The sequence below is a fragment of the Elephas maximus genome, chromosome 3 (genome assembly GCF_024166365.1).
Source record: "Elephas maximus indicus isolate mEleMax1 chromosome 3, mEleMax1 primary haplotype, whole genome shotgun sequence".
Taxonomy (NCBI): Eukaryota; Metazoa; Chordata; class Mammalia; order Proboscidea; family Elephantidae; genus Elephas; species Elephas maximus.
The window spans coordinates 97563817-97618486 of NC_064821.1; the positions used below are offsets into that span (position 1 = coordinate 97563817).

The window sequence follows — 54670 nt, forward strand, 5'->3', positions numbered from 1 at the left end:
TGGTAGATTCAATATTCTTTGCCAACGCTGTAACTCAAAGGTGTCAGTTCTTCTTCTGTCTTCTTTATTAATTGTCCAGCTTTCGCATGCATACGAGGCAATTGAAAACACCATGACTTGAAACCCGAGAGTATGACCCCTGGACACCCTTTCAGCTCAGTAATGAAGTCACTGCTGAGGTTCACCCTTCAGCCAAAGATTGGACAGGCCCATAAAACAAAACGAGACTAAAGGGGCATACCAGCCCAGGCGCAAGGACTAGAAGGCAGGAGAGAACAGGAAAGCTGGTAATAGGGAACCCAAAGTTGAGAAGGGAGAGTGCTGACTTGTTGTGGGGTTGTTAACCAATGTCATAGAACAATATATGTACTAACTGTTTAATGGGAAACTAGTTTGTTCTGTTAACCTTATCTAAAGCACGAAAACGCTATCTTTTGGGTCAGGCACACCTTAGTCCTCAAGGTGACATCTTTGCTTTTTAACACTGTGAAGGTCTTTTGCAGCAGATTTGCCCAGTGCAATGCACTGTCTGATTTCTTGACTGCTGCTTCCATGGGTATTGATTGTGGACTGGGGGAGAGTGGACATTAACCTTGCAGCATCTGACCAGCCCCGGATGCAGACCAGGTTGTGTGGTCTCTCAGGCCAGAGAAAGTAAGTCCTCAGGCAGAGTCGCATCACCAGTGCTTGCACTTGGGAACTGTGATGGTTAATGTTATGTGTCAAATTTAAAGGTCTTTTGAAAGACCTCTTTAAAGTGTTAAAAAGCAAAGATGTCACCTGAAGGACTAAGGTGCACCTTACCCAACCCATGGTCTTTTCAATCACCTCATATGTATGTGAAAGCAGGATGATGAGTGAGGAAGACCGAAGAAGAATTGATGTGTTTGCATTGATTTTGGTGAAGGATATTGAATATACCATGGACTGCCAGAAGAATGAACAGATCTGTCTTGGAAGAAGTAAAGCCAGAATGCTCCTTAGAAGCGAAGATGGTGAGACTTTGTCTCACATACTTTGGATATGTTATCAGGAGGGACCAGTCCCTGGAGTAGGACATTACACTTGATAAACTATAGGGTCAGAGAGAGAGGAAGATCCCCAACAAGATGGATTGACACAGTGACTGCAACAGGGGGCTTAAGCATAGCAACAATTGTGGTGACGGTGCAGGAGCAGGCAATGTTCGTTCTGTTGTCTGCAGGGTTGCCTAATAACATATGTATATGACTGACTGGTCGCGCTCCTCTAGAGAACCCATGCCAAGACAGGAGCATGCACAGGAATGGTGAACACCAAAAAATTCAGGCAGGGCACTGACAGCACCTGCTACAAATCTCCTGTTGAGTCGCCTCATCTAAAAGACAAGCCTCTCCTTCAGGCTGGGGGAGCCCCTGACAAGGGTGGAGGTTACCTGGGTTCTAGTTCAGTTCTGTAACCTTCAAATTGACTATGTAACCTTGATCTGTGCCGTCTCTGGTCCTCAGTTTCTTCTCCTGTCCAGTGGGGAGTTCAAAGTTGATGATCTTGAGGCCCCAGCCAGCTCTGAGAAATTTCATGATTTACCGACTTTTGCGTGTGTTTCTGTCATAAATATGTAACAAAGCAAGTGCCATTTCAACAGTCTTCACAAGTACAATTCGGTGACATTGTGTTCATCATGTTGTGCAAATATCACCATTATCCATTTCCAAATTTTTTCATTACCCTTAACAGGAACTCGGTGTCTCCTAACCAATGAGTTCTTTTCCTCTCCTTCCCGCCTGCCCCTGATAACCACCAATATCTCGAGGTGTGTATGTATTTGTCATCTGACTTTTTTATTTGAGCCTCACATCACCCCTTGAGAGGAAATAGGCAAAGCCAGTGTGAGTTTCCCTGTTGAGACTGAGAGAATTCAGACCTAAAGAAGGGAGTTCAGGTTCTCAAAGTGTGGTCCCTGGACCTGCAGCATTCCTTGGGAGCTCGTTAGAAATGCAAATTCTTGGGCCCCATACCAGTTTACTAAATTAGAAACTCTGGAGGTGGGCCCAGCAATTCGTATTCTAGCAATACCTCCAGGTGATTCTGATTCTGTGCAAGCTCAAGTTTGAGGCCAAGGTCACACAGTGAGTTAAAGGCAAAACTGGAACTAGAAGTAGATCTCCTGCCTCCCAGGTTGTAAACATCTATTGGTAGCACAGCGCCCTGTGCTTACCAGACCCTCAACAAATAGCAATTGCATTCAATTGAAGCCAAGGCAGCCTTAAAGTCCCACACCCATTTCTAGTTGCTCCATCTCCAGGGGCCTCTTGTGCTGTGCTCTGTCAGCTATTGGTCTCTGTATGACAGTTTGGAGGCCCAGAATGTCAGGGTATTAGGCAAGCAAGTGAATTCATTGTAGAGAGAAGACACAGTCCTAGAGAAGTGTCCAGCCCAAGGTCACTCAGCAAGGAGGTGACCAAGCCAGATTCAATGTCCCCATCTCCCTACTCTTATCTCAGAGCTCCCCTATCATGGATGTGGGTGCCACCTCTGGATTGGACATGACCATGGCAGCCCTGGGAGACCAGGGCCAGCTAGCAGTGGGATGCAGTGGAGGGTTCTTTGAGCCATCTGGATACAATGGCAACCCATCCTCAGGTTTTAGGTGCTCCTGGTGTCTCTCACCTTTTCCAAGATCCTTCCCCCTTCCCATGTGACACGCCTGGGGCTTGTGAAAACCTCAGCTTTGGGGGTGGAAAGAAAACTATTTTGGAGCCCTGAAAACTGCTCTGGCAGAGCAGCTGGAAGCTTCTAGTTATCCTCTTTCCACCTACTACTTCCCGGGGCTATTTAAAAATAGAGGCACCTATCAGTGTTTCCTGAGGTAGGGAGCAGCTCCTTCTGCAGAACTAAAGAGCATAGGTGACAGCACCAAGTAAAGCTGGTCGGGGGAGGGCCATGGAGAAGGTGCAGCCAAGGACGCAGTAGGGTCCCTACATATCCTCCAAGAGCAGGCGTTCAAATGCCTGAGAGGAGAGGGACGTGGCCAAGGTCACTCAGCCAGATTCTGGGTCTTCTGGCCTTGAGGCCAGGGCCCAGGCTGAACAGGGGAGGACTTCAGCTCACTCTCTTCACTCCCTTCACTCCTGCAATGCACCTCTCCTGCAAGGGCTCTTGGAAATCATCCTGACTTTGCACCATTCTGCCAATCCCGTGCTCCATGCTCACCAGCGCTGTGTTTCCTGGCCTGTGCCAGGCCTAGGCGGGGCATTGGAGATGCAGAAGTGTGAGTCAGCCTCGGTTGCTGTCCCTGAGCTACTGCTGAAGTACTCCCTAAGCAGCAGGTTGGTATCACTACAAATTCCTACTCTCCAACCTCAATCAGTGCCCTCAGCTCTTCCTCTGCTCTGTCAGCTCACCCATTTCTGGGCTTCTCAGCAGCCACTCAAGATTTCTCCTCTCTCTTCAGCCCTGCGACCCCATCATCACTTCATTACCCACCCACCCCAGTGCCATGATTCCTAACAAATGACCTTGCCTCCCAGGCCACTAAAAAAGAAAAGCATCGGATAAAAACTCCTTCCACTTCCCCCCTACCTGACATGTGCCCACACTCACAGGTTCTCAGAGGCTGAGGGCTCTCTCCGATCAGAGCCCATCCCTCCACCCAGGCCCAGGCCCCCTGCCTCCCCACTCTCACCAGTGACACGATTTCTCTACCTCAGCCTCCACCCGTCTCCTATCCTGGGATTGTTTTTTTATTTAATACCTCCCCCACAAAGCCCTTCCATTCTAAGCAAAGAAAAACGATGAACAAGAAAAAATGATGATTACCATCTATAAAAAAAACCCTCCCTCAACCTCTCACCCCCATCTCCCTCCTGCTTTTCCTTGTCTCTCTCCTCCTTTTCACATCCAGACTTCTAAAGAGAGCTGTGACTCTCACCATCTCCAGTTCTCTACCTCCTGTTCCTCCTTGACTCCGGCTTCACCTTTACCACGTCCCTCGGTCACCACTGCTCTCCACATTTCCAAATAGAAGTCAAGTTGCCAGTTCTTACCCTGACTGATGGTGGCAACAGCAGCACTACTGACCACTTCATCCTTGAAACTCCGTCCTCTCTGTTTTTCTGACATCGTGCTCACCTGGTTTCTCCTCCTAGGTCTCGGGCTTTTGTGGATTGCTCTTTATTCATTCACCTAGGATTTAAGAGCCTATTTTCATCTGTCAATCATTGTGCTTGGGTCTGGTGACTCAGTGGTGAGCAAGATGGCTTCAGGCCTGTCTGCCAGAGTGCACAGTGTAATAGGTTCCTGGGGGTTCTGTCCTGATCCCCTTCTCACCTCCCCGACCCCACTCTTTCCTGGTAATCTCAGCTCCATGCTGATGACTGTCAAGCCCCTATCTTCTGCCCACACCTTTCCCCTGAGCTCCATGCTCACACCTCTACCTGCCTGGAGAACATTTCCACCTGGATGGCCCACAAGCAACTCAAATTTGCAAGGCCCAGACCAAACTCATGATCTTTTCCTCAAACGTCTCTTTTCCCATCAAAGAAAACAGGCCACCGTACATGCAGCTCACAAGCTGTAAACTTGGGAGACATTTTTTACTCCTCCCTTCAGCCCCACTGGAGTATCTGGGTGGCACAAATGGTCAAGCGCTCAACTACTAGCTGGAAGGTTAAACCGTTAACCTGACTATATTAGGCCCAAGAAGGAGTCACTCACGCTAAGCCTTAAATCAGCCGACCAAAACTTAAATAAGTGTCTATTTCTTGTTAATGCTCAACTCTCCCAGAAATGAAAGCCTAAGCTAACCAATTAGGAATTGCCTGTCAGTTTAAGCTAGTTGAAAATTTCCCCTTAATCCCAAATAAGGAAAGAAAAGGGCCACCAGCCAATCCGAAATTGCCCAGTATAGCTCCCTTGTTCCTGTGTATCTGTGCCTATAGAGCCCTTCCACTTGGTACTGCTCTTGGCAGCTTTCATCTGACTTCCAGACCAGATGCTCTCCAATTCATGAATTGCAAATAGAATTTATGAGTTCGTACGCAAATTTAATCTAGTGGAAATTTTATTTTTAACAGAACCCACCCAGAGGTGCCTTGGAAGACAGACCTGGTGATCTGCTTCCAAAAACTCACAGCCTCGAAAACCCTATGAAACAGTATCTCCTCTGCACACATGGGGTCACATAGGATCCCCATGAGTCAGAACTGACTTGACAGCAACTAACCACTTTCCAGCCTTCTAAACGTCTCCCAGATGTGCCCCCTTCCGTCTGTCCTACAGTCAGTGTCCTGGGCCTGCATCACTGACACAGCCCCTTAGCTGATATTCCTTATCCAGTCTTGTCCCCTCCAACCCATTTGAATGGACACAGCCAGAGGGCTCAAAAGTAAATCAGACTGTGTCAATACCCTGTTCTGGCCCCTATAACATCCCCACCCGCATTGTTCTTAGGATGAAGTCCTGGCTCCTTAGTTTGGCAGCCAGTGCCCTCTATGACCTGGCTCCTCACCCACTTCTCAGGTCTCATCTCCTCCTCCCCACACACTTTCCTCATTTCTGTGCAGTCTCAACTTCTAATAGCCCGTTGTACAAATCACCCGTTCTCTTTAATGCTCCTAGACCTTTGCCCATGCTCTTCCCGATGCTTAGGACCCTTTCCCCCCACTTTTTCTCCAGGCTTGTACTTTATCTTTTAAAACTATGCTCAGGGATTATTTTCTCTGGGAAGACATTTTTGTGTTCCCCCTCCTGGGTAACGGGCCTCCAGGCTGCCTTCCATGGCAGCACTAATCTCACAGAGCTGCATCACCTTTCTACGTGTCCGCCTCCCTCACCGCACTGTGCACTGTGTGAGGACCCGGACAAAACCTCTGCGCATGAGTCAGCAGAGTAGAAGGAAGGGCATTAGTGCGGAGATAACTGGGGCTGTGAGCTCCCGGCCTAGGCAGGTGAGGAAGACAAGAACACAAAGGAGAAGGCCATGTGAAAGGTAAAGATTAGGGCAGTGGTGTACAGAGGCAGGGAACAATCCATTGCTGTCATTGAACTCCAGAAGCTTCTTCAGGAGGGATCATTCGAGAGGACAACATTTCTACTGATGGAGCTGGAGGCCACTGGGCAAGCACAGGTAAAAGCACAGAGGTGGGAAACTACTTGGCGTGGAGGAGGAGCGGAGGACGACCAAGTCCGTTTAGAGCCATGATTGGTAATCGTTTCAAAACCACAGAAGCCTTTTTACCAATGAAATCAAATGTAGAACTCCAACATATAAAACAGATACAAGTGGAACTGCTCTGGCTAAAGCAAGACATGAGGGGTCTGAAAGCCCTACTCTGTCACTACCAACACACTTACGCTCAATTACAACCACTGCACACCAACACAACCACTACGCATACACCATCACATCCGCCACACACACACCGTCACAACCACCACAACATACAAATACAACCACCATACACACCATCACAGCCACTACACGCACACCACACAGCCATCACAACACTATCACACACACACACCATCACAACCACTATGCACATGCCAACATAACCACCACACATGCCAACACAACCACCACACACATGCCAACACAATCACCACACACATGCCAACACAATCACCACACACACTACCACAACCATCACACACACCATCACAACCACCACAACATACAAACACAGCCACCACACACACCATCACAGCCACCACATGCACACTACACAGCCATCACAACACTATCACACACACACCATCACGACCACCACACACAGGCCAATACAACCACCACACACATGCCAGCACAATCACCACACACACTATCACAACCACCACACATACTATCACAGCCACCACATGCACACCACACACACCATCACGACCACCACACACACACCATTGCAACCACCACACACACCATCACAACCATCACACAGACCATCATGACCACCACACATATCATCACAACCACCACATACACCATCACAGACATCACAACCATCACACATGTATCATTCTCCACAGAACACAGTTAGAAAATCAGCAGCATAGTAGGTACCAGTGGAGCAGTGGTTTAGAAGTGTCACCCTAAGGGGGCTGAGGGCCAGGTCACATAAGGCCTTGTGAGCAAGGTTGAGGAGCTCCTCCTCATCCTCAAGGCAGGGGGGAGCCATGGAGGAGCCTGAGCGGGAAGAGTCCCCTACCCTCAGTGTGGGGATGCAGAGGAGCCTGAGCTAGTCAAGGCCAGAATGCCCAGACAAAGCCCTTAAAGTACACACATGGGACCCTCACAGATCCTTCAGGGCAGGATAGGTAGGAGAGAGTGTCCCTAGGCTGACATGGCAAGAATCTCAGGGCCTAGACCCTGGAACCAAGTCCAACCCAAGATTTTCACTCTTTCTTAAGCCAGGACCAGCCTTGCTCTGGATGGACTCAGAGCCATGCTGGAGGCAGGGAGACAGTGAGAGGATGGTAGTGCCAGTGTGGTAGTACTGGGGAAGACAGAGAAAGGAGCTGACTGGAGAGATGGTAGTATATGGATTGACAGGACTGGAATTAGCAGATGAGGGAGCCAGAAGGATCAAAGATGAGCCTAGGTATCTAGCTGGGGTGACCAACGGGTGGTAATGCTGTTCACTGAAATGGGAACACAGGAGGGGGAAGAGGCTCAGGGGAACAGGATGACTCCATCTGAGGTATATGCAATGGCTATGTCTGTGGGACAGCCTGGCATTGTCATTCAGGGTGGCAGATGAGGATCTGAACCCTGGAGAGAGAAGTGGGTAGAGACCCAGACTGGGAGTCACCAAATACCATGCAGAAGGTAACAAACCTCACAGGATAGAAGAGACTGTCCAGGGAGTCTGAGCCAGCAACACCCATGCTGGGGTGAGGGGACAGAAGCCTTCTCTGAGCCCTCAGACTAAGCAGGGTTCCCAGGAAATTGTCCCCACTGCACCTTGTTTCCCCTTTGCAACACCCATTCACCTAGAGTAACCACCTAGTCCCAGTTTGCCCAGAACTGTCCTGGTTTTAAAATGGAACATCACACCTCCTAGGAACCCCCTCATCCTGGGCAAACCGGGACAATTGGTCATCCTATACTCACCTTTTATTAGGATTTAATCAATGTCTGTCTTCCCTAGTCAACTGTAATAGGATTTGACAGCCCGGGGAAGCAGCAGGATGCCAGGAGGGACTTAGGACTGGTTGGGATCTAGGAGGAAAAACCACATGGAAGCATCTGGGTTCTTCCCCCTCACAGGAAGCTAGCACAACCCAGACGTGAGGGCTTGGTCAGGATCTGGGCCTGGTTTGACCTTTGAAGTCCCCCAGGCTACTCTACAACTCTCATCATCTCCCTCTCCCCAGGGTGGTCGTCAGCTTCCCAATGATGCCATGGGTCTCTCCTCAAGGCCCCACAAGGTGGCGCTGTGCCCAGTGCCAGCCCAGGCCTCTACCAGGTGGGCAGAAAGGGCATAGAGCACCCAGCTCCTGGCTCTCTCTCAGGTCTCCAGGGACTGAGGAAGGGCCTGGAGGGGGAAGACACCCACGAGAACTCTCAGTACAAACAGGCTTCCTCATTCACCAGGTATGTACTCAGAAACACTTTCCTCCCACACAAACCCCAAAATACCCCCGACACTAACAGCCCTGCAGGAACATGCTTGCAGAGCCGGAGGGGCCCTCAGGGATCATCTGTCCCAGTCCCCTGGAGAGAGAGCACGCTCTCTCTCTCTCTCTCTCGCGCGCGCGCACACACACACACACAAACACCCCTGTATGTGAACACACATGCACATAACGGACTCCTGGGGTCAGGGTGGTTTTGGTCTGGCTCCCTACCCGACACATGGTTGAGGCCCTGGCTTCTCCTCTCAGCTTCCATTTCTCCATGTCCTCTGCCATGCCTCCCTTACCGCCCTGTGTTGGGGATCAAATGAAGAGGTGGGGTTTCTTAGATCAGAGTGGGCCAGGTACCTATGAGAGTACAGTGGAGTAACACTGACACACATACACGTACATATTCAAACATACTCGAACACAGCTGCACACGCAGCAACACGCAGCCCCTCATACCTGTGCCCCAGCCACACACAGAAGAGCTCACGCTCAGCCATGTGCATGAATGCAGAATTGCAGGCCTGGTCTAGACACCGGACACCCAGTAGGCCCCTCCTTTCCACTGTCTCTTTCTGTTGTAAAACTGAGCTGGGGAAAAGGGCTAGTGTCCAGGTAGGGTTTCCCCAAACCTCCCAACTCGCCCTCAGCCAGCCCCAAGGTCAACTCTGACTGGAAATGTGTTCTAGTGCCCCACCCCCGCCCCCAGGCCTGGCTCTAGCTCTCTCTCCACTGGCTGTGTGACCAAGGGCAAGCCCTTCCCCTCCCTGGTCCCTCCCCTGCTTCCTGAGGCTGGGTTGTCCTCTGTTAGACTTTGGTGGGGGCGAGCTCTGGTGAGAGAGGCCTGGGCGGTGAGGGACACACTGGGCTGGAAGGTCTGACACACCTAAATCGGGACTCCCTTTCTAACCTCTGACTCTCTGGGTGTCCACGGGCCCCCTAATGAATCCCTCTGAGCCTCAGTCTCCTGGCTGATAAAACAGGGGTGATGACCTGTTTGTAAGGAGCCTGGCACAGAGCCTGGTATACCAGAGGCATGTGGGAAATCTTGGCTTCCTTTACAACATAGGTATTTTGTGGAGGGGATAGTGTGGAGGGGAGAGACTGTATAGAAAAAAGAATTTCCACAACCCTGAAAAAGCTTGGGATGCTTAATGAGAGTGAGGAGAAAAGAGGGCGGAACCAGTCTCAGAACTCACCTGACTCCTTCCCACCCCACCCCAACCCTCTGCCTGGCACCTGCTGGAGAACAAGCCCCTGTGCTATGGAGCTGTGGCCTGGGTGTTCACTGAGCTCTGTGTGTGTTTGTGTGTGTGTGTTGAGAGTGTATGAAAAATCTCTCACACAAGCCTGGTGGCTTGGCTTTGAATCCCAAAGATATTCGTGGGTTTTGTGACCTTTCCGAGGTTACTTTACCTCTCTGTACCTCAGTTTCCTCATTTATAAAATGAAGATGATGATGATGATTAAATAACACATTCCCCAGAGCATTAAAGAGATGAGGCATATAAAAGCAGTTAGCTGAGTCCTTGGCCTGTGGTTGGTGTCCAAAGAACTGTTAGCTGCTATTTTATATAACGCGGCTGGCACAGCCCCTGGCGCTATGTACTCACTCTTTCATTCATTCACTGACTTCATCTCTATGCCAGGTTGAGAACACAGAAATGAATTGGACTGGGTCCTGGACCTCCAGCAGGAACTTCCAGAATAATGGGAAGACAGGTCTGAACACAGATGGTGACAGCAGGGTAAATGTTGGGTGAGGCAGCTGAGGAGACTGAGGAAGGATGAAGAGAGCCACCAGAAAAGGAAGGGTGCCGCCCCTACACATCTGCATGCTCCATGGCTCCTCGCCCCACTGGAATGTTCCCTGTTCCCTGTACTGTCCCCGTGCTTTCATACAGCAGGCCTTTGCTCATGCTGTTCCCTCTGCGCAGAATGCCCTGCCCTGTCCTGCTTAGTGACTGCTACGCATGACTGAAACACTCACCTTAATTGGCACTTCCTCTGTCCCACCACAGAGGTGGCCCTCGGCCCTGACTACCACACTCACCCAACAGGAGCCATTTAACTGCCCTGTGGCCAGCTCGTGCTGCCTCCTGGGGCTACCCTTTTCTGACCCTGTATCCATCGCCAGCTCACTGCATGACCAGGAGCAAGTCATTTCACCTCTCAGGCTTCAGGTTCCCCCTCTGTAAGATGAGCAACACACCTCCTTCCCAGGTCAGGTGTGGGGATCAGAGGAGAGGCTGTCTGGGAAAAGCACTTTGTGCACAGTAAATCGCTGGGCACCTGTACAGGGGAGATTTTAATTCAAACAGCTTCTTTCCCTCTCCTAGATGTGAGCCAAAAGGTGTGTACACCCTACAGGCTTGGGCTGCGTTTACCTGGAGCTCAGGTGTTGGGCAGTTTCTGCCTGGGGTTTGTTTATACTTGATTTCAAAGACAGGGAAACGCCCTCACCCAAGTGATACGGGTGGGCCCTTGTCCACAGAGTTGCCAGGGGAATCCTGAGAGGTGGGAGCCTTGACCACCCCCCAAGGTGCCTGCAGGGGCAGGAACTCACCCCCCAGGGAGGAGACTGGGCCCCGAGATTGCACTGCAGGGACAGGGCATTCCCGGGAGTCAGGTGCCCTGGGTGTGATTCCGGCTCCTCTGGGTGACCTTAGGCCAATCACCTTCTCTCTGGGGCTTCAGCTAGAAAGCCAGCACACGGGACTCGTGACCTGGAGAGTCCAGTACATCTCAGGGGGCTTGCTGGGGCACCAAAGAGATCAAGAATTCTCTTGGTCACCTGAGATTGCCCAGGCTTCAGCTCTGTGCATGGAAAGCTTCTTCATAGCTAGGCCCCGTCACCACTTGCCTTTTTGCTTTGTTGTCTCTGCTCTCTCCTTTCCACCCTGCACAGAAGCTACCTGGTGAACTTGGAGTTCCCTGAAGGATCCCAAGTCTTTAATTTCTAGCCATCCCCTGCCTGCACTACCCTTTCTCCTTTGACCTCTCTCCCCTTTTACCTGTTTAACGTCATCCTTTAGGGCCCCACTCAGACATTACCCCTTCCAGGGAGCCTTCGCTGTGTCCAGGTAGCATTGGAATTCTCTTCTGAGCTCCCCCAGGCCCTGAAATTTCTCCTACAGCAGTATCGATGTCTGTGTGTCACTGGTGGTTTATGGATAGGTCTTCCCAAACCACTAATATTGGCTGCCGTCTCCCTAACAACAAATGGGTTCAGGGCCCAGCATCAAAAGACATGAATAAATACCTTAGAGCGTCCTCTTGGCATAAAAAGCAGGGGTCTTGTCTGGGAGAGCCCATGTGGTTTCATGGGAAGAACACCCAGAAGGAACTAGGTTCAAGTCCCCACTCCACAGCTTACCAGCTGGGTTGTCTTTGGCAAGCCTGTCCACCTCACTGAGCATCAGTTTTCTCACCTGTATAGTGGTATAGCCGTGAGGATTAGAGGGGGTGAAGCACCTACATGCAAAGCGGCTCAGTGAGCTGGGACAGCTGCTGTTGTATCTCTGTTTTTGCCAATGATTGCAAGGGAGGTAGGGTCTGTATTACTTTCTTAGAGCTGCTGTAACAAATTACCACAGACTCAGTAGCCTACAACAACAGAAATTTATTCTCTCGCAGTTCTGGAGACCAGAAGTTGGAGATCAAGGTGCTGGCAGAGCCATGCTCCCTCTGAAAACTCTAGGAGAGAATCTTTCCTAGCTTCTTCCAGCTCCTGGTGTTTCTTGGTTTGTGGCAATATAATTCCAGCTTCTGCCTCCATGGCCACATGGCCTTCTCCCCTCTATATGTCTTCACATCTCCCTGTCGTTTCTCTTATAAAGGTACCAGACATCAGATTTAGGGCCCACCTAAACCCAGGATGATTTCATTTCTAGATCCTTAACTGATTACTCCTGCTAAGACCTTATTTCCAAATAAGGTCACGTTCTGAGGTTCCAGGTGGACATGAATTTCTGGGGCCACTATTCAGCCCACTACAGGATCCAAGTCTCTTAGCAATGCAGCCCCTGGAGCTGCAGTGGTAAGGCTCTAGGCAGCTGTGGGTCCAGCGTGAGCTGGGGTCAGGACGCCGAGAAAGCCAGAGTATCTTCTCAGAGGTGTCCACTGCTCCCACAGCCTGGACAAGAGGCCTGGGGAAACCAGAAGAGGGCAATATTGTTATTGTTAGCTGCCATTGAGTCCGCCCCCAAATCATGGCGACCCCATGCATAACAGGATCAGACGGTTGTGATCCATAGGGTTTTCATTGGTTGACTTTTTGGAAGTAGATTTCCAGTCTTTCTCCCTACTCCATAGTCTGGAAGCTCCACTGAAACCTGTTCAGCATCATAGCAACATGAAAATCTCCACAGACAGACGGGCAGTGGCTGCATGTGAAGTGTGTTGGTTGGGAATAGAATCCTGGCCTCCCATATAAAACCAAACCCAAACACATTGCCGTCAAGTTGATTCTGAATCGTAGCGACCCTATAGGATGGAGTGGAACTGCCCCATATAGTTTCCAAGGAGAAGTTGGTGGATTTGAACTGCTGACCTTGTGGTTAGCAGCCAAATTCTGAACCACTGTGCCACCAGGGCTCCGTCTTCCACAAGGAAGGTGAGAATTCTACAATTAAACCATCACTGTCCCTAGAGGGCAGCGAGCTATATTAATTTTTAGGGAGGGAGGACTGCTGGGGCCTCGCTGGCTTTGGAGAGGAACATCAGGTGGCCCTGGGTGGCCCTGGGGTGCAGTGTTCAAGGCAGCCAGGCCTGGCTCAAGCACTGTGTGTTACGGTGCCTGCGTGGGCAGAACAGATAGGTCAGGGTGGCTGTGGGCTCCTGGAAGGCTGGACTGGGAGCAGCTTTGAGCTTCTGACAAGACATCTACAGTGGGGCAGCAACAATTTGTAGGGACCTCTCTGGAATCTCAGGAGCCCAGAGTCTTGGATGTCTCCCATTTTGCCGCCTTGAGGATGAGGCTGTGTCTTATTGACTGACACTTAACCAAGCCCTTGCTCTGCACCAGGGACTGTGCACAGAAGTGTTCCAGTGGGTTAAGATCCCTGGTTTGGGGCCTGGCTGCCCCACTTATTAGCAGTGTGACTAAGAGTGAATTACCCAACCTCTCTGTGCCTCAGTTCCTCAGTTGTGAGGTCTAGACAAGTTAACACACCGGAAGTGCCTAGAACAGCTCCCAGCACTCAGGAAAAGCCTTCAACTAGTGTTAGCCATTAGCTGTGACCTCAAGCAAGCTTCTCAACATCTCAGGGCCTCAGTTTCCTTATCTATGAACGGGACTCACAACAGTACCACGTTACAGCATTATTATGTGGATTAAGTGAACTAATTTATATAAAGTCTTTAGCTTCTTAGAACAATACCTGACACAAATTGTTCAATATCAGTTGTTGTTCTTAGGTGACACTGAGTCAGTTCTGACTCATAGTGACCCCATGCACAACAGAAAGAAACACTGCCCGGTCCTGCACCATCCTCACAATTCTTGCTATGTTTGAGCCCATTGTTGCAGCCACTGTGTCAATCCATCTCATGAGGCTCTTCCTCTTTTTCACTGACCAAGCATGATGTCCTTCTCCAGGGACTGGTCCCTCCTGATAACACATCCCAAGTATGTGAGACAAAAGTCTTGCCATCTTTGCTTCCATGGAGCACTCTGGCTGCATTTCTTCTAAGACAGACTTGTTTGTTCTTCTGGTAGTCCATGGTGTATTCAATATTCTTTGCCAACACCGTAATTCAAAGGCAAGAATTCTTCTTCAGTCTTCCTTATTCATTGTCCAACTCTCACATGCATATGAGGTGATTGAAAATATTATGACTTGGGTCAGGTACACCTTAGTCCTCAAAGTGACACCTTTGCTTTTCAATACTTTAAAGAGGTCTTTTGCAGCAGATTTACCCAATACAATATGGCATTTGATTTCCTGACTGCTGCTTCCGTGGGTGTTGATTGAGGACCCAAGTAAAATGAAACCCTTGACAACTTCAATATTTCTCCATTTTATTATAATGTTGTTTATTGGTCCAGCTGTGAGAATTTTTGTTTTCGTTATGTTGAGGTGTAATCCATTACGAAGGCTGTGGTCTTTGATCTTCATCAGTAAGTACTCCAAGTCCTCTTCACTTTCAGCAAGCAAGGTTTTGTCATCTGCATATTGGAGGTTGTTAATGAGTCTTCCACCAGTCCTGATGCCCCATTCTTCTTCATATAGTCCAGCTTCTCAGATTATTTGTTCAACATACAGATCGAATAAGTATGGTGAAAGAATACAACTCTGACGCACACCTTTTTTTTATTTTAAACCATGCAGTATCCTCTTATTCTGTTCAAATGACTGCCTTTTGGTCTATGTACAGGTTCCTCATAAGCACAATTAAATGTTCTGGAAATCCCATTCTTTACAATGTTGTCTATAATTTGTTATGATCCACACAGTCAAATGCCTTTGCATAGTCAATAAAACACAGGTAAACGTCTTTCTGGTATTCTGTGCTACCAGCAGCAATGATATCCCTTGTTCTCATCCTCTTCTGAATCTGACTTGAATTTTTCCCTGCAGTGGGTCCCCGGCCAGCTGTGTCCCTCCATGGAAGCTTATCTCTCTCTGGGCAGTGCTCTTTCCTCACCCCCAGCCCTAAGGACGATAAGGACTCCCCATTGTTACTAGCCCAAGTTTCTGCACTCTGCCCTGTGGTTTCCCTATTCCCTGCCCACGCCTTTACAAATAGAACCTGTATTAAATGCTCTTCAAATTCCCCATTTCAGTGGGCCATCTGCTGGTTCCTGCTGGTCCTGACTGCTATGGTTTCTTTGAGCATTGTGTGCCTTAGATCTGGTTTCATTTGTTTCTCTCTTCCCCCCCACCCCCCGCCTTGGACGGTGAGCTTCTTGAAGGCAAGGACCATGTCTGAGCCAGTGTGTACCTCGGTGCAGAGGGGGGACACAGAAAAGACTCTTGGGAAATGTCTTTGACTTGGATTACACTAAAGTACTGGTAATTCCACATTCATGTGTGGTATTCATTCATCCACTCATTCGCCCACAAATACTTATTGAATGTCCGCTGTGTGCCAGGCTCTGCCAGTGGTGAGTGAGATGGAGCTGGCATTGTGGTACAGGGGAACAGGCAATAAATAAGCAAAAACAAACAATATCATTTCAGATGGCAGTATGTTCTATGAAAGAAAGAAAAGCAAAGGGGTACAAAGTGACAGGGGATGCTATTTTAGAGAAGTGACATGGGGAACTTTTTTTTTTTTTTTTTACTTTAGATGAAGGTTTACAGAACAAATAGTTTCTCATTAACCAGTTAGTACACATATTGTTTTCTGACATTGGTTAACAACCCCACGACATGTCAACACTGTCCCTTCTCAACCTTGGGTTCTCTATTACCAGCTTCTCTGTCCCCTTCTGCCTTCTAGTCCTTGCCTCTGGACTGATGTGCCCCTTTGGTCTAGTTTTGTGTTATGGGCCTGTCCAATCTTTGGCTGAAGGGTGAATCTCAGTGACTTTATTCCTGAACTGAAAGGGTATCTGGGGCCGTAGTCTCAGGGTTTCACCAGTCTCTGTCAGGCCAGCAAGTCTGGTCTTTCTTTTTGAGTTAGAATTTTGTTCTACATTTTTTTCCAGCTCCGTCTGGGACCTTCTACTGTGATCCCTGTCAGAGCAGTCAGCGGTGGTAGCCAGGCACCATCTAGTTGTTCTGGACTCAGCCTGGTAGAGGCCGTGGTAGATGTGGTCCATTAGTCCTTTAGACTAATCTTTCCCTGTTGTGTCTTTAGTTTTCTTCATTCTTCCTTGCTCTCGAAGGGGTGAGACCAGTGGAATATCTTAGATGTCTGCTCACAGGCTTTTAAGACCCCAGATGCTACTCACCAAAATAGAATGTAGAACATTTTCTTTATAAACCATGTTATGCCAATTGAGTGAGATGTTCCCTGAGACCATGGTCCAGCCAGGTGGCCCTTTGAGCAGAGATGTGAATGATGCTCTGGTAGAAGGGTATTCCACAAAGAGGGACCTGGAAATATGAAGGCTGTGGTGGGAATGATTTTGGTCTATTTGGGGAACAGCAGAGAGGACAGGGGGCCTGGGCAGGCTGAGTAAAGGGAAGACTCGTAAGAGATGGGGATGGGATCTTGCTTTCTTGTAAGGCCCCATGGAAGTCCGAGATTTGAGGACTCCTCAGAGAAACCCTTGTCTGGCCAGGGCCCACCTGCCAACCACTTACTGACTCCATCAAAGTGGTAGCCCCATGTGAGGTCATCTCACCATGTTTTCTCACTTCATCCTTACAACAGCCTTGTGAAGAGGGTGTTTTTTACCCCCATTCCACAGATGAGGAAACTGAGTCTCAGAGAGGTTAAGCAATCTTCACAAGGTCATACAGGAGTCGTGGAAAGAATTGAAAATGAACCCAGATCTACCTCACCTGCAGTCCAGAGGGTATTTTCCCAGGGCCAGTGCATCCTTCCTCAGTGACATCGGCCCTACAGGGACCCTGGGATATGCACACCCCAAGGTTACCTAGCTAATGGGGAGGAAGCTGGGATTCAAACCAGGCTCTTTCCACAGCTCCCACTCTCTGCAAAGGGAAAATTGGTAGGTGAGCAGGCCAGCTGCACCATGTCTGCCATGCCCCGACACTCTTCCAGGGCCGGGGCATGCTGGCTAATGGATATCATTTCAGCCCTCTCGTCTCTAATAGACACTGTGCTGTCATAAAGACTGTCATTTCCTGTGGCTCAAGCAGGATAATCAACATGCTGCCTGCCTAGAGGGCTGGGAATGGCAGTATCTGGGCACATCTGTGAAGATAAAACCGCCCTCTCACTCTCTGCCACTGCAGTCCTTTCCTGATCAGACACAGTCCTCAGGTTTGAGGACATTGGCCTGGGATCCCAACAGGCTCCAGCTCACCGTACAGTCCCCACAGCTCAGGGAAAGAACAGTCACCTCTCAATCTAGCTTCAACAGTTCATAGCCATGTGACCTTGGGCATGGCACTTTCTCTCCCCAAGCCTCAGTTTCCTCATCTGTAAAATGGGGGCAATTATGCCTACCTCACAGGCTGGCTTAAGTGAGATGACACATTTTAAATACCTGTCACGTAATTGGTGCTTAGCAAATGGTTACTATGACAGTGATGGTGCTAGAGGTGATAATGATACTTGTCACATTTTGTTAGATGGAGAAGCTGAGGCCAGAGAAGGGAATGGGCTCTACAAGGTCACACAGCAAGTCAGTGGCAAAGCTAGGCCTAGACATTTTTTATAGATTCATAATAGGTCAGTGGTAACTGCTGATTTTTATGGAGTCCTCCGCATATGCTGGTCACTGTCACACATTATCTCATTTAACTCCCACAACAAACCAATGAAGTAGGTGTTATTATTCTTCTTACTTCGCAGGTAAGAAGGCCAAGGTTAGAAAGATGAGGTGACTTGTCCAAGGTCACATAGCTAACAAGTCATGGAGCCCCGGTTTGAACCTAGATGCTCTGGCTATAGAACTGGAGTTCCTGGCCTTTGTGCAGTAGGCTTGGAGAACAGCTTCTGGGAGGAGAAATTGAGGCCCCCAGCTTTCCCATATGTGTGCATGTGCACACATGCACACACATACACACGCAATCTCACACAGAGTTTTGAAGATAAAGCTTGGCACAAGCTAGGCTATTGTCTCCCCCACCTTGATGAGCTGACAAGGATAAGGCCCAGCTTGGGTCCACCTGCCCCAGGTCCCACCAGCTTCACCCCAAGGTCTAGTCCATGGGTCCTGGAGAGAAGAAACCCAGAGGGCCCCCAGAGAGTATCTAGTATGTGTCCAGTCCTCCACAGACAGAGAAACTGAGACCCAGGGGCTTTGTGAGGTGTTCACAAAGCAGCCTGGCTCAGTGACTGGGGGAGTCTGAGAAGGAGAACATGGGTGGAAGAGAAAGAAGAAGGAACCTCTGCTCCAAATACCCCAGAGTGGTAGTCAGGACTCTCTCTTGGAGCCATATCTACCCTGACAGACTTCCCTGATCCTTTATGCTGCTACATCCTCACAGAAAGACAGGAACTGTGGTCCCATTTTGCTGATGGACAAATCAAGGCTCAGAGAATCAAAGTGACTTGCCCAGACCGACACAATTAATAAGAAGAAGCTAGGACTTCACCTCAGCTTTCCAAATGTCCAGGCAACTCTTTCTCCCTTGCTTAATTCGTTTCTTACCTTGTTGGCTTTTTTGTCTCTAGTTTTCTCACAAGTTACCAGCTCAACTGCCTTTTCCCCTTCCCAGTTATGCTCCACCAGACTGTAAGCATCTTGAGAGCAGGAATCTCATTTGACTTGTTCATTGCTTATGCCTGGAATCTGGCACAACACCAGGTACAAAGCCGGAAACCCATGAATGTTTGTTGGGTTGCTGAATGAGTTGTAACTGAGCTACCCGTAAAAACCAAACTCTGTTGCCGTTGAGTCCATTCCAACTCATAGTGACTCTATAGGACAGAGTAGAACTACCCCAACAAAGTTTCCAAGGAACAGCTGGTGGGTTCCAACTGCCAACATTTTGGTTAGCAGCCGTAGGTCTTAGCCACTTCACCACTAGGTCTCCAGTTGAACTGGAACTCTCCTTAATTGATAGCAATGGTCAACATGATCAATTTGGTAATTTCTGTTATGAAAGAGTTCACTTGAGTGATTCATTACACAAACATAAAGATAAGCAGAAAAAAGTGGTATATTATCCATTTATTTTTGTTTAGATTCTGCATATTTTTTATGAACAAGATTGCTCCACTTCTTGATACATAGCACTCTGGGGAGGGGTGGACCAATCTGCATAAGGATTCCAGAGGGCTTCTCACGGGGAAGGGTTAGGGTCCCCACCCCTGCTCCCTGTGATGAACTTAGAAAACTGTCGATGAACTGGAGTGGGTCTGGGTGAGTGGCAGGAGAAGGCACAGAGGACTCCAAAGAAAACTTATCTGAGAACAAGGATGGGCTGGTCATCTGAGCTCAACACCAGGGATAAAATCAGACACATGCAACTGCAGTCAGCTTTTCAGTCAAAGATCACAAGACATTTAAGGAAAAACTCCAACATGAAATATACCAGCCCTCAGCCTCTAGCCTCACTGCGGAGCACAGAGTGAGGCCTAACTGTGGTTTAGATAAGGATCTGACCCTGCAGGGCATCGCCACCTCAGTGGACAAGTATCCACCAGGATGTGCAGGATCGGGCTTCCACAGTGACGCCGTGTGGCAGGGACTGAAATGACAACACTACATGGGGTTTTAGGTTCCGCTCTCTGTTTGGAGTTTGGAGATAAGACTGGCCTGCTTTGGATTTCAAAGTCCTCAAGGTTCCTGTGTCAATTCAAGAAGGTGGAAGCCCCTGGATGAATACTGGGCTCCCTGCTTATGAAGGCTTGGGATGAGCCATTAGTTGGAAATGTAAGAGGTGCCCTTATTGGTGAAGCCCTCATACAAGTTCCAGAATGAGTCAGTTTTATCCACACTGTCCTCAGTGACTATAACTATCAGAAATTGACAAGTAACACAAACGGAGAGTTCTCTTCTGCAGTAGAATACCTTAAAATTAATAACAATGACAACAATTGCATACATGACATGCTATAGTATACAAAGCTCTTATCCGTTCATGCTCTTCTGTGAGCCTCACACCAGCCTGCGAAGTAGGCAGGACAGAACGGCAGTCCTGTGGAAACTGAGGCTTAGAGAGGGGCAGTGAGTTGCCCAAGGTCACCAAAAAGTCAGCAAGGCTCCATCCTACCCTGTTGTAGGGTCCCCAAGCTGTCTCCCAGGGAGGCCACATGCCAGGTCCCTATCCTGCCTGCTCACAGCAGCATCAGGACCACAATGGCAATGACCATGAGGACTCCCGCCAGGATGCAAAGGCCCAGGAAGACAATGTCACTGGTGTCCTGGGCCACCACAGCCACTGGGACTTCCAGTGCCTCCGCCTCAGCCCTAGGTGGCGCTTCCTGAAGGTGCTCAGCGGTGGCAGCATAGGGCCCAAGCCAGTCGGAGCCAGAGAGCAGGTGGACAGAAGCCTCCTTGCGCCGTGGCTCACAGAGGACTTCATACTCATGGATGTCATCCTGTTCACCATCCGAGAAGTCAATGTACAGAATGCTGACAATCACTGAAGTGTTGTTCCTTCTCTGTGGGGTCACAAGAGCGTTCAGTCACACCTGGAGGAGCCTGGGCTGACCCTCTTCCCCCAGATATTTGGGACTCAGTCCCAAGGGAGTAGAGCCCCAGGAACCTTCTAGTCCCAGCTCAGCCAATGACTCGCTTCCCACTCTGAGCCTCAGTGTCCCCATCTGTAAAAGGGGGTGAGAGCAATCTCTGGGTAGGACAAATGGTTAATATGCTCAACTAAGTCCTGGCTACGTATTGCCGAGAAAATTAGCTATTAAACTCCTACGGAGCAGTTCTACCTCGACACATGTGGGCTCACCATGAGTCAGAATCAACTCAACAGCAACTTTTTTCTTTTTTTGAATGAGGGTGAGATGTCTGGAAGAATAGTATCAGATTTGCTGGGCTGAAGTTTTCTCTGGCTTTAAAGAGATGGGGTCTATGAAAGATAGTAACAAGGACAATAACAGCTCACATTTTGGGGACATTTGCCAAGTTCTACCAAAAAAAAAAAAAAAACCATTGTCATTGAGGGGATTCAGACTCATGGCGACCCCATGTGTTACAGAGTAGAACTGCTCCATAGAGTTCTCTTAGCTGTACTCTTTACAAAAGCAGATTGCCAGGCCTTTCTTCCATGGTGCCTCTGGGTGGGTTTGAACTGCCAACCTTAGGTCTGTAGTTGAGTAGAAACTCTGCCCTCCAGGTACCTCTGCCAAGTTTCACAGACTCTATATTTTAAATGCATTATCTTATTTAATTCTCACAACAACCCTCTCTAACTGGTACTATCCATACTCCCATTCTACAAATGCAGAAACTGAGGCCCAGAGGTTAAATCACTTGTCTGAGATCAGACAGCACACTAGTGCCAGAGACTATATTCTCACCCAGATCTATCCAACTCTTAACTGTGCTTGGAGCCATCATGCCTCACTTAGACCAAAGAATGTGGAACGAAAGGGGACTTTTCAGAGCATAGAGTCCAATCCCCCTTCCTCAGCGATTTTACAGATGTCACTACGGAGGCCCAGCAAGGGCAATAACTTGTTCAGAGCTAAGTCCAGATGCCAGGTCTCCTGCCTCCTAGTTAGAAGCTCTGTCCCTCGTGTTGTGTCACCTTCCTTCTAGAATCTTTTCTCCCAATTATGTTCACACCAGGTGTCCTGCTATTAAATCCCTGGTCACACCAGCAGCATCACCATAGGCTTGGGAAGAGTAATTGAGCAGCTAGATGTGGGGGTCTGACACACTGTTGCCCTCCACATCCCCACGGGTGAGGGGGGTAGGAATCTAGTCACCCTGAGATTGTGGGGTGGTGGGGCCAGGGACTGAGGGACAGCATTATGATGGGCCACTTGGTGTGGTCTGGGGAGGGAGGCTGCAGTGATATAGGGCTGCTCTCCCCACCCATCCCAAATCTGCAGCCACCATTACACCCTTCAGGCTGCCCAAACTGCCCTGGTCAAGCAGGTGGCACTTCTGAGGTGGTGCTTCTAAAAACTGAAGCAGCCTAATACAGGAGCCAGAACCCTTGAGAAGTAGGAAGTACCCATCACTGGACACTGAGTGACTCCTTTGTTAAGGGTGAAGGGGAGTCACAACTCAGGAGAGTGCAGGAGTAGGTGACATTGTGGGTCTCGTCCAACTCTGGGCTTCCAAAAGGCTCTGATTCCATGTGCCCTCAGCCTGCCTGCCACCCCACCCTCTGAGGAGGACTTGTCTCCTGAATTTTTGTGATACAAAATCAGGCACTGGGCAAAGAAAGAAAGACAAGACCTGAAAGTGGAAAAGGAGTTAGTGGAAGGGACAAAGTGAATCTATAGAGAAGGGAGGAAAAAAATCACATAGGTAGGGGGTGGGGGAAAATTTTAGGGGTTTTTGATGAGTGAGAGACTTGAAGAGGAAAGAAAAGACCAGACAAGGTATGATATTGATAGTTATGAAATCAAGTCTGTAATGTTTTTTTAAGAGATGCAGGTAAAGGTTGGAATGACTTTTTTTTTTATTGCTTTTGACTATTCGAGCTATGCTTCTTTGAAAGCAACTCTATGCAGAGATTGGTCCTCATAGGTCTAGGATTTATAAGGGTTACACTAAGAATCTATGAACCTAAGTTTCTCAAATGCTGTTTCCAAGATATTGACTCAATGATTCTATGATTCTGTGATTCTGAGTTCTGGTGATGGTTCTGAGACTCTGCAATTCTGAATGTCTTTGAGTTCTTGTGTCTAGGATTTCATGATTCCCTGCTTCTGGGATTCTTTGTCTCCATCATTTCATGTCTCTTAGGAATGTGGTTTTGTCCCAAAGAAAATCCTGGGGGCACTTAGGGCATGGAGTGGGCGTGAGGGTGGAATATCTTAGCAACTAGGATTAATCCCTCTACTTTCTCATCTTCTCAGGTCAAAAAGATACTGACTTCCAGGAAGCTGGGAAGGCAGAGAGTAGGGCTAGAGGCGCCAAGGGCATACAATTGGCTAATGTTGGTGGGAGGTTGCTGGAAGGCCCATGACTTTTGCCCAGGCTCGGGAGTCTCTCAGATGGAGGTCACTGTTCCTTCTGACTCCACCTCCCTTCCTGACCTGTCCCTAAGAGTACAAACATCCTGGGTGCCTGGGCCACTGCCCAGTGACTCTCTGAGGGCCCTGAGCCTGGGTTCATGGCCTCCAAAATACAAGGATAATAGAAAAAATTCATTATTAACCCTCCCGGCCTTTTGAGAGAAGTGGATTCTGTTACTTGAAAGGCCCTTTTGTTTTCCTCAAGGGTGGATTTGGATCTCAATGCTGGGGGAGGGGCAGGCAGGAGGCAAGCTGGGCTCAAACAACTCTGTGTAATAAAGGGTTGAGAGCTGCGGTGTCCCCAGGAGCTCTGAAGGAGAAGGGGAGGAACCACAAGGAAGACCTCTGGTGGTGGCCCAGCCAGTAGAGCCTTGCTAGAGGAACGGCCAAGGGAGGATTTTAGGTTGTTGCTGGGGTATGCAGTGGGACCTCCCTCTTCTGTCTGCCCTATTTGAGTTCTTCATTGCATCTGTGCTGAGAAAGTGGATTGAGGTAAAGCAAAGAGGGGCTGAGTTCTGCACCCAGCCTTGGGTAGTCACCAAAGCCAGGAAGCTTTCAGCAATGGCAGGTGTCTTTCAGCAGGGGTCAGAGCCCCTCCCTTATTCCTGACCCCACTCCCCCAGTCCCTACCTGAGACTCAGTGCCGCAGGTGTCAAAGCGGGCCTGGATCCTGAAGTTGCTGCCAACTTCCTGGGCAGCACAGCTCCGGCTGCCAAGGTAGACCTTGGTCCGTTCCAGTGGGGCCAGTGTCTGTGCCGAGATCAGAATCTGGAAGTCCGTTCGGGAGCAACTCACGTTCATGGGCACCACTGGGAATGGGAAGGAGGAGCTGGAGGCCTAGGGGCAGGCAGCCTCACCTCCACCCTCCCCACTGCCCCAGGGTGGTGGACGGGGAAACCAGGTCCAGAGTACGGAAGGCTCTCATGCAGTCCTTACAGGGCACAGTGTGGGATATTTTACATATGTTGTTCCATTTAACTCCATCGGACTGTGAGCTCCCCAGGGGCAGGCATCCTCTGAGCCCAGCACAGATCTTGGCAGATGCAGGAATGCAAAATGAGTGACTGACAGAATGAATAAGTGAATATTCCTGATTATAATAAAAGCTATTCTTTGCTGATCACTTCATCATGTGCCAGGTAATTCATTCGATCATTTGTTCATTCAATTGTTTAACAAATATTTATTGATCGCCTACTATGTGTAGGCACTGTTCTAAGTGCCACAGGGACAGAAATAAGGAAAAAACAAAAAACAAAAACCCCTGTCCTCATGGAGCTCACATTCTAGTTGGGGGAGCGGGTAATAAATGTCAGAGGAAGGAAGGTCAGAAATAGGAGAAGCAAATGGAATGTGTGGTTAATTGCCTCCACAAACACCTGCCCCCTTTGCCATGAGACCAGCGGAACTGAAGAGTGCCTGGTTATCATTATTGAACATTTCAATCAAAGGTTCTAGAGAAGAATCCTGATCAGAAGGGAGAAAACACAAAAGAGGATTTCACACATACTTAGGGAATTTTTGGAGCTGTGGAGGCTGGATGAACCCCTGAAACTATTGCCTTGAGATAATCTTTAAGCCTAAACCAAAAATATCCCCTGAAGTCTTCTTAAAACCAAATAGTTTAGCTTAACTAGTAAAGAATGTCTGCTTTGAGCATTATGCTCTTTTAAGAACCTTCTATATAGGATCAAATGGACAACAGCAACTCGAAAGGTTAGCCAGGAACCTGAGGGGGCAGTGAGTTTATGTTAATGGGGGAGGAAAAATTCCAAAAAGGAGGGTGAGGATGGTTGCACAACTTGAAGAATGTAATCAGCGTCACTGAACTGTACATGTAAAGAAACTGTTAAATTGGTGTATGTTTTGCTGTGCACATTCTCAACAACAGCAACAATAAAATAAATTATATATATATATATATCTAAGAGTCAGAGTGTTCTGGAGGAAAATCAAGCAAAGGAGAAAGACAGGGAGAGCAGATGGGGTGGGGGTGGAGTTGTGATTTTTAAAAGGGTGCTGAGGGAAGGCTTCACTTTCCCTCCCTGCACTGACCCTGTGGGGTAAGCCCATTTCATGGTTTTGGAAGCTCTGAGAGGTGGTAGTGTTTGTGGTCACCAAGCTAGAATTTCGACCTTTGTGTCTAGAGGGTTCCAAAGTCTGTGATCTCTCCGCTCTATTTGGCTGTCCCTGCGCACTCCCGGCCAGGGGCTGTGAGTGTGACTTTAAGTGTTGAGGTGAGCACATGTGTGTAGTGTGTGTGTGTGTTTGGGGATGGGTAGGGGGCAGGGAGGAAAGGGGGGTGACTGGATGAAGGGAAAAGGAGAGAGCTGAGCGGCAGAGGCCTGGAACTCTCAACCCCTCTACGGGAAATGCCTCAGACATATTTCAGCTTCTGGTGTCTGGGCAGTCGGGGATTTATGGGCCCACTGTCTCCCATGATGATGGTGGTGGCGCTGAACTGTGTGTCACCCCTGATTGATGCTGAGGCCGCCCTCCCAGCGGGAAGGCCGCCTGCAACCCAGGTTGCAGCTGGAGCCTCGCGGCATGAGCGCCCCTGTCTGACCCTGGGCTCCCACTGGGATCTGAGCAGGGAGGTGGTAGTGGGGTGGGGGGGAGATGGGGGCAGAGGCTTCTGCTCTGAAGCCCCTGACACAGAATTCAAGCTAGAGCCGTCTCTACCCTCAGTCTCTGGAGACAAAGACGGGAAGGGGCTGGTCCAAAATAACACAGAGCAAGGAGAGGACCTGGGCTAGGAAATCAGACAATCAGAGCCAAAGGGACTCTGAAGATCATTCAGCCCATGTCCTCGTTCTACAGGTGGAAACACTGAGACCTGGAGAGAGAAAATGACAGGCCAACTAGCCCGATGGAGACTGGCTCTTCAGAGTTCTTTCCAGTGCTCCCGGGTCCACGACGCAGACTCAGAGAAGGCGGTTGCCCTGCAGAGGGGCCGTGGGTGTCCTCCAGCTCTCTTCCCCAATTTATGAAGGAGCTGACTGAGGCCCACGGTCATCCCTCTGCAACTAGATTTGTTTAACGTGCTCAGCTGATAACAAAGGCTGGAGGTTTGAGTCCACTCAGAGGCACCTCAGAAGAAAAGTCTAGCGATCTACTTCCAAAAAATCAGCCACTGAAAATCCTACGGAGCACAGTTCTACTCTGACACACGTGGGGTCACCATGAGTAGGAATTGACTTGACGGCAACTGGTTACGGGGTAGTTCACTGCAGCTCTAATCTCCCCGCCCCATTGCTGAGGCCTCAAACTCCTCTTGTGAGTGGATGAGGAAAGAGGAAACACCTTTCCGCTGACCGACAGGCCTGAGGCATGTGAGGGAAACAAAGCCACCCCCAGCAATAATGTCCTTGGAGCCACGCACTATGACCTGCATTACCTCATTTCAGCTTCACAACCACCTGTCTAGGCAACTTCTCAGCCCCTTTTTTACATGAGCCGTCTTGCCGGGTCACAGCCAGTAAATGGCAGCGTTGCATGTGGCCTTGATCTGTCTGAGCTCAGCCCTGGGCTCCCCTCCCCTGGGCCCTGCCCAGCCACTCAAGAAAGATGTCATGGATTGAATTGTTCCCCCGCAAAAATATGTGTTGAAATCCTAACTCCTATACCTGTGGAAAGGGGCCCTGGTGGGGCAACGGTTAAGAGCTCAGGCTGCTAACCGAAAGGTTAGTGGTTCGAACTCACCCAGTGGCTCCATGGGAGAAAGACCTGGCAATCTGCACCAAGCCCACTTCCCACTGAGTCGAATCAAACTCATAGTGACTCTATAGGACAGAGTAGAACTGCCCCATTGGTTTTCCAAGGCTGTAATCTTCATGGAAGCAAACTACCTCATCTTTCTCCTGTGGAGCAGCTGGTGGGTTCGAACCGCCAACCTTTCAGTTAACAACCGAGTGCTTAACCACTGCACCACCACAGCTCCTCCGGTAAAGATTACAGCCTAGAAAACCCTATGGAGTGCCGTTCTACTCTGTTACATGGGGTCGCTATGAGTCAATCAGTCAATGGCACCCAACAACGACAGCAACATACTTGTGGATGTAAGCCCATTTGGGAATAGGGTTTCCTTGTTATGTTAGTGGGGCCAGTGGGTATAGGGCATGTCCTAAACCTAATCACTTCTGAGATAGAAAAAGAGCAGATTAGATAGAGGAGAAAGTACAAAGGATGCCAAGTGAAGATCACCAAGGAACTGAGGGACACTGGGACTACAGAAGCTGAGACAAGAATTTTCTCTCAGAGCCAATAGAGAGCCTTCCCCTAGAGCCGGTGCCTGCATTTGAACTTCTATCCTCCTAAACTGGGAGAAAATAAATTCCTGTTCTTAACCACCACCCACTTGTAGTATTTCTCTTACAGCAGCTGTAGATAAATAAGACAAAGGCAAAGGCAGAGAAAGGCGCTTCTGAGTGGACAAGAACCACCAACCTTTCAGTTAATAGCCAAGTGCTTAACTGTTGACAGCACTGAGCTGGAGAGGGGAGGAATTCAGGATTATGGAACTGGGATCTGAAAAAAGAAGCCCCAATGGAATAAGCAAAGGTCCCAGGGGAGTCCTTGGCAGAGGTCTAGCCACCCAAGAAGGGGCTGCGGACCATTCATGGGGGTCAGGACTAGTTGGTGGGATAAGGAAGGAGACTGCAAAGATCTGGGACCCGTGCCTGACCTTCCTCCACCAGCGCGCCCACACCCTCAACCCCAGCTGACCTCCAATGTAGGCCACAGAGAAGCCCCTGCGGGTGGTGCTGCGATCCGTGTGCAGCAGGAGCAGGAGCTGGTTCTGGCTGGAGGTGATGGGTGGAGGTAGGTGATGGCCACACCAACTCCCCAGCAGGGGCGCCTCCTCGCTCGCCCCATCGAAGGCCACCAGATGGTCAAAGTCACAGGTCCTGGTCAGGCTGTTGGGCTCCTCCAGGTCCAGGTCCAGGAAGAAGACCTTGACCCGGTAGCCAGGAGGCAGGCGAATGATCCAGTGGCACCGGATGTTGTTGGGGTAGGAGCTGGGGTACTGTGGGCTGGAGAAGTTGCCCCGCATGAACGTGTACACCTCCTGGCATTCTCCTGGGTCAGAGAGGGGGTGGACAGAGCAATGGTGAGGAGGCTGGGGACTGTCACCCTCTGCAGCTACAGCTTCAGCAGCAGGTGCTAAGGAGGTCCTAAAGGTGTCCCTGCCAGCTGTGGGCACCATGGGCAGCAAACCAGACAACTAGCTGATCCCAAACCCTGCTTTAAACTGAAACCAGCTGAGGGCTGGGACTTTCATTCCAACTGTCAATCCCCAGGGAGTGCTGGTCACTGTTAATAATTCAAATAATATTTAACACCTGTCCTCAGAGTTGAATCCAAACTCCCTGGCTTGACAAACAAGGTAGTTTGTAATCCAGCCTTCCCACTTTCCTCACTGCCCTTCATCCATTCCTACATCCCAGCCTCAGCAAACATCTAGTACTACAAGCACACCACACCCTCTCTATGCTTCATGCCTTTGTACATGCTGTTCCCCTGCTTGGAACACTGTTCCCTTCCTTCAGCCTCTGGCTAGCTCTTTCAAGGCTCTGCTCCAGTCTCTCCTCCTCCAGGAAGTCACCTATGATTCTTTCTGTTACATAGCAGAGACCACAATGGGTTGTCCCATTGTCAGTTTCCTTATCCATCTCCCTCACTAGACTGGGAAGTCGTCAAGGGTTCACTCATTTCTACAAATTTTAATCGAGTACCTACTACGTGTCAGGTACAAAGATTAGCTCATAAGGAACTCCCAGGACGAGGAGATGGACATGCAAACCACATACACAAGTGATCATAAGCGTTAGGTCAGTGTTATGAAAAAGCTTCTGTGAGGAGTTGACAGAAGGTATTAATTCTGTCTGAGTGGATCAGGGACGTCTTCACAGGGGAGGTGACATGCTTATGCCTTGGCATTGGCCAGGCAGGGTAGGGTGTGCTAGAGCACTCCACGCAGAGAGTAGAGAAAGTGCAAGGCTCCCAGGTGGGAAAGTGTGACCCCTGCAAGCATAGTGGGGAGGCAGGAGCCCGGCATGCCCAGGGGGACTAGCAGGTGTAGCTCCAGCCTCTCCTACCGGAGAAGTAGTAGGCTTTGAAGCCCCGGCCTCCGATGTTGAAGTCAGACTTGAAGATCACCTGCAGTTCGTGGTCCAGGGACACAAGGGTGGGAGGCTTGGCGCTACCACAGTAGTGGTGCCTGTGGGCGGGACCTGGCCCCCTGAACACGGCCACGTAGTCATAGGTGCAGTCTTCGTTGCCTTCCACCTGGAAGTCCATGAACACCAGCTTGACGGTGGCGGGGCCAGTGGCCCGGATCACCCAGTGACATTCCACATTGTTGGGGTACTTGTTGGGGTACTCAGGGCTGGTGAGGACCCCTGACAGGCCCGTCAGGACACCACCGCAGACATCTGCAAGGGAGCTCACTCAGACTGATGTTTCTCCCTCCCCACAGCTCCCCAATCTCCTCCCTTGGGAACCAGAGACCCCCAACCAGCTGCCCACATAGGTATCTCATGGGAACCTCATTACCCTTCACTGAGGCCTAGCACTTAGCACATGGGCCATCTTTTTTAACCTTTACCGTAACCCTAGGAGGAGTGTAATGTTGTTTCTCCCATTTTACAGGTGTGAAAACAAAGGCACAGAAAAGTTAAATATCTTACCTGTCTGAGTTAGGGTTTGGCCGGTGCCAGACCTTGGTGCAAGGATTTGAGCGCAAGGAGTTTAATGGGGAGGTGCAGGCAGCCCCAGGTGGGGAGTGAGGGAGTGGGACAGTGACGAGGAGGTGCTGTCTCCCCTAAAGGGCAGTGGCAAGTGGGCAACGGGTGGTGAACCCTGCTAAGGTGTGAAACATACACCTCAGAGCTATATCACCCTAGGAGTGAGGCAGCTGGGATGTTTATACACCAACTCCTGAGAGTCCAGGTCAAGGGCTGCTGGGGCATAGGGGTGACCTTCTGTCTTCAGAAAAAGCCCTCAGGCAGAGCTGTGGAGGTTGGCAGGAGTATACTGAGATGGCAAGGCCCAAGGGACATGGGCAAGGCCCTGACAGCAGGTCATCCAGCAGGTAACTGGGAGAGTGGGACTTGAACCCAGGGAGACTAACTATAGAGCCTGGGCACTTAATCCTTGTGACCTTCACTGCCCGCCTCCTACCAGCCCAGAGGGCACAGGGCCAAGGTGCCTGAATCAGGCATGGTGTCACACCTCCCTAACAGATGAGGAAAATGAGAATTAGAGAGAGGGTCTGATGAAGTAGAGGCAAGCTTAAAGTCTGAATCAGGTGTCTTCCTAGCTATGCCTTTTGTTAGCTGTGTGACTCTGGGCAAGTAACCCAGCCTCTCTGAGCCTCGTCTGAATATTAGAAATTGTAAGACCTGCCAAGCCTAAACCACAGGGCTAAGACTTGTGCACAGTCCGAGAAGATGCTGGTGAAAGCCCTTAGGAACCTGGCACAGCCCGCACAACCATAAGGCAGGTGAGGATGAATGCTGTGACTGGCTCAAGGTCACCTGCAGGAAGAAGCACAGTCGGTGTATTTCCCAAGACTCCAGGATCTCACCCATGGCCTAGCTATGTGGATGGAGCACAGGCCTGGGCGTCTAATGACGTGGCTTCTTGTCCCAGCACTGTCCCCTCCAGCTGTGTGACATTGAGCAGGCACATTCCCTCTCTGGGCCTCAGATTTATTGTCTGTGCCAGTGCTAACTAACATCCTTAGCAGAGGCTTGCAAACTGTGCTTCAGGGCTCCATGGTGGCTCTTGGGCGTCTGCAGGCATATGGGGCAAATTTTATTCTGCTTATTTCAAGTCATTTATTTTTCAAACCATTTTTTAACGTAATTAAAAGACAGCACCCAGAGCCACGTGTCTTATATGTAAAGATTTAACTTAATGGAGGCCACCAGTCGTGACTTGCGTTTTCAATGATTGGCTTATAATAAGTAAATGTTAAAAATACGAACTTACAAAATCAACATATACCGCTAAAACCCTGCCTTTATCTCTTTTATATACCAGGGATCTACATAAGGCTCTATTCAACGTAAGCATACTCTGTTTTTTAAAAAGTTGGAAAACATTGCCTATGGTATTATGACTTTGATATCCTACCGTTCTAAAAATCTAACGGTCTAAAATTCCAAAACTATGATTAAATCTGTCTATGATGTTTGCCCTGATGGCATAGTGGTTAAGCGCTCGGCTGCTAACTGAATGGTCAGTGGTTCGAACCCACCAGCCACTTCGCAGGAGTAAAATATGGCTGTCGGCTTCTGTAAAGATCTGCAGCCTTGGACACCCTGTGGGGCAGATCTGCTTTGTCCTACAGGGTTGGTATGAGTTGGAATCAACTCCATGGCTGTGAGTTTTTTGGTTTTTATGATTCTTGCATTTTTGGGTGGTACAAGTGGTTAACGTGCCTGGCTGCTAACCAAAAAAGGTTGGAGGTTTGAGTCCACCCGGAGGCACTTCAGAAGAAAAGCCTGGTGATCTACTTCCAAAAAATTGGCCATTGAAAGCCCTATGGAGCACAATTCTACTCTGACACACATAGGGTCACCATGAATCAACACCTACTGAAAGGCAGCTGGTTACAAATACAGCAGGGACCAGGTGTTCCATCAGAGAGTGCCTGGATCACTGCTGTTGGGCCCTGTGGCACAACAGGAGTCTCTGCAGTTGTCTATTTGCTTGAGCTGACATTAATAGGGCCTTTGGTTTTGACTTAGGGAGAAGGGAGGAAGTTTGAGTCTGTGCACAGAAGCCTGAAGACAAGGAGTGAGTAGAAGAAATAAGCAAAAAGTGCAAAATCTCTGCTCCCAGCCTGGACTCAATGCAGATTTCAAGCCAGGACACGGAGGGAAGGCTTAGGAACCCACGGTAAAAGAGGTGCATTCAGGGAAGGCCACCAGCTCCACCTAGCCCCTTATGTACCTTCCACTCCTAAGGACTTGGTGGATAGAGGGGGTCTGCTGAGCCTGGGAAGCAGTAGGGTGCTTCAGAAGGCATCAGCAGCGGTGGCATAGTGGTGCCCCTCGTGTGGCCAGATGCCGTGACATGGGATAAGAAGGGCAAAGGTAGACAGCACGAGAGTCCTCATTCCTGAGCACAACGAGACCCTCTGGGGCTCCAGAAATGATGGAGGGAGAAGTGGGGAATGCTGCCATGAAGGTGAGAACCCACAACTACCAAGATGTGGTAATGAACATTGGGGCTGCCTTTGCCCCGTGAGCTATGAGAACAGGACCACCCAGGTTACAGAGCAAACTAACGTGCCAAGATGCTGAGACCCCACAGATCTACCCTTGGCCCGCGGCCCTACCCACCTCCACCAAGGCCCACCCTTTCCAACCACGAGTCCTCCCTTGACCTTTCTGGTAGGCTGCAGAAAAGCCATGGCTGGCCACATGCTTGTCCGAGTGGAAGACGACCAACATGACGTGCCATGAGGAGGAGAACGGTGGCGGGGGCACCTGGCCACAGAACCTCCCCAGCAGGTTGCCCTTGTCTCCAGAGGCCCCATTGTAGATCTCTAGGAAGTCGAAGCTGCAGGTGTCGTGGTACTCCAGGTCGAAGGCATGGAAAGTGAGCAGCACGGAGGATCCCTCAGCCACCACAATCAGCCAGTTGCACTCTATGTTGTAGGGGTAGAGCCTGGGGAAGTTGGGGCTGGAGAAGTTTCCGGAAGGTGCTGAGAGCACACCCCCACACTTGACACCTGGGGTGAGAGGGAAAGATGGTTCAGAGTCAGCGCTGGGGTCTTGGGTAAGTGTGGCAAGGGTGGTGGGCCCAGCTACAAGCTGGGTCTTTGGGATGGGATGAGGGAGGGTAAAACCATGGTCCTACATCAACACATTTGCTCATTATTCATTCGTTTACTTATTTATTCTTCAAATGCTTATGAAGCACTCTTTTATTCATTCAGCAAATATTGTTTGAGTGCTAGGCATTATTTTAGGTGCTGGGGATACAGCAGGAAAAAAGCAGATAAAAATTACTGCTCTCAAGGAACTTGCATGATAGTGAAGAAGACAGAAAGTAAATCTGATAAGTATATTAAGTAATAATAACTTCTATGGAGAAAAATAAAGCAAGAAAAAGGGATACGAAGTACCAGGGGTGGGTTTGTAATTTTAGATAAAACACCTACTATACGTCAGGCCCTAGATATATGCATTAAAAAAAAAAAAACTGTTGCCATCGAGTTGATTCTTATTCATAATGACCCTATAGGACAGAATAGAACAGCCCCATACGGTTTCCAAGGAGCCTTTGGTGGATTTGAACTGTGGACCTCTTGGTTAGCAGCCGTAGCTCTTAACCACGACACCACCAGGGCTTCTAGATATATGCAGTAAGAAATTTAAAATTTAATAATGATAATCCCCTCCCCAGTGAAAATGTGCACAACCTATTACAACATAAAAAGTACATTCCTGTGTGTACAAATTTGCTTGCATTTCAAAAAAGAAAACAATGGAAGGAAGCTAATAAAAATGGTTCTGTTGGGCAAAGGGGCAAACAGGCAAGGGAACAGGAAGATCACTAGACCTCTCTAAATGTAACTTGTCTTACAATTTTGACTTTTTAATGATGTAAAATATTTTACATAATTTAAAAAGACTTTTTAAAAAAGAGCCCCCTAAAAATCTCCAACAAACTGAAACAAACATAATTATTTTTAAGGATCCCTAGTAGTGCAACAGTTCAGTGCTCAGCTGGTAACCAAAAGGTCAGTGATTGGAATCCACCAGCCGCTCCACGAGAGAAAGACCTGGTGATCTGCTCCCGTAAAGACTACAGCCTAGAAAACCCTAAGGGAAGCTCTACTGTGTCACCTGGAGTCACTATGAATCAAAAGTGGACTCATAGCACCCAACAAAAACAACAACATATTGAGTTGGAGGCACACCCACATGGAGAAAAATGATTTCAAACGACTTTGAAACATGGTATTTTACCTGTGCATCCCTAGGGAGCTATATCCTAAGGAAAAAATGGACCACCAAGAAATCTTAAACTACGTTCAGTAGACTTACTATTAGTAATAATATTAAAAATTACTATTTTACAAGTATGATATATGTTGGAATAAAGCGATTATATATATTAATGTCAATAGAAACCGAGATTCTCATTATAAAAGAGATACAAATATAAAACATGAATATAAAATCCTTGTGATCTTCAATTTGAATTAAAAATATCAGTATGAACTTAAGGTTTTTTTATTTCTAAACATGTTAATATCCTGGCTCTGTCCACTGAAAGGGCCTAGATGTAACGATTAAGTCAGTAGCATTTTCCACCCTAGGGCTTAGGTCAGGAATCTCATTTCCAACCAGGGTTCTTTGGAGAAATGGCTGGTATCAGGTCTAGAACAAGAAACACACAAGATAAACACTTGAGACGTTTTGTCACACTGGAAAGCAAAGAATTAAACAAAAAACTCGTCGCTGTCGAGTTGATTCTATCTCATAGAGACCGCATAGGACAGAGTAGAACTGCCCCATAGGGCTTCCGAGGAGCAGCTGGTGGATTCAAGCTGCCGACCTTTTGGTTAGCAGCTGCGCTCTTAGCCACTGCGCCACCAGGGCTCCTAGAAAGCAGTGATTGAAAGCTACTGGGATTGTGCCAAAAGACACAGGAACCTATGTGAAGGGACACCCACGGGCTAAAGATGGTCAATTTGAGCCCTGAGAAAGATTACAGCAGATTAGAACACATCAAATATATAAAAATTCATGAATTCACAATGAAAACCCAGAAGAAATTAAAAGAAACTCATTGGCTACCTTTAGAGGGTCCTGGGATACTAACTCATGTTTTCAAAAATCTGTATGTAGAAGCCACGGAGGCTGGAGGAACCCTTGAGACTACTGTCCTGAGATAATCTTCACACCTTAAACCAAAAACATCTCTTGAGGTCTTCTTAAAATCAAACAATAGTTTAGTTTAATTAGGAAAGAAGGTCGGCTTTGAGCATTGTGCTCTTTTGAGATCTATCTACGTGAGATGAAGTAGACAACAGCAACACAACAAATTAGATAGGAACCTTAGTGGGCAGTGAATTTATGTCAAGGGGAGGAACAAGTCAGAAAAGGAAGGTGAGAATGGTTGCACAACTCTTGAAGGATGTAATCCATGTCACTGAATTGTACATGGAGAAACTGTTAAACTGATGTACGTCCCGCTGTATATATTCTCAAAAACAACAAAATAATAAATTAATTTTAAAAATAAATAGTAAAAAAAAAAATACATGGAAAGGAAAAAAATTAAGCATCTATTTTGCCTTTCCTGTATGGAATGAGGAAACTCTGGTGGTGTAGTAGTTAAAAGCTATAGCTGTTGACCAAAAAGGTCGACAGTTCAAATCCACTAGGTGCTCCTTGGAAACTCTATGGGGGCAGTTCTACTCTGTCCTGTAGGATTGCTATGAGTTGGAATCAACTCAACAGCAACTGGTTTGGTGTTTTTTTTGTTTGTTTGTTTTGGTATAAATTGAGACCCCCTGGCCCTGACTCCCAGTCTGCTGTAGACATTGAACTTGGAACATGGCTGGGGCCACAACCCGCACAACTGCCTGCACCCAAGCCAGAGCCTCCACCAGCTCTCTGTATATAAAGCATCTTTTTCTGTTAGAGATCTATCCCGAAGTGTTATATGATTCTAGAGATTGGTTTTAAATTTTTTCAGATGACCCCAGAATACATATGCGGTGGAATAGAAGAAATAAGAAAGACAGGATGTTGATAATTGTTGAAGATGGTTGAGGGAGACACAGAGATTCATTATGCTATTTTCTCTACTTTGTGTATGTTTGAAATTTTTCGTAATTAAAGTAAAAAAAAAAAAAACAAAAAAACCAGCACATTCTTGGTTACTATTATGGATTGAATTGTGTTCCCCAAAAAGACATATTGAAGTCCTAACCCCTGGTACCAGTGAAGGTGACCTAGTTTGGAAATAGTCTTTGAAGATGTTATCAGTTAAATCAGCAAGAGGTCATACCAGAGTAGGGTGGATCCTAACCCAGTCTGAGTGGGTGTCCTATAAAAGAAACACAGAGAGACAGACGGAGGAAAGACAGCCATGCGAAGCTGCATGTACAAGCTAAGGAGGGCCTGGGGCTACCAAAAACTGGGAGAGACAAGAAAGGATCTTCCCTTAGAGACTTTGGAAGGGACATGGCCTTGCCAACAAGATGATGTGAACTTCTACCCTCCAGAGCTGTGAGACAAGAAATTTCTGTTCTCCCAAGGCACACATTTAGTGGCCCTTTGTTATGGCAGCCCCAGGAGAGGAAGGCAGTCACTCTCAGTGAGCTTGCCGCAACCACCCTGTGCACAGTTGAAACCCTCTCCCCACCCCCCATACACCTCTTCTGCTCTCATTTTCTCATAGCACTCATCACCACCTAACATACTGCTTATCTTCCTTATTTATTTGGTTTATTACCAGTCTCTCCTCACCAAAATGTAAGTTCTGTGAGGGCAGGGACTTTTGTCTGTTTTATTATCTACTGTAGAACAGTACCTGGCACAAAGCAGATACGCAGTGTATATCATCCTCACAAAAACCAAACCCATTGCCATCAAGTGGATTCCGACTCATAGCATCCCTATAGGGTAGAGTAGAACTGCCCCATAGAATTTCCAAGGAGTGCCTGGTGGATTTGAACTGCCGACCTTTTGGTTAGCACTCATAGCTCTTAACTACTACGCCACCAGGGTTTCCCATCCTTACAAACGCCCCCCAAAATAGGCAGGGCAGGTATTATTGCCTCCATTTTATAGATGGGAAAACTGAAGCTGAGAAAGGGAAATTTCTTGCTGTCACTGACATCTATTGTTTTGGTTTGCTCAACACCCCTTCCTCCACCTTTTGCAAAAAAAGACTCCCTCTTTTAGGCTCTGCTGCCGTCCTCTGCCTCCATGCAGTAACCCTCCCTCTTCCTCCCCTGCTGAGAGGGGGACACATGACTTGGGGGGGCCTACCGCTACCCCCACCCCCTACCACTACTACAGTGACTGGCCTCAGGTGTGCATTTGCTTCAGGCCAGGCCAGGGGCCTTCTCAGGAATGCCTGGAGGGGAGCCCTTTCCTCCCTGGCCCCTAGGCTGGGAAGGGGAGCCCTGGGCAGGGCCATGCTCAGGGCTCGTGGAGAAAGCCTGACAGCAGAGGGCAAGAACCATGTGAAAAATGCAAATGGCCCTGGAGCCTTGCTGCCCTGGTTGCAAGCATCCCTGAGCCCAGCTTCTGCCTTCCTGGCTACAGAATGAACGAATTCCACTTTTTCCTTAAACTCATCCAGGTTGAGTTTCTGTCACTTGCAACCAAAAGAACCCTGAAGAGTACATTTGACCAAAGTCCTTGTAAAAGTCCTTGTAAGAGAGTACATATTCCAGGCAGTGTGTGCCCTGTGCTGGGCCTGTGTTGATCCAGAATGTGCTCCTGCCCTGGCAAGCTCACAGTTGGGAGGGTGGGGAAGGAGTTGGGCAAATGAGACAAAGGCATGCAATGTGATTGGGCTATGGCCAAAGCCACCTGGGGGCTCTAGGGCCCAGAGAGGGAGGCCAATCTTGTTGGGCCATCAGTAGCTATAAGGAGGGAGGAGCTTCACTGAAAATGTGATATTTTCATTTGACTAGAAAGAGAAAGTGTTATTAGATGGAAAGATATGGGGGGAGGAGGTAGAACAGCATGCTAGGAAGGAACTGGCGTGATCACCTGGCCACCCTGAACCTCAGTAATTCATCTGTGAAATGGGAATAATGATCCTTCCCTTGCTGGGTTGCTGTGAGCACTGATGAGATAAAGGCTGCGCGAGGGCCGAACAGATGGACACCCCAGATCACAGTATTGGCTCCCTGCCTGGACCTGGGGCAGAAGGGGGCAGGGACAGTGTCTGATTGGTGCCTTTATGGCAGGAGGACAGAGGGGACATTCTGTCCAGTGCCTGTCCTTGTCTCCTCCCGCTACCTCACCTTCCCCAGTCTGGCCTCCAGATCTGGAATGGGTCCACCCACAGGGCAGGAAAAGCCGTGAGAGCATAGGAACAGAACTCCCAGAGGCCCACAAGTGAAGGTTTTATTCCAGGATGCAGCCAGGCACCCTGACGCCGAGAGCCACCCCAAGGCCATGATGTCCTGGTAGCTCCTCCCACCACCTAGGTATAGGGTGAGACCCTGGGTGCTCACCCCATCTCTGCATGGATGAGGTGGCTGGCAAGTTACGAGTTTTCCCTGAGTCCCACTTTAGCCTCCAGAAAAGCTGGCTGTTTACGGAGCCCCAAGTACGTGCAAGGCCCCTTGAAAAAGGGGGAAATGGTATGGCCCTACCTTTCAGGGAAAGGAAGACGGGCAAACAATGCTCACAGGGTGGATCAGTGTGGGGCAGCCTGTTGCAGATCGTGCAGGCAGGGGGTTCAGGGAGCTCAGGGAGGGAGCATTTCAGGGTTTTGGAGGGATGTGGAAGGCTTCATGCAGGAGATGGTACTTGAACTGAGCCTTGAAGGATGAGCCAGATATTTCTACCTTCCACCTAAGAATGTGGGAAAAGAGAAAAGGGAGCTTCCAGGCAGAGGGGACAACTGGGCGAGACTCTGAGGGTGGTGTCAAAGCACAGGATGCCCAAGGCAGTACAGGGAACTGAGGCTTGATTCCATGTAGAAATTGGAGCCAACACTTGGGGCACACCGAATGCGGTGATGAAGGACCTTGATTTCACCGGGCTGGCAGTAGGGAAGTAGGGCAGGTTCTCAGGAGGAGAGTAAAGGCTCCTTCCAGCGGTAAATTTGGTAGTTCTCTGAGCCATTCCTTTCCCCCTTGGTAACCACACAGCCTTGGACAGATGACTCGGCCTCTCTAGCCCTCAATTTCCTCATTTGTAAAATGGGGATTTCAAACTTCGTCGTGAAGATTAAATGCAATTGTACATGTAAACCCTCAGCACATAGTAGGCACTCAATAAATACTGTCCTCACCCGATTTCAGAAACAAATGCATCCTCAACTCAGCCAACTCCCATAAAAGGTCCTCCGGCCTTCTGAATTCCCACATAGAAACCCCCTGAGACCCTGACTGCAGCCTGCCCACACCTCCTCTCTGTCCTTCCCATTCCTGCCTGTCCCCAAGGGCTCCTACCTTTCATGGCTTGAGCACTGGGCCCTGGGCCCAGCAGTGCCACTGCCAGGAGCAAACAGGATCCCAACACTGCCACCATCTCCTCACCAGGACCTCCACAGGTCTTCAGAGTTCAGGGTAGGCCGGAGACCAGGGGTCCTCGGGCCCAGGGGTCTGGAGCAGGGGAAAGGGAGGTGAGGCTGAAGGGCCTCCACGTTAATGGCGGTGTGAATAATTCATCACCCCTCGCATTAGTAAGCTGATCCAGGTGCTTCCTTCACTCCACCCTGAGGTGACGGATCCAGTGTCACCGGGTTTACACGTTCTGAGATCTGCACTGGCCACACTGGATGGGAAGGGGGGCCACCTGGGCCTGAAAGGAAATTTGGTGGTGGGGAAAGGTCACGATTTATGGGGCCAGGTAGTTCTGGGTTCAATTCCAGTTCAGCATCTAACTTGCCTGGTTACTTTGAATAAGTCTCTAACCCCTCTGGGTCTTGGGCTTCTCATCTGTCCAGTGGGGCCATTTTGCAATGCCTTACATAATTGTTGTAAAAATCAACTGTGATAACATATGCTAAAGCATATAGTAGGTGGTTGCTACAGACTGATCTCATCCCCCAGGGTGTGGACAGCAGACGAGGGATAATCCTTATTTATGGAAGAATGCAGCAGGGATAACTATCAGAAAATTGTGTTTTGAAACTCCTAATAGGAGTCCCAGAAACCCTGGTGGGGTAGTGGTTAAGTGGTATGGCAGCTAACCAAAAGGTCAGCAGTTCGAATCCACCAGGCGCTCCTGAAAAACTCTACGGGGCAGTTCTACTCTGTCCTATAGGGTTGCTATGAGCCAAAATCGACTTGACGGCAATGGGCTTTTTTTTTTTTAAATAGTAGTCCCTGGGTGGTACAAATGGTTCAGCATTCGGAAACGTCGATGGTTTGAATCCACCCAGAAGTACCTCAGAACAAAGGGCTGGTGATCTACTTCCAGAAGATCACAGCCATTGAAAACTATGAACACAGTTCTACTCTGACACACATGGGGTTGCCAAGAGTCGGAACTGACTGGATGGAAACTGGTTTTGTGAGTTTTAATGCAATAATGGATCTAGGCCGCAGTGTAAATTTTGGCCAGGAATATGAAATGTTCCCTCCTTTATTGACCCACAAGCCTTGTTTGAACATCACTATGTGCCAGGCCCAGTGCTAGGAGCTGGGGCTGCAGAAATGCCCTCAAGGGCTCTGTGTCCAACAGAAAATGAATGGATCCTTCCATTTCCTTGGGGGTCTTTTGATTTGGCTCAGTTCAGCCCAACACTCATTTCCTAAGCTTTCTCTTCCCACAGCCCATGCCAGGCATAAGCATGACTGGGGTAGATGTGGCACATTCCTGCCCTCCTAGAGTGGGGCCTGGGCTCTGTTTCTGACCGAAGACGCCTAAATCCTGGTCCTACAGCTGCCTGGCTGTGTGAACTTGGGAAAGTTACCCAACCTCTCTGAGGCCCAGCTTCCTCGACTGGGAAATAGGAATAATAGTAGTAGCCTGCAGTTTGCCATGAGGATTAACGAGATCTTCTACGGGATTCTTAGCCAGTGTCCGGCTCACTGCATAGTCATGAGTATGATTTTTATTTACCCCAGAGGAACCCAGATGTCCATTTGCCAGACCACATGGTGCCTCTGGCCCATCCTTTTGCCCAGAGGTCCCCAGGGAGCCCTTTGCTGCCAGCACAGGGAGGCCACCCAAAAGGTGTTCAGGAAAAAGCGTCAGGAACGGTGGGACCTGAGGGATTGGCTTACCTATGGGGCTTGATTGGCAGGAAAAGAGAGATCTAGTTGACCCAGGCAGTCTGGGGGTGCTGGAGCTTTTGTTAAACAACTACTGTGTGTCGAGGGGGCAGGGAGGGAGCCCTAATGCACTGAGCCTGGTGCTAGCAGCCTCACATGGCTCTTGTGGTTGTATCCTCCCAACTCTCAGAGGCACGTATTATATTCCCCATTTTACAGACGAGGAAACCGAAGCTCAGCCTGAGCCACTGTCCTGGATTGAATTCCTCTAGAAGCTGATTCTGATACAAGGATTCAAGGGTAAGTAGTTTATTGGGCAGCTGGTTCCAGGAAGAACTAGTAGGGAAGTAGGGATGTGAGACGGGGATGGGCAAAGGCACCAATTTAGGGTGTGTAAGGTTACCACTGTGGGCAACTGGGGCTTAGCTCCAGTGAAGACCTCTGCAAGACAGTGTGGAACATGACCCCGAGTTGTGCCACCTGAGGGGTGAGGAAGCTGAGTGTTTATTCACCAACTCCCAGCTGTCACTGGTTGAAGGCTTTTCCAAGGGAGGGCATTGTGTCTCAGGCATTTCCAATTAGCCTGTGCATGGCCCCAAAGCCCTCAGGTAGAAAATCTAGGTGTTGCAGGAAGAAGTTGTCTGCATAAATGGGAATACAGAATGCCAAAGGATGAGGGTGGGGCCATGACAGCCATCAGTAATAAAAATGGCTGCTATTATTGTGGCTATACCCTGCATTTGGTATCCCCCAGCATTGAGTTGGAATTGACTCGGTGGCAATGGGTTTGGTTTTTTGGTAGCCTCTTTGCCCCATCTCCCCTCTTGGACTTAGAGTCCAGGGTCAGTGTTGTCCTGCTCTCCTTTCATGACAGGACAAACCCCAACCCAAATCAGCCCAGCTGGCTACACTCTTCACCAGTGTATCTGGACCTCCGAGCATAACCAGACAGTCCTATTACCACGCAAACTGCAGCATCACCAATTCCTGGTCTTCAGCCTCATCTGGGGTCTCCATCTGCCCCTCAGCCTTTCTGTGTTTCCCTAGTTGGCTCTCTCTCCAATTTCCCAAAGAAGTCACTCCAGATGTTCAGCAATCTCCCCAAAACCACACAGCTATACTTCCCCCTGCAGCTGACCTTAACTCCTTCTGCTGAGAGTAAAGGCAAGCCATAAAGCAGGCACACCTTCATCTTACAGCCCTCACCCTTTCCGCGGGTGCTCATTTACCCCTTCCCTCCAGCTGCAGTGGAAGGGGGTCCCACCTCCAGTCCAAGGCCAATTCCTCCACCTCTGCCTGGAGCCCTAACCCCCCACTGCCTCAGGGACCCAGCTCTCATGTGCCTCTGAAACGGTCTCTGAAGTCATCACTCTCCAAACTCACCAGCTCTCTACTCTGATCTTTCTAAAATACTCATCTGACCATGTCATTCTAATCCTCAGGATCAAATCCAAAGTCCCCAACTTGACATTCATGCCCCTTCATGACATGGCCCCAGCCACAGCTCAAACTCTCCCCTTGGTGAGCTCCATGTTGCAGCCACACAGCGTTTCTCTCATCTCTCTCAGAGACGTTTCTCTCTATGGACTCAGCCTGGACTGCCCCGCCCCATCTTCCCTTGATGGACTGACTCATCCTTCACAGCCTCCTCCAGGAAGTTGTCCCCACCCCGACTCCCAAGCTGGGTGAATGTCCCCTCGGTGTGTGCCCTGCACGCGGGCCGTGCACTGTGTGAAGATACTTGGAGACCCTTGGTCTTCTTGGCTTTCAGCCTAGTGCCTGGCACAGAGTTTAGCCCAACCACGGCCACTTACTTGTCCCCATCCCCACTGCCTCACCTGGCATCCTAAGTGCTCACCAGCCATTTATGGACAGAACAGCTCCAGGACACACAGCTAGGAAGTGTCCTTATCAACTTGAACTCATGTTCATCCGTGTCCAAAGCCTGTGCTTTCCACCCTGCCCAATGGAGAGGCAGTGTGGTTGGTGCGGTGGTTAAGCACAGAACTCCTAGAACCAAGACCACTTGAGTTCAAATCCCAGCTCTGGCACTTACTAGCTATGTGACCTTGGACCAGTCACTTTACCTCTCCAGGCCTTAGCTTCCTCATCTGTGAAACGAGGAGAATGGCTTCTATTCCACTGGGCTGTTGTGAGGATTAAATGAGTGAAAACATGAGAAGTGTGTAGAAAAGCGCCAACACATTTGTCCATTTCCTCTAAGTTATCTAATTTGTTGGCGTTCATAGTATTCCCTTAGAGTACTTTTTATTTCTGTAGGATCCCATCGTGATGTATGGTACATTCTGAACGCACATTTTTTCCTTATCCTGCATTCCATTTGCGTGAACTCTAAAGGTTATGGAGACCCAGCTCTCCTTGAGGTCACCTCTGGGTGGGGCCTCCCGCTGCCTGGCTGCCCTTCTGGCCAATCAGCAGCCCTGGCCATGGCTTCCCTCCCCGTCCCCAGAGGAGGTGTGGAGAAGGAACAAAGGTCTGCCGCTAGCAAGGGACATTAGGGAGTGTCCGTGCTGCTCACAAGGTGAGTCACCCCTGGGTACCTGGGTACCTGCCAGTGCCCTGCGATGCCAACTCCCAAGGGCTGAGCCCCAAGGACCCACCTCAAACATCCTGGGGGTCTCTTGGCATAGAGGTGACCTTCTCCTCTTATGACTGACTCTGCAGCAGCCCAGAGCTGGCCGACACAGGGGATCTCCCTGATGGGGCATTAGCTCCTCAAGGTTGTATGCACCTGGGATGGATGCTACCTAAGGGAGGGGTCCTGCTACTGTGTGTACCTGTTCCTGTCACTGTGCATGCTTGTCCCTCTCTGGGGTATACACACGCCATCTGGTCATGCCATTTCCTCAGGTATGAGTCCATCTTAACTTATGTGTGCCAGACAGTACATGTACTCGTCTCTGTAACTGTTCTTTTCTGAGTGTGAACATACGCTGTGTGTGACTGCACCCACCACTGTGTATTCATATCTGTTTCTCTGCACACATGTCCATCTCTGTATAATGCATGGATCACATGGTACTTCTGTCTCATGCGTGCATTTCTGTCCCATTGCAAATGGCTAACTCTGCATACATCACTGAGTGCCTCTGGAGTGCGTACATTACTGTGACATACCTCTCTTCCAGAGCATGCCCCTACCACTGTGGGCACCTTCAGAGTGTGTGAGTGCACCTGTGTGTAATGTCCATTGTTGTGTGTATACATCATTGCGTGTATACATCTGTTTCTATATGGCTATGGGTATACATCTACATCTGCATGTGCCCAGCTATCAATGTGTATATTGCTGTCTCTGCAAACATACAAAGATGTCTGAGGGAATGTCCTTCATGGGGTATACATCTGTGTCTAAGTGCAAACGTCATAGGGGTATGTGTGCTTGACTATCTCATCTTTCTAAGGGCACATCTATTTCCATGAGTACACAACTACCTGCTAGTGTACAGGCCAGTGTCTCTGTGTACAGTTATTACCTCTGGGTGTACACATTTGTGTCTGAGTGGGGATGGCTGTGACTGTATACACTCATGTAGCTCTGGGTGTGCACACCTGTACATGTACATCTCTGTGTGTATATGCATGGATCTCTGAGTGTGCACATCTATATCTGAGGCTCCTCTCAGTTTTGTTTTCACATCTGCATTCTGTACTGGTACCTGGGGACAAGGATGGTGCCCATGGGATAGCAAGGTGCTGCCTAATGCCTCCCTTTTCCACAGGGGTCTGGGCAGACAAAAGTGGGCATGGAGGAGGCTGGGGAGCAGGGAGGGCAGCCCACCCCTAGGGGTTCCTGGCTGGGTTCCAGGGAACCACATATTTCCCTTAACAAGAGCCCTGGGGACCCAGGGACTTTCCTAAGAGTGTGGGCCCTGTGGGCAGAGACCAGGAGGTAGGGACTCAGGGAGCAGCCACCTCCACTCCTTTCACCTGCCACTCTCTGCCCTCTGGAGTCAGCACAGTCTGGTCCTGTCTGGTGTGAGATGGGTGTGCTGCATCTCTGACTTCCTGTGTGGGAAACTGATGGAAGGCTGGGAGTCAGCACAGTGTATATGTGTGTGGGGGTGGGGGGAGGGGGTCCCTATCGGACAGAGAAGGGAGAGGGAAGAGACAGGGAGGCACAGAGAGAGACAGGATCACCAGGACAGAGAGATGAAGGATCAAAGAGAAAGGTGGAAAGTGAGGGCGGAAGGACGAGGCAGGCTGATGGCATGAGGGCTGGTGGGGGGTCAGTGGTGGAGTCCCGAGGATGGTGGAAATTGGCCAATGGAATCTTGCTGGCTCCTCATTCTCCTAGGAGCCACACTTCCCTCCAGGGCTGGGACTCTGCCAAGGGTGCCTCCACAGCCCCTCCTCCACTCTCCCCTCTCGCTGAGTCTCTATTTTTCTCTCATAGTCACTCTGCCCTGTTCCTGTCCCAAGGTTGGGGACACTGAGAATGACGTCCCGGAAGTCCAGACTGGCCAAGAATGAGGTTTCCCAAGAGCCCCCAGGCAAGGGCATGACCTTCACAGGCTCTGGCTCCTGGGCCAATGGGAAGAAAATGAGGAGGGGGCTGGGATCACCACCATTTGTGGGGCACACAGAGCTTTGGATCTTCCATAGTATTTCACTGGACCTTCCAATCCTACAGAGAAGGGGGCACGGCCCCACATCACAGCATCACAAAGGGCCACAGTGGGCGCTCACAGTCCCAGGAGATTGGCGGGGGGGTCAGGCAGAGTAGGCCCCTCATGTGAGCTGCCCTCCATCAATGTTGGGTTATAGCTGTTACCACAATTTAGTGGAAAGAGCAACAGGTTTGGATTCAAAACTCCCAGGGAGTGGATCCTAGTTCCACGTCTGCTGTGCTGTGTAACCTTGGGCAAGTCATTCACGTCCCCTTCTGTGCCTCAGTTTCCACATGCGTAATGTGGTTACTAAACCTCCCTGCTCTACCTCGAGGGGCTGTTGTGAGGACTAAATGTGAGATCAGATTGGTGAAAGGGCTTTGTAAACTATTAAGTTCTGTGCACCAGCAGGTGTCTAGGCCTTTAAAGGTGTGATTAGCGGTACAATAGCAACTTGAGTGATAACTAGAGGGACCACATATTGAGCCGGGTATCACCCTAAGCACTTTACAATAGGCCCTTCATTTAGTCCTCTTAACAACCCTCTGAGTAGAACTGCCCAGGATCACATAGCCTGTAAGTGGCAGACTGGATTCAAACCCAGAACTGTCCAGCTGCAGTCAGGTGGGGACACCAAGAAGCCTGCCTGAAGGGGGTCTTGAAGGAGGATTTGCAGAGAACCAGAAGGCAGAGCGGTGGGGGAGACATACAAAGGAAGCCTCCTGCTGGCCCAGTCCCTCCTCACTCACCTTTTGAAGCCCAGTTAGTCCTGCTTCTTTGGCTTGGCTGGAGCCTGTGACAAGCCAAGGCACGTTAAGGAAGTTCAGGGTTGCATAAACGGAAGCTGCCAGGGTGACCTTCCTGCCTCAGGAGAGACTCCTGAAGGGGCTGCTAGAAGGATTCCGGGAAGTTGTCTGGAATGCTTTCCTGTCTCTTCTAACCTCCTTGGGACTGCCTGTCCTCACTCTTTCTCATCCTCCCCACTGCATCCCTACCCTTGCAAACTCCCCTCAGCTGCTCATTCACAACAAGATCTCAGGGACTGAGAGCAGCCCACCATGGGACCCTCTCCAGAGTGCTCACCTTACATTGGACACCAAGCCTGAAACTCCCCTTCCCCACAATAGAGCAACTGTGGAGCTCCTGCTCTTTGCCAGGTGTGTTCATATCCATACACATCCAAGCTATATGGGCAAGTCCCGTAACCTCCCCTCTGGGCCTCAGTTTCCTCATCTGTAAAATGGGAATAATGAGTTAAGATTTGTAAAGGTTTAGGAGTACATGACATGTAGTCAGCTCTATTTAAGTATTCATTAAATTAAATTAAAATCTGAAATGACTTTGCAAGGTAAGAATTGTTGTTTTATAATGCCATCAAGTTGATTCTGACTCATAGTGACCCTATACGACAGAGCAGAACTGCCCATAGGGTTTTCTAGGCTGTAATCTTAACAGGAACAGACAGCCAGGTCTTTCCTACTGTGGAAATACTGGTGGATTCGATCTGCAGACCTTTTGGTAGGCAGTTGAGCACTTAACCACTGCATCACTAGGTCTCCTTAGGTAAGGATTATCGGCTTCATTTCACTGTTTGGTAACTGGAGCTCAGAAAGGATTGCCTTCATTACTTATTCAATAAGCATTTATTGAGCCCGTAAAGCACCTACTATGTGCCAGGCCCAATGCTAGATACTTTCTGGACATTATCCCACTTAATCCAAGCAGGTTTCTGAGGAGGTGTTAGTATCCCCAACCTCAAGGGCAGTACTACAGTGGTGGAGACCCCCGGCTGTTGATCGTCTGTCTCCACCACCTTAAACACCATGTGGGCAGAGATCTTTATTTTGTTCATTGCTGTATCTCAGCACGTCATAGGGTAAATGCTCAATAAATACCTGTGGAAAGAAGGGATACAATTATCTGCAGTTTACAGATGAGGACACTGAAATTCAGAGAAATTAAGTGACTTGCCCAAGACCACACAGTGCTCAGTGGCAAAGCTGAGATTTGAACCTACGTCTGACCAGCTCAAAAGTCTGCATTCTTGACTATGCACTAAGTCCACCCACCTGGAGGCCCATTTGAGGGGAGGAAGAAGAGTTCTGAACTGAGAGTGCAGACTCAGAGAGGGGGTTGTTGATGCCTGGAGTGGCAGACAACTGGGAGGAGCCAAGACCCTCATAGTCTTCTTCATTCAGGGCCCTGCCTCCAACCTGCCCACCTTGTGTCTCCCCTCAGGCTACTGGTCATCCTGGTCAGGGAAGCTTCAGAAAGCCCAGATGCAGAAGCTGCCACGCTCAGTCTTTGGGGTCTCCTTGCTGCTTGCAGGCTTACCTGGAAGCTCAAGGTGAGAGGCAAGGGGCTCAGAGTGGACGAGGGGCAGGGCAGTCTGAGAGGGTGAGCAGAGCCTTGGGGTATCAGAGCTAGAAGGGACCTCAGAGGGCAAGCCCAACCCCTCTCCTGCTCACCTTCTGAAACTGAGGCCCAGAGAGGGCAGAAAGAATAGACAGAACCCCACACTCACTGAATGTACCAGGCAGAGTGCCAGACTCACATTTGTTATCACAGCATCTGCAGCCCCCCAGGAGACTGTGGACACCTCCAGTCAGGATCCTCAGGAACCCAGCAGAAAGCCTGCACGTCACACAAGCCGGGGCTCAGAACTGCTTGCTGAATACCGGAACGGTTGTTAGTCCTCGGAACAATCTGACGATGTGGGAATTATTCTCCCATTCATTGTACAGCTGAAGAAACTGATGCTCACAAAGGAGGGAACTCACGACACCAGGGACACCAGGGACCTTCCTGAGAGCAGATGGGGTGGAGAGGGGAGTGGAAGGCAGATTGCCATGGTTGAGGAGTGAAGCAAAGTGAGGAAGTCGACACTGAAAGTTGTAGGCAGCTCCTCAGAGACAGAGACAGAATGAGCACATTCGCAGGCATGCCATGGGGTGAAGGTGGCCTGTTGCTTCCCTTTGTTAACATGGGGGACCTGGACAGGCTTCAACATTAATTGGATGGGGTCAGTAGAGGCATTATAGAGGTTCCACGAAGGAAAAGATCCATTTAGCTGGAGGCTCAGGGGAGCTACTTCAAGGCGGTCATTGAGCTGGATGGCAGGCTGGCTTCTTGGTAGAGATGCCTGCGCCCCTTAGAGGAGACAGAGGAAGGGAATAATACTTACTGAGCCCCCACTGTGGGGGGCATTGAGCACTTTACCCACACAATCTCATCTACTCCTCCAAACCACCTGTGAGGAAAGGAATTCTGTCTTCATTTCACAGAAGTGGCGACTGAGCTCAGAGCAGTAACTAACCCCTGGTCATGTAGCTTGCATCCCAGCTCATTCGTTCATTCAACACCTTACTAACCAGACGTGGTGCCAGATGAGGGTGGTGGGCTGGGGAGGGGACATAGCATTGAGTCTTTCCCGCATGGAGAAGCACCACTTTCTCCACAAGCTACTTTACCTCTTGAGCATCTTTTTTTGCCTCTAAAATTAGGGAGCTACTGATCTCTAAAGGGTCTGAGAACTAAATGACATAGAAGATACTGTCGATGTGCCACCTGTATCCCCCTGCCCACCACGGATGCTCCTGCAGTTGGTTCCTGCACATACTGATGGCTTCCTGCGTCTCTGATCTATGCCTGAAGAATTCTCTGGCTGCAGGGAGAGTGCTCAGCCCATCCAGGGCAGGCCAGAAGTGCCGGGAATTAGTGCCCTGGGAGGAACCCGCAGCCATCAAGGGACTATGGGTGTTCAGTGTCCTCACCCCTCTGTGGGATAATTCTGAGGTGTGTTCTGCACAGTATCTTGGAAAGATACCAGGGGGATGAGCTCCAATTGCCCTCAGGGGTAACCTGCCCACTAACATACCCTTCATTGGTTTCTTTTCCCACTCCCTCACCATTCTTCCTCCAGTCACTTCCCACGGAAACTTCTCGCACCCAGATCTTTGCTCAGCCTGCTTTGGGGCAAACCCAGCCTAAAACAGGTGACGTGTTTACACCTGACACTCAGTAGACATTCACCAAATGTTGTTTGCCTCAGTGTTTGTTTTCATTTTACAGAATCGGACATCTTTGAAAACAAAGTCGCAGCTCCAGCTGAACCACTGCCAGCCTACCAGCATCATCCAGGAACAGGTACGGGCCAGTGGCCTGGGGGCACAGGCACCTGGTGGGAGTCAAGGCCATGGGCCTTAAGGCTGTAACTGCAGGCTGAGCCACTTGAAGCTAAGCTATTCTTTGTTGTGCGTACAGCACTTTACAGTTTATAAAGTCCTTTTCTTGCGTTCTAGGCTCTGTGTTCTATTAAAAAAAAAACTTGATTTTTGTTGTCGAAAATAGACACAGTAGAACATCCAACAACTTCTGCATGTACAATTCAGTGACAAAGATTACATTCAAGCTGTGCAACCATTCTCACCCTCCTTTGCAAATTGTTCCTCCTCAATTAACATAAACTCACTGCCCCCTAAGCTTCCTAACTAACCTATCAAGTTGCTGTTGTCAATTTGATCCCATATAAGCAGTTCTTTAAAAGAGCACAATGCTCAAGTCTGCATTTCATTTTCTATCCCAGTGTTCCAAATTATGTGCTCAGGGTTCTGTTTAACTCGTTGGGCCTCAAATCCAAATTCTATGTTCTTTGTTGCAAACACCTGCCTGCCATCGCCTCCCTTCTCTCCTCCTTCAAGTTCCTCTTGTGGTCAGCCAGGCCAGAGATGAAGTTCACCTGTGTCCCTGCAGGAGGAGCTGATGCAGGCCCACTTGCTCTCCAAGGTGGCCGGCATGTGGTCTACCACCCCACCCTGTGCACCCACCTGGCTGGGGTTCTGAGTGCTGAGATCCGGAACCTGGCAAAGGCTGTCACTCCACCCCATTACAAGCTGGTGTGTTCCATCAGCATTGGGAGCCAGGGGCAGGATGATGTGCTGGTATCCAGCCAGAGCCTGTGGGACTCACATGCAGGTAGCTTCGCCAACTCCCAGTATGTCAACTCCACACTTTTCTGCATGGCACTGGGACACGCCATTTATTTGGAGTGAGCCCTGTGGGATGAGGGGCCCCAGGCTGCTTGGAGCTCCATAGGAGAGCCTGGCCTGGAAAATTCAGCCTCCAGTCCATCAGCCAATGACCACCTGGGCAGGCAGCTCCTTCCTGGGCAAGGACAGCAGCTTCTACAACTTATAATCAATTAAAAGAAATGAGTACAATTTATCTATTTTTAACCCTCCTTGGGCCACCAAGACCACACACATTGTTAAGTTCCTTTGCCTCTGGCTGGAATTATGTCAACCAACTGCTACTCCCGGCTAGCTGTACAGGTCAGAAGCTCTGAGGGGCAGCTATCAACATCTTTGATTAATAAAAAATGGGAGATAAATTAATAATGACTTAATATATGCAGTTTGGGATCAAAAATCTTCCAAAGCACAGGGAAAATAAGAAAAAGGGGAGTTCTTGGTAGTAAAAAGTCTGGGAACGAGTTCTGTCCTCAGAGGCCAGCCCGGAGGCAGGCACGGCTGAGAAGGGCCAGCAGGGAGAGGTGAGTAGGGGGCTGTTTCTTATACCACCCACACCAGGCGCTGCGCTTAGGGCCTTACACAGGCTTCCCTCATCCTCACACAACCCTGGGAGGTGATGCTAACATCTCTACTTTACAGATGAGAAAACTGAGGCTCGAAGAGGCCAAGGTACTTGCCCTGGGTCACAGGATCAGTAAGAGACTTGAACCTGGGTCTGTCTCAGTTAAAAAAAAAAAAAAAAGAAGGAAGAAAAAGAGTCCCAAACTGCAATGTTTGGCAAGTCATTCTGGTTTGAATTTACCAGGAAAAGAAGAGGAACAAGCAGAGGGAACAGCATGTAAGCTCTGCATTCTGGGAACTGTCTACACTATTTACTGCTGTATCTCAGATGCCTAGAACAGGGCCTGGTAAAAAAAAAAGTGCTCAAAAATATTTTTAAATTAATGACTTAACAGTTTGGAGGCATGGAAGGGCATAGCCTGTTCTGGGGTAGCAGAGAGGGAATGAATGTTTTTATGCCCCGTTTCCACAAACCACTGACCATGTGCTTCACAGGTGCTGTAACATTTAACCTTTTAAAAAATCCATCTTTAAGGAACTATTTCAAACACAGAAAAAGATAGAAAATAATATAGCAGACATCAGTGAACCCATCTCCCAGGTTTACCATATTCGTTTCAAATGTCTTTGTAATGCAATGCTACAGACACAGCCATAGGCCCCTCTGCCCCACACTCCCTTACCTCTAACCCCAGAGGTCACCACTATCCTGAAGGGGGTGTGCCTTCTTCCTGAGCATTTTGCACCATTTTGTTTTTAAAATTTCCAAACACAGGCATCTCACTGTACTTATCCTTTTACAATTTGCTTTTCACTCAGTTATTCTGCTTTTAGGATTTAGTCTATGTTATTACATGTAGATCTAGTTCATGCGTTTTAACTGCTGTGTGGTGTTCCACTGTATGAATACAGAACAGTGTATTCTCTGTCCTCCTATGGAGGGACACAGAAAGTTTTTATTCTTTGCTATTTCAACCTTGCAGTAATAAAAGATTTTGTATGTGTCTCCCGCTGTACTCATATGTCACACATAACCCTTTTCATGGATTGAATTGCGCCCCCCCAAAAATATGTATCAACTTGGTTAGGCCATGATTCCCAGTATTGTGTGGTTGTCCTCCATTTTTGTGACTGTAATTTTAAGAGGATTAGGGTAGGATTGTAACACCACCCTTACTCAGGTCACCTCCCTGATCCAAGGTAAAGGGAGTTTCCCTGGGGTGTTGCCTGTACCACCTTTTCTCTCTCAAGAGATACAAGGAAAGTGAAGCAAGCAGGAAGTTGGGGACCTCATACCACCAAGAAAGCAGCACCCTGTGCCTGAGAAGCTCCTCAACCAGGGAAGATTGATGACAAGGAATCTCCCTCCAAAGCCCAGAGAGAGAGAAAGCCTTCCTCTGGACCCGATGCCCTGAATTTGGACTTGTAACCTGCTAGACTGTGAGAAGATAAATTTCTGTTTGTTAAAGCCACCCTCTTGTGGTATTTCTGTTACAGCAGCACTAGATGACTAACACTAGATGACTAAGACAACCCTTAACAACAATTACAGTATGTTGGCATATGTGTCCCCCTACATGACCTTGGAGAACTGCTTAACGTCTCGGAAGCTTAGTTTCCTTGTCGATAAATTGGGATAATAAGATAGCATGCACTTTGGTGAAGATTACAGGTTTCAAAACAGATGAAAAGCATCGTACAACCTGTAAAGTGCTCCCTGAATACTGTCGTTGGGTAACGTCAAGTCAATTTCAATTCACGGCGAAAGAGTAGAACTGCTCCATAGGGTTTTCCTGGCTGTAATCTTTATGGGAGCAGATTGCCAGGTCTTTCTCCCACAGAGCAGCTGGGTGGGTTTGAACCACCAACCTTTCGGTTAGCAGCAGAGGGCTTAACCAAGTAGGAAGGACTGAGAACCACCCACGTTCAGGATACAATGAAGAGGCTCTGGCACAGGCCCTTGCTGTGCTCACATGCAAATGAAGATAGCCCAATGGGTGTGGCAACAGAAGAACACACAGGAATCTTTGCTCACTAACCCTTGCTCACTAAGGAGGCCCCTAATCTAGTCTCGACTGGAAAAGGCAGGCAAGGCTTCCCAGAAGTAGCCCCTGAGATAAGTCCTCAAAGGATAAGGAGGCAAAGAAAGCCAAGTGGAAGAGAGGAAAGTGGAAGGAGGGTCCAGGCAGAGGGAGTAGCAAATGTGAAGGAACTGATGCAAGAGACCACGGAGGTAAGCAGAGCTGAGACGCCAGGCTAAGGCATTTATGCCATACCCTAAAGGAAACAGGGAGCCACTAAAAGGTTTTAAGCAGGGGAGTGGCAGGCTCGGAGTTGTGAACTAATCAGTGTGGCTGCAGTGTGGAGGGGAGCTTGGAAGGAGAATCTGGAGGCTGGGAGACCAATTAGGGGGAATGCTGAAGTGCTGCAGGCAAAACACAATCAGGGCTGAACTAAAGCAGTAGTTGTTTTTGCTACCAAGAATCTGTCCCTGCCCCCTTGGTAGCTGTTGCCTTTCTAAAGCTCCAGACTCATGCAGGAAAGACAGAGATTGTCTGGCTCACAGAATCTTAGGCACTCTATTGACTTCTGATGCCTTTGGCATCCCTGGAGCAGGCCAAACCCCATGCATGTCATGTCTAACTCAAAGATCCATTGAGCCTGAATCTCCTATCTTCTCCCATGGCATTTCTACAGTGGCCATGGCCCCAAGAGCACACGTCCCACAGCATGCGGCTACGGCATTGGCAGGAGATGGCAGGAATGGGCCTGCCAACGGGAACCTCATCCCCAATTCAAGGAGTTTCGTCCTCACACGTCAACCGGTCCTCTTCTCTTCTTCTTGGACTCTCTTATCATCTTGTGAGGCACAGCACCCGGCCATGAGTGCTCATGCTTCTGGACAGATTAGGAGCCCTTTTAGCATCTTGGAATCAAGGGCACAGCTGGATCCTCACCAATGGTCGAGGCTGAGAGATTCCACCACTATCCAGACTGCACAGATCCAATATGGAGGGAGGGGAACAGGAGGGCAACTTATTCAAGGCAATAGGGGCTGCGGGCTGTCACTGGGTGGCTCTAATATCTAAACAGCAGAGGGCTGGAACAAGGATAGACATATGAGGATTGCCCCAAGCCCTCTACCCCTTAAGTGGAAAAAACAC

The 54670-nt window shown here is 49.2% G+C and overlaps 1 protein-coding gene across 1 annotated transcript; it reads right to left on the minus strand.

The window, feature by feature from the left end:
* Positions 1 to 20311: 20311 nt before the first annotated feature.
* On the minus strand, positions 20312 to 39593 carry CDCP2 (CUB domain containing protein 2). Its single transcript, XM_049875966.1, has 6 exons — positions 39515 to 39593; positions 32738 to 33085; positions 29439 to 29774; positions 28066 to 28419; positions 23971 to 24149; positions 20312 to 20796 (listed from the first exon to the last, which is right to left on the minus strand). The coding sequence occupies exons 1-6, from the start codon at positions 39591 to 39593 to the stop codon at positions 20470 to 20472; spliced, it is 1623 nt and encodes a 540-aa protein (XP_049731923.1). The 3' UTR covers positions 20312 to 20469.
* Between the last annotated feature and the right edge of the window lie 15077 nt (positions 39594 to 54670).

Coding starts and splice junctions, on each gene's coding strand:
- CDCP2 (XM_049875966.1), bottom strand. CDS start 39,593: ATGGTGGCAGTGTTGGGATCCTGTTTGCTCCTGGCAGTGGCACTGCTG. Junction 28,420..29,438: donor CAAAGCCTACTACTTCTCCG/GTAGGAGAGGCT, acceptor TCTCTGACCCAG/GAGAATGCCAGGAGGTGTAC. Junction 20,797..23,970: donor CCTGCGGCACTGAGTCTCAG/GTAGGGACTGGG, acceptor GTGACCCCACAG/AGAAGGAACAACACTTCAGT.